The sequence below is a fragment of the Chenopodium quinoa genome, unplaced genomic scaffold (assembly GCF_001683475.1).
Source record: "Chenopodium quinoa cultivar QQ74 unplaced genomic scaffold, ASM168347v1, whole genome shotgun sequence".
Taxonomy (NCBI): Eukaryota; Viridiplantae; Streptophyta; class Magnoliopsida; order Caryophyllales; family Amaranthaceae; genus Chenopodium; species Chenopodium quinoa.
The window spans coordinates 4,287,649-4,359,737 of record NW_018745617.1 but is presented as its reverse complement, the minus strand read 5'-3'; the positions used below and the strand labels follow the sequence as shown (position 1 = coordinate 4,359,737).

At 31.4% G+C, this 72,089-nt stretch overlaps 3 protein-coding genes across 3 annotated transcripts; all 3 read right to left on the bottom strand.

Moving 5' to 3' along the window:
* Positions 1 to 30,371: 30,371 nt before the first annotated feature.
* LOC110716629 (alcohol-forming fatty acyl-CoA reductase-like) lies at positions 30,372 to 33,796 on the bottom strand. The gene is made up of 10 exons (XM_021895274.1): positions 33,633 to 33,796; positions 33,429 to 33,532; positions 33,051 to 33,250; positions 32,440 to 32,540; positions 32,153 to 32,345; positions 31,842 to 32,003; positions 31,615 to 31,696; positions 31,194 to 31,460; positions 30,921 to 31,048; positions 30,372 to 30,844 (listed from the first exon to the last, which is right to left on the bottom strand). Exons 1-10 carry the CDS (start codon positions 33,709 to 33,711, stop codon positions 30,694 to 30,696), a joined length of 1,467 nt encoding a protein of 488 aa, XP_021750966.1. The 5' UTR covers positions 33,712 to 33,796; the 3' UTR covers positions 30,372 to 30,693.
* Positions 33,797 to 57,946: 24,150 nt separating this feature from the next.
* LOC110716757 (protein FAR1-RELATED SEQUENCE 5-like) lies at positions 57,947 to 59,133 on the bottom strand. Its single transcript, XM_021895391.1, has 2 exons — positions 58,374 to 59,133; positions 57,947 to 58,290 (listed from the first exon to the last, which is right to left on the bottom strand). The coding sequence occupies exons 1-2, from the start codon at positions 59,131 to 59,133 to the stop codon at positions 57,947 to 57,949; spliced, it is 1,104 nt and encodes a 367-aa protein (XP_021751083.1).
* Positions 59,134 to 59,916: 783 nt separating this feature from the next.
* LOC110716756 (protein FAR1-RELATED SEQUENCE 5-like) lies at positions 59,917 to 61,973 on the bottom strand. Its single transcript, XM_021895390.1, has 3 exons — positions 61,371 to 61,973; positions 60,340 to 60,653; positions 59,917 to 60,181 (listed from the first exon to the last, which is right to left on the bottom strand). The coding sequence occupies exons 1-3, from the start codon at positions 61,971 to 61,973 to the stop codon at positions 59,917 to 59,919; spliced, it is 1,182 nt and encodes a 393-aa protein (XP_021751082.1).
* Positions 61,974 to 72,089: the final 10,116 nt, after the last annotated feature.

The window sequence follows — 72,089 nt, the reverse complement described above, 5'->3', positions numbered from 1 at the left end:
CAATAGGCCGAGTTTAATTCGGGTTTTCACGAGTTAAAACGGGTTAGGGTAATTCTCGGGTTCTAGTCGGGTTCGGCTCAAGTCAATAATTTGCGGGTTAGAATCAGGTCGGGTCATTTTTGGGTTTGAGTCGGGTTCGATTCAAGTCAATAATTTGCGGGTTATAATCAGGTCGGCTCATTTTCAAGTTTTGTCATTCTCGGATTCAAGTCGGGTTCGGTTCAAGTCAATAATTTGTGGGTTATAATCAGGTTGGGTCAATTCCAAATCAGGTCATTCTCGGGTTCAAGTCGGGTCATTCTCGAGTTCAAGTCGGGTTATGTTCAACTCAATAATTTGCGGGTTACAATCAGGTCGGGTCATTTCTATGTCGCATCATATTCGGGTTTAACTAACTATAAATAGATAATTATATCATTTTTATCAAGCTAATTATTTCCTTTGACTATAATATATATGGAAACATACTAGGGAACTATAGTCTATAATTTAGGAAGATAATTATCTCCTTTGACCATTCAACAAATATATACTATATTTAATTCTTAAATTTGGGGATCATGCTCCTTTCTTTTGTTGACCTAGATCGACTTGGTCTCCCTACACCAAATGCTTTGATCAACGATAATAAGGTAGTCTAAATTGAATTTAAGGTGATTTGAAATTGGGTCAGGAACAATTTGGGTTGAATTTAGGTCGGGTCAATAACAAGTCGTGTTTATTTCATGTCGGGTTAGTAACAAATCGGGTAGATTTTTTTTGGTTGAGTTAGTAATAGGTTGGGTAAAATTCGGGTCGGGTCAACAACAAGTCGGGTTGAATTTGGGTCGGGTCAATAACAAGTCGGGTTGATTTTGGGTCGGGTTTGTAACTGGTCGGGTTAAATTCGGGTCGGGTTAGGAATAAGTCGGGTTGAATTCAGGTCGGGTTAGTAAAAAGCCGGGTTAAATTCGGGTTATGACGGGTTAAAACAGGTTTGGGTCAATTTCGGTTCAAGTCGGGTTCGGTTCAGGTCAATAATTTACGGGTTACATTTTGGTCGGGTTATCTCCAGGTTGGTTCATATTCAGGTTCCGATCTCACATAATGGGGTCAACTCGGGTCTAGGCTTGGTTTCATGTCGGGTTTGGGTCACCATTTTTTGGGTCAGTTAATAATCGGGTTCGGGTCGGTATTTCGGATCGGGTCAGCTTTTTACAGCTCTATTCACAACACCTTACAAAATAATATTTAGTAAAAATAGTTTTATTATAGTAAATTAATTTAATTCAATAAAAATAAGTTTAGTTTCGTAAAAATAATTTCAGAGCAGTAAAAATAAGTTAAATTCAGTAAAATTCGATAATTTATATTAAAGAAAAAATATAATAGAGAACCAATAAAAAAATAATTACTCCCTCCGTCCCAAATTACTCGCAACGGTTTGACTTTTTGCACTATTCACACATCTCCCTTTGACCATCTTTTTTAACTAGTATATGAAAGTCAATGTAATCATGTAAGATGTTGTTGGGTCTATTTTAATGTATAGTTTCTTAATATAAACTTTTTATAACTTATAAATATATATTAAAAGATATAAACGGTCAAACATGTGTATCGGCAAGCATGTCCAGTCAAAATGTTGCAATTAAACTAGGACAGAGGAAGTAGTTTAGTAAAATTAATTTCAGTTCAGCAAAAATAATTTTAAATCAGTAAAAATAATTTAAATTCAGCAAAAAAAAATTATTTCAACAAAAATAAGGTGAAGTGAAAAAAATTTAAATATATAATTCAATTTCTTTTTACTTATCGTTTTTTATTATCAATTTATCATACTCATATATATATTCTACTTCATAATAATTGGTTGAATTGGATTTTTATACTATACGCACAATACCATGTGACAATCTAATGTGGTTTTTGCATAAGTATTCAAGCGGAATCTTACTGAATTGTAACGATTTTTTCTTTTTCTTTTTCTTTTTATTTTCTTTTTCTTTTTCTTTTTTTTTGTATAATACTGTATCAATTTTTAAAAATTTTAATTATATAAATACTTGAAATTTAAACAATTAAAATAGTATTGACGATGTATAAAAGAGTATTGAAGATGTGTAAAACTCAATACTCCATACTAATAATTAATTATTGCTCACGTGGCGCGACACTTGGCAAAATATTGAAACGCCAAATGTCGTTATCTCGTATCATGACTAAAATTTTAGCTTTATTTATCAACTAGTTTTGTGCTCGTGCGATACCCTGTTTGTTTATTGAATTTTAAGATAAATTTTATTCTATATATCAAATTTTAAAATATATCATTGATACAAAATTAGGAATTGATGTGTTTTTGTGATGATTAAAACTATGTAGTAGACATGTAATGACTAATAATAGTAATAATATTGATGAAAAATATTTCTTGACCCGTAACCTGAAATATTGACCCTGTCCGAAATGACTTGTGACCAGACCTGATTGACAGGTCTATACACAGTAATAAAATTATATTAGATTGTGAAGTATATATATTATTTAAATTGATTAGAATATATTATAAATAATGGATGTGGTACATTTTGTACTAATTCCTTCGCTCCAGAAAAATATTATGATACAAAAAATAAATTTATAAGATAATTTATGAGAGTTATAATCTAAATATTATTTTAATAAAATAATAATTCAATTTGTACATATGAAATATTGGTATTTTATCGAAAATTAAACTTTAAATTAACAATTTTAACCTGAAATTCTATCCAAGTTTGATTGAAAATAGAATTATAAACTAAATTTTTTATCCTAAAAATAGAATTCTATATAACTCTATCATACGTGGTGCGACACTCAGCGAAATGTTGAAACGCCAAGTGTCGATGTTTTGTCTTCTAGCTAAAAATTTAGCTTTATATATTAGTTATATGATTAATAGTTTGGTGGTCGGGGCGATGCCCAGAAATTGAAAAAGTATTAGGATAAACTTTTAGGATTCAATGTTAAATAAGGTCATATCACTTATCTATATAACATGTATTTTTGTAACTTTGTTTGTAAAGATATTTATGTTAATATTGGCTTGAAATTATTTTTATTGAATGTAAATTGTTTTTAATGAATTGTTTTTTTTTCCAAACTAAAATTATTTACTGATTAAAACTTTTTTCTTTATCGATTCACTATTTTAAAAAAAATATTATAAGTGGATCTTTTTTTAAAGAACTTTTTAAAACGAATTCTATGATGTAAATAGATAGGATATTATTTAAAAGTTACGATTAATTTAGGATAAATGAAATATTAGAAGTATATCAACAATAAAACTATATAATTTTTTTTATCTTAAAAAATCTATTGAATCTAATCTAACGTGGCATATAATCCAATCATAATAATTCCTTATTTGTTACCTACGTGACTCGATACTTGGTAAAAAACTGGAATTTCAAGTGTTGTTGTCTTGTAGCCTAACTGTGAATGTTAAATACAATCATATAACCCTTTTTGATAATTTAAAATATTTAGACATACGATATCATATCCCTTATATTTATATAAGTGTGATTTTGTAGTTTTATTTGGAAATAGATATCTATATTTTAAAGATATTTTCTTAAAGTTACAATCTCTTTTAATCACATGGTGGATATTTAGAAGCCCTATTAGAAATAAAACACTAAATAATTTTTTTTATCCTAAAAAATCTCTCTAAAACTTATTTATCTAGTGGTAGAGATTTTTGTATTAAATCTTATATGTTGCTTACGTGGCACGACACTTGGCAAAAAGTTAAAACGGCAAGTGTCACTGTCTCGTGACCTGAATAACCTAGTTTTGTGCCCGAACGATTGTTAGATTATCCTAAATTTTTTAGTTTGAATGTTATATACGATCATATAACCCTTTTTGATAATGTAAAATATTTAGACATACATTATCATATAGCTTATATTTATATAATAGTTTACTTTTTGTACAGTAATTTTATTTGTAAATAGATATCTATGTTATTATAAACATGATATTTTTGTATTGCATTTAAATTATTTCTAATGAATTGAAAGTATTTTTACCATATTACAATTATTGTTTCTAATTAAAGCCTATTTTTACTGATTTTCTATTTTTTATTAGAATATATTATAAACAGATCTCATTTTAAAGAAGTTTTTTTAACGAATTGTATGATGGAAATAGCACTGAGTTATAAAATATTTATTAAAAGTTATAATTAGTTTTGTATATATGAAATATTAGAAGTCGGTCTATAATAAAACAATATACAACATTTTTATCTTAAAAAAATCCATCTAAAATTTGCTTACTTAGCATCCTATGTGTCACAATAATACCTATTTATCGCCTACGTGTCTCGACACTTGGTGAAAAACTGGAAAAACAAGTGTGGATGTCTGGTGGCCTGCGTGCGATACAGGCTTTATATTAGTGATATAATATGATGGTTGTGTTTGGTAACCAGCTTATTTGAGCTAAATTAGCTTATTTGACCAATATTAGCTTATTGACTATTAAATAAGCTAACATAAAGTGTTTGGTGGAAAGCTTATTTAAAGAGCTTATTCCACTAAATAAGCTCTTTTACAAAATGCTCCTAAAATGAGCTTTTTCAAATAGCTTATTCAATTATTATGATGAAATGACACTTATATCCTTTTTTTTTTAAATCCTTTATGAACTACCTACCCCACAATTAGCGTATTGGTCATTTCACATACTCAATCAACTTTAAACAACAAGTTATTTACCAAACACTTTTATACAATCAGCTAATAAAATAAGTTAGTCAAATCATTTAATACAATCAGCTAGTCAAAATCAGCTAACACAATCAATTTCAGCTTTCAGCTTTAAGTTTTTCACCAAACAGGGCCGATAAACATGGGCACGGGCCGTGCCGGCACGCGGGTGGCACGGGCCCGGCACGACTCCGGCACGACCCGGCACGACGGCCCACCTGTAGGCCGTGGACCATGCCGTGAACAAGTTTCTGGAAAACGGCACGGGCACGGCACGTGGCACGGTGGCCGGCACGTGGGCTGGCACGCTGGCACGACCCGCCGGCATGGCACGAGGCACGGCACAGCACGAGCCCGCCAGGCACGGCCCGGCACGGCACGGCCTGTGCCAAATGACCGTTGGAAACTAGCCGTTTTTGGCCGTTTTCCAACAGCTATAAACGGCTAGTTTCCTACCCCATTTCCCACCCAAATTCCCTATAAATACCTCATATTTTCCTCCAAAATTTTCACAAATCATCTACTCATCTCCTCTCTCTTATTCTCTAATTTTCTTACTCTCAAATTCTCAATTCTCAAATTCCTACAAATCCTACAATCTTGCTCTCTTTTGTGAAAAGAAAAAAAAATTCCTACTCTCTTATAAATTTTACATTTTTACTATTATTAATTTTATTAGTCTACTACCAAAAAAAATAATATTGTTATATTTACATTCGAGAAATTATAAATTCGGAAAATTATAAGTTCGGGAAATTATAAATTTGGGAAAGCATTGAAGCGTCATTATAAGATCTAACTCAACTTTATTTTAATTTGTTATTGTTATTGTTATTGTTAGTTGTTAATCTTGTTATTATTATTATTATTATTATTATTATTATTATTATTATTATTATTATTATTATTATTATTATTATTATTGTATTCTTGGAACTACTTAATTATATAAAAACTAATTTCTATTTTAATTGTGGGTTATTTGGGTTATTATATAAAAACTACTTACTAATTCTTATTGTTATTGTTATTATTATTGTTGTTAATTGTTATTATTATTGTTATTGTTACTTTGTTATTGTTATTTGTATTATTATTATTATTGTTATTGTTACTTAATTACTTTTATTGTTATTATATTAATATTAATCATGGCATCAAACCCGAACTCTTCCTCCGCCTCTAGAAAAGCCAAGTCAAAACGTAGGGAATCACCAAACCCAAACACTTCAATGCCTATGCCCCCCCTAACATGCCCTTTCCCTCCCCTAACATGCCCTTTCCAAACACTTCCACCCCTTTCTTTCATCCCCAAAACACGGGAGTGCAAGAACAAATGGATGATATGGCTCCTTGGATCCAATTTCACCAAACCCAATTTCAACAACATGAATTTCCTTTTCCTCCTCCTTCCCAAGGTAGCCAAACACAAGCCTCCGGGTCGAGTGAACCATCCACCCAAATGCCCAACACCCAAAATCCTAACATATTAGAGTGGTGTACCGAAGAGGATTTTGCTCAAACCAAAAGAAAGAGTGAAGTTTGGTCACATTATCAATTAAGTAAAAATGGATAAAAATCCAAGTGTCGGACTTGTGGTAAAATTTTCTCGGCCGATACCAAGGGAGGGACGGGACACCTTAGTAGACATTCAAAAAAATGTGGTGGACCATCTAGTGATCCAACCCAACCCAAAATTTCTCAATTCCATCCACAAGGCTTCATTTACAATTACGAGAGAGATAGGGATGAACTTGGGAGAATGATTGTACATGCCGAACAACCTTTTCTTTTCACCGAAAATGATGCCTTCAACAACTATATTAACCGAGCACTACAACCAAAACACAAAAAAATCTCCCGAAAAACCGTTCGATCTGCCGCCATGAAGACTTATCTAGAGTACAAATTGAAATTAGTAAATGAATTAGCTAATCTTCCTAGTAGAGTTTCTTTAACCGCCGATGCATGGGATGGTGGATACGGACTTCACTATTTATGTGTTACTTGTCATTGGTTAGATAATGAGTGGTTGTTACAAAAACGCATCATTCATTTCAAAATGCTTGAATACCCTCATACCGGTCTTAACATTTCACATCATTTAATGGAAGCCATTGATTCATATAGTCTTAGGGATAAAATCATGTCTATGACTTTCGATAATGCAACTTCTATGACATATAGTGCAAATTTGGTCAAATCCCAATTGACCGATGTTATATTAGATGGAGATGCACTTCATGTTAGATGCATTTGTCATGTTCTTAACTTGTGTGTGAAGGATGGAACACAAGCAATTGGTCCATTTTATCACAAAATAAGGAATGCTATTATGTCTATTAATAGCTCTAACATGAGATATAAAGAATGGAAAGGTTTTTGCAGGCAACAACGGATAAAAACCATAAAAATAGCACCAGATTGTCCAACTAGGTGGAACCCCACCTATGAAATGTTGAGTCGGGCAATCGAGTACAAGGTTCATTTAACACTTTTTTATAATATGAAATTTCCACAATGTGCTTTACTAGAAGATGATTGGGTTAATTGTGAAAAATATATGCAGTTTTTACAATTACTATATGGTATGACACATTGTTTTTCTTCTGTATATAATCCTTGTTCTCATTCTTTTCTTAGCAATGCATGTTTACTTGCACAACTTTTTGCGGAACACCGATCACAACATGTTTATCGTGGATATCTTCCATCCATGGAGGAAAAATGGCGTAAATATTACACCGATATTCCTATGATTTATATTTTTGCTTCTATTTTAGATCCTAGGCAAAAATATGATGGCACCTTTTTATTAATTGATATTTATTATAGTAACATGAATTTTGAAGATGATGTTGAAACTTTTAAAAATAAGGTGACTAATGAGTTTTTTTTCTTTATATAGAGTTTATGAAAGTAAATATGGAACCGTGTCTCGATTTTCCCCTTCTCAAACATCCAAAAATGTAAGTAAACGGGCCAAAGGTTTATTTGCACAAGCTGCTAACATGATGTCCAAGTTTTCAGGTACGGAATCATCATCAAGTAAGAGAACACAAAGCGATGTTTCGGAGTTGCAAATGTAATTAAGTTACGACTTCATGAAAGGCATGGACGAAGCAGAGAAGTTTGGCCTCGACATCCTCGATTGGTGGAAATCACAAACCGTGAAACATCCAATTTTGTCGGCAATGGCTCGTGATATTTTTGCTATCCAAGTCTCCTCTGTTGCCTCCGAAAGAGCTTTTAGTGCATCAGGACGGGTTTTAGACGATAGAAGAACAAGGCTAAAACCCAAAACACTTGAAATGTGTGTTTGCTTCAAGGATTGGTTGGATGTCGAAACTCGTTCTCAAGATCGTATTTATGCACAAAACGACGACGAAGATGAAGGAACGTCGACTTCTTTTAGTTCTCATACTTCTTGTTGTTTTAAAGAATACTACAAGAAGGGGGGGTTGAAATGTAGTATGAGAATTTAGCCAAACTTTTTGCGGAATTAAAATTAAGTTAGCTAAAGGAACTGAAAGATTAACTAAAGGAACTAAAGAATGCAAAAGAGATTTTACGTGGAAAACTCCTTAGCCCTAACAAGGAGAAAAACAACGACCACTTGGGATTTTGAGAAATGAATCTTCACTATAATAGGGAAAATGAACCTATTACAAGCTAACGACTCAAACTCAAGTTCCTCTACGAACTTGAAACCCTGAGGAACAAGTCACCCAACTTGTTACTCTTCTCTTCTCTTTCTCTCTTCTCACTTCTCTGTTCTCTATTCTCTTTCTCACTTCTCTTTCTCATACACAAACTTTCACTCAAACTTCCCCATTCCCCAAATTACAACTCAAATGAAAAACAAACTCTAGTATAAGAACATTAAGAACACTCTAATGAACTTGTGTGGAATTGACACTTGACTCGATGTGAAGCTTGAAAACTTATGTGAGCAAGGGTGATTTTTTCCAACAGAAATCAATGGCTATTTATAGATCAACAAATGCTTTGGAAAATCCTCTTTGTGCAGCAACACCATTACGCCACTACTCATACCCACTAAGAAGATCATGTCCCTATAATTAAGGAACCATGAACTCCTAAATGTGCAAACCCATGACTGAAGAAGAACATGGGCGAGTAGGCCGTAAGTTTTGGAAAACATGGTGATTTTATTTTTTCAGAAGATAATTTCGAAAATAAGAAAATAAAATAAAATATTTTTGCACAAGATATTTTCGAAATTCAGAATAAAATAAAATCCCTTTCAAAAGATAAACGTTTTAGAAAGCAACCGTTTTCCTAAAAACTAGCATGCACAATTTTATCTTTTCAGACCAATTCCACACAGATTTTTCGAGTGCCATTTAATATGTTATACTTACATAAATCCTAAAATATAAAAATATATTTAGTCTTCATGTTCTCTGATGAAGCTTCTACTCCGAGGCTTCTGTTCCTTGGGAGGAACTTCTCTTCTCTAGTCTTCATTTATGAAGCGCCAGTTCCTGTGAGGGAACTCTTCTATATGGATAGCTCTGCTTCTGGCCTTCTTGTTCCTCATGGTATTTTTACAAGACACTTAATTCTCCTAGTCTTTATAACTGAGTACACACTTAAACAATCAAGCACTTATTAGTTTGTAAGTAAGTGAGGTTGTGTCATCATCAAAATCATTAAGTCCAACAATATTCCCCCTTTTTTATGATGACAAACAAACCAAACTTACTTACAAGGAAACAGAGATAATCCATTTTATTCCTAAAGAAAGAAAATGCAAAAACAAAATAAATGCATAATGGAAACTAATGTTAAGGAAATAAAAACAATGCATAAATAAGTAGCTTAAGGAAAAACTGAAAAACTTGTATATACATTATACCTGCTTGTAGAGATTAGGCAGCTTGTGAAGATTTCGAACAGAGACCATTGAATGATTAAGTTTCGTATAGTATACCATAACACAGCACCAACTAGTGGTTTAGTGTTAAGACAAGAAGCATGCATAGAGAGAAAATATTCACAAAGCATATAGGCAAAAGAAACATAGATTATAATCATCCAAAACCGATTTAAAACATCGGCCAATTTACCAAATTTGCAAGTTTGCCAAAAGAAATTAAAAAGTGCCCAAAATATTACAGACCAAATTAAAAATTGTTCCCAAAAGCAAATAAACAGAATGTTTCATCAACAAAGAAAGGCTGCAAGGTAGGATAGTTTAGGAAGCAGTGCTCTGGTCATCATCAACAGCAAGATCCTCCAGCTTCTTGTTGATTTGAGACACTATGTCCTTAACAGTGGACTGTCTCCCCTGTTCTGAGCTTTTGACCAGTTCCTTCACAGCAGCATCTAGATTGAGCACACTCTTCTTCAGTTCCTCCATGTTCTGCTTTGAATCCTCTTGTTCCTTCAACACCTTCAGGAGCATATCCTTCATCTCCTTGACATCCTCGCTGGGAACCTTTGATGGGGAACTAAAAGCTGTGAAACCTGTTCCTGCAGATGCATGCTTGCCCAGACTAAGAGAGCTTGTGACTTTCTGCAATTCCTCTTGCACCCCAGTCATATCAATGCAAATGGGTACAAAGGGCCCCTTTTTCTTCGGCAGCCTCAAGCTCTTCCTTTTCTTCCTTCCCCCTGTCTCAATCACTTCCTCAACCACCTTTTCCTCTTCCTCCTCCTGAATGTCCTGCACCACTCCCTGTATTATTCCAGCAGCTCTCTCTTCTTCCCCCTCAGCTATGGCACCTACTTCGTTTGGCCTTTTATCTTTTTCTTCCAGCACAACCTCAAAACATCCATCAACAACCTTCATCTTATGGTTTTCAAGAAAAATGGGCTGCATGTACTCGGTGTTTTTGAGGGGAAGGGGTTCTTTATCAACAAAGGAAATACTAAAGCTTTCAAAGACATAGGTGAGAAGGTTACCATATCCCACCTTCCAACCTTTTGGAACACAGTGAGAGAGGTGTTGAACCATGATAGAGGGAAAGTTTATTTGGATCTTTTTGGCTAGGCAATAGATGAGAATAGAATCAAGCTTGTTTGCACTGTCTCTCTTTTGAGAACGAGGGATTATGTCATTGAACACAAATTATAACAGGATTTTATCAAGAGGGGTTAGGTCATTGTGGTTTATGTAAGTTTCCTCAGGGTCACCACCTAAATACTCCACTATTTCATCAATATTGGCATCAGGAAGAGGGTTCCTTATCACATTATTTTTGAAATAAATATCGTAACCAGTATTGGGCACATCAAACAACTCACCCAAATACATAGCATCAAACTCAATATCCTTCTTAAGCACACAACAACGAATTACACCTTTAGAATACTTAAAGCTTTTACAGAAATCCTTCATAGCATCAACATACAAACTCCGATTGAAACATTCACTCAACAAATTCACCCAATTTTGAGCCTCAAACAAATCTAGCAATTCATAAAGCTTAACAGATCTACACCAAGGTAAATTAAGTGCCAAACCTGTCACAAAGTAGTCACTGATCTTCTCCAGCCTTTTCATGGAAGCAGGATTGTCTCGATAGTTGACACCCATCTCCGGAATGTTCTCGATTTCTTCTTGCATGTCTTCAGCTTTCCTTTTGCAAGAAGTGCTAGAATCTGTGGGAGATTCGTGCTTGGAGGCTTCAGGATTTTGTGTTTCCGGGATGATTTACATGGTGATTTCTTGGGTAGGGTTTGTATTTGTTTCGGCTTCAATTTGGGTTTTTGGAGAGGTAGACATTGGAGAGTAATTTTGATCGGAGAGATGAGAGAGAAGGTAATTTTTGTGTGTTGTAAATTTTGGTGAGTTTGACATCTTTTTATGGTGGAGGTAAATTGGTGAAGTGAGGTGTCGTTTGGGAGGTGAAGTGAATTTAATTGATTTGACACTCATATTTATTGCTTAGGGAAACGCAAACCGTGTTTCAAGAGAGTAGTGTAAGTGGGCTACTTTTTGAACAAAAGATAATGATGAATTTATATGCATTCATCCAATTTTTGTGTTTAGATAAAAAGAATTTGGAATTTTGTAAAATAGATAAACACAACAATTTTATCTCTTGAATTTTATCAGTAAAGAACACTTGCAAATACAACTTGATACACGGAACAAATCAACAAGGCTCATGCAACCAATTTTGGACTTTTCATATTCTATGACTTTCAAATTTACATGCCCTTAGTAAATATTACTCCTGCTCACAACCTGTCTTAACTATGTAATTAAACATATAAAACTTGTGCACAGTATACAACAGATTAAGCATGTCAGTTTGAGTTTCAGACCTGAGGGAACTTGATGCATTTTTCTCAGTATAACTTAATCATCCCAAGTTCCATTCTCATCTTCTCATGCCTTTCTCTATTCAAGGGTTTTGTTAATATATCTGCAATTTGATTGTCAGTTTGGCAGAAATCTAATTTTATCAAACCCTTTTCAACATTATCCTTAAGGAAATGATGCCTTATATGAATATGCTTAACTCTTGAATGATGGACTGAATCTTTATATATGCAAATTGCACTAGTGTTATCACAGTAGATAGTAACGCAATTGAATTTAATACCAAAGTCACGCAACTGTTGTTTAATCCAGAGGACTTGAGAGCAACAAGCAACTGCTGCTACATACTCAGCCTTTGCAGTAGAAAATGCAACAGTATTTTGTTTCTTGGAACCCCAAGAAACTAGACAAGAGCCAAGGAACTGAACCATACCTGAGGTGCTTTTCCTATTGACTAGGTCACCTGCATAGTCAGCATCTGTGAATCCTCTAAGCATAAAGTCATCACTTCTAGGATAGAACAGACACAGGTCATCTGTTCCTTTGAGGTATCTCAAAATTCTCTTAACAGTCGTTAGATGTGATTCTTTAGGATTAGACTGAAATCTAGTGCACAATCCAACACTAAAAGAAATGTCAGGCCTACTGGCTATTAGATATAGAAATGAACCAATCATACCTCTGTAAGTGGTTTGATCCACACTTGTTCCTTGTGGATCCTCATCAAGTCTTGTTGCTGTTCTCATAGGTGTATGATTTGTCTTGGCATTCTCCATGTTGTACTTCTTCAGAAGTTCCCTGACATACTTCTGTTGGTGAATCATTATTCCTTCAGCTGTTTGCTTTATTTGAAGTCTAAGGAAGAAATTTAATTCACCCATCATGCTCATCTCAAATTCACCACCCATTAGCTCAACAAAGTACTTGCACAAACCATTGTTAGTAGCACCAAATATAATATCATCTACATAGATCTGTACAACTAACAAATCAGTTCCTCGAGATTTAAGAAAAAGAGTTTTGTCTACTTTTCCTCTTTTGAAATCATTTTTCAGTAGGAACTTTGAAAGCCTTTCATACCAGGCTCTTGGAGCTTGTTTAAGCCCGTAGAGAGCTTTATCAAGCTTAAAAACATGATTTAGAAATTTAGGATTTTCGAAACCTGGAGGTTGTTCAACAAACACCTCCTCATTTAAGAAACCATTTAGAAAAGCACATTTCACATCCATTTGATAGAGTTTGAAACACATAAAAGAAGCAAAAGCTACTAGGATTCTAATAGCTTCTAATCTAGCTACAAGAGCAAAGGTTTCATCGAAATCAATACCTTCTTGTTGGTTGTAGCCTTTCACAACCAATCTAGCCTTGTTCCTTACAATGGTGCCATGTTCATCAAGCTTGTTCCTGAACACCCATTTGAGCCCAATTTCTTTCTTTCCCTTAGTCTTTGGTTCAAGGTGCCAGACTTTGTTCCTTTCGAACTCATTGAGTTCCTCTTGCATGGCCACTATCCAATCAGCATCTCCCAAGGCTTCTTGATGATTTCTTGGCTTTAGAATGGACAGGATTGCATGGAATGCGCAGTAGTTCCTCATTTGTGATCTTGTTTGAGTTCCTTTTCCTATATCACTGATAATTAGATCAGTTGGATGGGAGCCTCGATACTTGAATGGCCTGGGTTGAAATTCCTTTGCTGGAACTCCAATTTGAGGAGCTTCTGGTTCTGTTCCTCCTGCTTCTTCCGCTTGTTCCTCATTAACCTGTTCATCGGGTTGAGGAACCTCTCCATTTTCTTGATGATCCTCTTCTGGAGCAGGCTGCTTTTCCTTGGTTTGCTTCTGAGTCTCTTCTTCATCCCTGTCTCTTATCAATCCAATTTCAAAATCATTATCATCCTCTAGTTCCTGCACACTCACAAATTGGTTAACTTCATCAAAGATTATATGAATGCTTTCCTCAACACACATTGAGCTTTTATTGTAAACTCTATAAGCTTTGCTATTAGAGGCATGTCCTAGAAATATGGATTCTTCACTTCTTTCATCAAATTTCCCTAGGTTTTTCTTACCATTGTTATGTACAAAGCACTTACAACCAAAGGCTCTAAGATGAGATATGTTTGGCTTCCTTCCCTTGAATAGTTCATAGGGAGTCTTGTTGATGATACTTCTGATTGTTACCTTGTTAAGGATGTAACATGTTGTATTCACGGCTTCAGCCCAGAAGTTCCTTGGCAATCCACTTGCAATCAGCATCGTTCTAGCCATTTCCTCAAGGGTTCGATTTTTCCTTTCTACAACTCCATTCTGTTGAGGAGTCCTTGGAGCTGAGAAGTTATGGTTCATGCCATTTCCCTGCAAAACTCATCGAATCTTGAGTTCTCAAATTCAGTTCCGTGATCTGATCTGAGATGGACTATGGAGTGACCACTGATTTTCTGTATTTTCTTGGCAAAAGCAACAAACTCGTTAAAAGTTTCATCTTTACTAGCAAGAAAAATAACCCAAGTGAATCTAGAATAATCATCAACAATAACCAAAACATATTTCTTGCCACTCCTGCTTTGAATTCTCATGGGACCACACAAATCCATATGGATTAATTCCAAAGGCTTTGTGGTGCTTACCATTTTCTTCAATTTAAAAGATGAGCGAACATGCTTGCCTTTCACACATGCATCACAAACTTTGTTCTGTAGGAACTTGATAATAGGAAGTCCTACAACCAAGTTCCTTGCCCTCAGCTTGTCCAGTAATGAAAAGCTAGCATGCCCAAAACGTTTATGCCATAGCAGGGGATCATCTTCAACAACACTCAGACATGTAAGGTTGTTCCTTGGGATTAAGTTGAGGTCAACTGTATAAGTGTTCCCTCTTCTTATTCCTTCTAGAACAACCTTTCCTGACTTGTTGTTGATGATGTTGCAAGAATCCGAAGTAAAACTTACAGAGTTTCCTTTATCAGAATTGTGATATACTGAGCAAATTGTGCATTAAGCCCTCGACTAGGAACACATTATCAATGGAATGAGATTTAGATCTTCCAATTTTTCCTTTTCCAATGATCTCGCCCTTCTTATTATCCCCAAAGGTTACTGTTCCTCCAGGTTAGTCTTCTAGTGAGAGGAATTTTGATTTATCACCTGTCATATGCTTTGAACAACCGCTGTAAAGATACCACGAGTTGTTCCCCCTCACTAAGACCTGCAAGAAAACTAAGCATTAGGATCAGGAACCCAGGTTTCCTTGGGTTCCTTAGATGTGGATGCAATATCAGTTTTCTTAACTCACACTTGTTTTACATTTCTTTTATCAGCTTCTTCTCTTATCTTACACTGTCCATAGAGATGTCCAGTGTTACCACAAAAAGTGCATACCTTCATGCTAGGAAGCTCAACATATTTCTTTTGCTTACCTTTCTTCTTGGTCATATAACCAAGGCCTTCAGTTCTTTTTCCTTGAGCTTCGGCTATCCACTTAGGTATGACTTTTGGGTCAATACTTCTATCCTTTCTAGCATTCAGTTCCGATTCAAGTTGATCCTTTTGGGTTTTTAAAGTAGAAAGCTCATTTTTCAAATTTTCAAAATTAACATTGAATTTAAGCAACTAATCGCTTGAGGAACTGCTAGAACTGATATCATAATTTATGAGCTTATACTGAGTTAATTTAACATTCAGAAGAATACTTTCATTCTTAATCCTATCAGCTATCTCAGTTATGTGTTTGTATTAAAAATCAAGCTCTCTTAATTTGCTTTGAGACTTGGCATAGGCTGTTTCCAACCAAGCACCATGTTCTTTGCAAACCTTAAGAGCTTTTTCACATTTGTTCAACTTTACACATGTATCTCTAAATAATTCTTCTTCTTCTAGACATATATCTATTAAGACATCTTTAGAGAGAGTTTTAAGCTGTTTAGGATCAAGAAATACCTCTTTCTGGAGTTCCTCAAGGTACGCCTTTTCATCATCTGATTTGGCCATTAAACAGAGATTGGCCGTCTCCTCTTCTGGTTGGTCATCATCTTCTTTTTCACTCTCTGAGTCTCCCCAGGCTGCTATCATGGCCTTCCTCATGTCTGACTTTTGATAGTTTGCTTCGCTGAATTTTTCTCTTCCCTGCTCCTTAGCCTTTCCTTTCCCTTTATCATTTTCCCAAAGGGGACAGTCTCTGATAAAGTGATCTGGGGATCCACACTTGTGGCAGCTGTAGTCAGGCTTTGTATTTGAGGTCTTTTTCCCGAAGTTCCTTGAGGTTCGGCCTTTCTTGAACATCTTTTTGAATCTTTGCACAATTAGGGCAGCCTCATCCTCGTCCACTTCTCAGTCTTCCTCCTCATCAGCCTTAAGAGCCAATCCCTTGTTCCTCATGGGTTCATTGTTGACTTCAAGGTGTACTCATGAGTCATGAGAGATCCTGCTAGTTGTTCAATATTGAACTTTGTAAAGTCCTTCGTTTCCTGAAGGGCTATCACCTTAGCTCTCCATCTCTCATCTTGTGGAAGACTTCTAAGAACCTTCCTAACCTGATCATCTGTAGGAATCTGTCTACCAAGGGAAACCAACTCATTTATGATGTTAGTAAAACGGGTTAGCATCTCTTGAATGATTTCCTTAGGCTGCATTTCAAATCTTTCATACTTAGACATAAGTAGATCGATTTTTAAGCGTTTAACCTCATTAGTTCCTTCATGAGTAATCTGCAGCAAATCCCAGATTTCTTTAGCGTTCTTGCACCCCATAACACGATTGTGTTCGTGAGGTCCAAGTCCACAGTGGAGCAATTTCACAGCCATAGCATTTATTTCCATTTTATCAAAGTCCTCTTTATCATATTCAGACATAGGCTTAGGGATTACCTCGTTCTGAGCATTTGTTTTGGTGACTTCGAAATCACCAACCTCGATGACCCTCCAGACTTGGTAGTTCTCTGCCTTGATAAAGATCTCCATGTGGTTCTTCCAGTAGGTATAGAACTTGCCGTTGAACATAGGAGGCCTCTGTGTTGAGTATCCTTCCTCGAACTTTTCATGAGTATTCATTTTATCCAAGACCTTTCTTCTTCAGGGTTTCCTGATTTTCCTAGAAGTTAGGCTCTGATACCAATTGTTGTTTTAAAGAATACTACAAGAAGAAGGGGGTCGAATTGTAGTATGAGAATTTAGCCAAACTTTTTGCGGAATTAAAATTAAGTTAGCTAAAGGAACTGAAAGATTAACTAAAGGAACTAAAGAATGCAAAAGAGATTTTACGTGGAAAACTCCTTGGCCCTAACAAGGAGAAAAACCACGACCACTTGGGATTTTGAGAAATGAATCTTCACTATAATAGGGAAAATGAACCTATTACAAGCTAACGACTCAAACTCAAGTTCCTCTACGAACTTGAAACCCTGAGGAACAAGTCACCCAACTTGTTACTCTTCTCTTCTCTTTCTCTCTTCTCACTTCTCTGTTCTCTCTTCTCTTTCTCTTCTCTTTCTCACTTCTCTTTCTCATACACAAACGTTCACTCAAACTTTCCCATTCCCCAAATTACAACTCGAAAGAAAAACAAACTCTAGTATAAGAACATTAAGAACACTCTAATGAACTTGTGTTGAATTGACACTTGACTCGATTTGAAGCTTGAAAACTTATGTGAGCAAGGGTGATTTTTTCCAACAGAAATCAATGGCTATTTATAGATCAACAAATGCTTTGGAAAATCCTCTTTGTGCAGCAACACCATTACGCCACTACTCATACCCACTAAGAAGATCATGTCCCTATAATTAAAAAACCATGAACTCCTAAATGTGCAAACCCATGACTGAAGAAGAACATGGGCGAGTAGGCCGTAAGTTTTGGAAAACATGGTGATTTTATTTTTTCAGAAGATAATTTCGAAAATAAGAAAATAAAATAAAATCTTTTTGCACAAGATATTTTCGAAATTCAGAATAAAATAAAATCCCTTTCAAAAGATAAACGTTTTAGAAAGCAACCGTTTTCCTAAAAACTAGCATGCACAATTTTATCTTTTTAGACCAATTTCACACAGATTTTTCGAGTGCCATTTAATATGTTATACTTACATAAATCCTAAAATATAAAAATATATTTAGTCTTCATGTTCTCTGATGAAGCTTCTACTCCGAGGCTTCTGCTCCTTGGGAGGAACTTCTCTTCTCTAGTCTTCATTTATGAAGCGCCAGTTCCTGTGAGGGAACTCTTCTATATGGATAGCTCTGCTTCTGGCCTTCTTGTTCCTTATGGTATTTTTACAAGACACTTAATTCTCCTGGTCTTTATAACTGAGTATACACTTAAACAATCAAGCACTTATTAGTTTGTAAGTAAGTGAGGTTGTGTCATCATCAAAATCATTAAGTCCAACACTTCTCAATCAACTCAATTGGCGTATGAACTTGAACCTCTAGGAGATGAAGACGAAGACGAAGACGAAGATGAAGACGAAGGCGAAGACGAAGACGACCAATAATAATTACATGATTACATATTTACATTATACACTATTGTATACTTTTTGTATTATCGAACTTCGTATTCCGTATAATAAATGAAGTTATTTAATATTCATACACTATTGTACGATTTTTAATTATCATTACTTATTTTGTATTATTGAATTATCGTACATTAGTACCGGCTACCGTCATATAATAAAATTAGTTATTCTTCAATTTTTTGTGTTTTCGGATTATCGCACTCGTATTTTTTTTATTATATGCATTGTTGTTTTTTGCTAAATTAATAAAATTGTTTTTATTTGTTTATATAAACTTAAACATAATTATTAATTAGATAAATAATTTATATAATTTATATTAAAATAAAGTTGTTCAAAAAATGAAAACAAAATATATTAACATTAACATAAACATAAATTAATCACATATATGAAGTTGTACTAAAAAAATATATATATCGTTTAATTCGTTTTTTTCATTTATTAAAAAAAAATAAAAAAATAAAATAAAATAAAAAAATAAGGGGTGGCCGGTTTGGCCCGCGGCCCGGAACGGCACGGCCCGCAAAGCACGTGGGTCGTGCCGTGTCGTGGGCTGGGGTGTGCCAATTTCAGGCACGGCACGTTGCCCATGTTTAAGGGCCGATATGATTGTTTGCCTTCACTTTTGAAACAGTAAAAGGAGTAATCATCCTCGTCAACATCAATTAGTTGATGTAGAAAAATATGAAGTACATGTAACACTTTATTACATTTAGCTTTCAAGAAAACTTAGCTACATCCATCCATCATGATCCATGGAACAATTTAATAGTTAGGGATTAGATTTGGTGAAATAATAAACTTATTTAAGGCTATTTAAACCAAAGTAGAAAATATACCTAGCTAGATTACTGCATTTTGTGACAATTATTGACGTACTCACTATATTATTTCTATCGTCCATTCAAATTTAATCAAGTTGGCGAGACAGAAGCTATGGATAGCTGACATGGATCTATCTTCCCCTCAGACATACCTTACCACCATGATACTATACGTACAGCAACGTAGCTATCACATTTAATTGATTTATTTAAAAAAAGTTAAAAACTAATCTTCAACTATGAAATTCCATCAATTTGACAATAATGGCTAAAGGCCAGGTTGAGGGTACAACTTACAAAGTTGCCTTGTTAAAAACCTATCTATACATTTTTTTTTTTATAATCAAACCTCAATTTTCTTTTTTTATTTTTATTTTTTTTTAATGGATACACTAACACCTCTTACACGTGACTAAAGATGGCATCCGCCAGCCCAACACGAAAAAAGCTTGGCACGACACGGGCATGGTTTAGGCTTTGCATGGCGCGATACTACGTATGCCGGGTCTAGGCCGCCTTTATTTAGGTGACACCCTAAATAAAGTACCACGCTTGACACTCTTTAGAATCACATCCGAACCCTTGCATACATTTAGAACTCCACCTTTACTCCTTGTAGGCGTCGTTCGAATTGCGCCTACGTAAAAGCATGTTGTCAATATGCTTGGCACTCATAGGAAGTGGGAATTGACATATACAATTAGGGACAAGGAAAGTAGGGAGCCTCCAACAAGTTTTTAAGGAACTTGTAAACCGTTCACGGATCATAAAAGACAACCACGATTAAGGGACAACGATAGGCAACAACGATTGACCCGTGAAGGTTACACCCTATTCATAATCCATGAGATTACTAACTCCATATGGTTCGGAACCACGAAAGGAGGATCGGGGATGATGGTATGAAGTGAGTCATGGAGTCACATTCGTTCGTATTGGCCTATACTCGATTCATATTGTGAAAAGTGATTCCTGCGTTCTCAAAGGCATACAAACAAAATATTCAATTCGCTCCAAACTATTATTAAGCTAAATTGGTTGAATATTAATGCAATATATAATTCTAAAATATTTGTGATCACTTGATTAAACAACAAGATTAAAAAGGAACCTAACCGGTTGTCCAAATTATCTTATAGGCGTGATTTTCAATTACATATTCCCTTTAACATGCAATATGGTGATCATAATAATAATAGAACACACATTAATATTGGAAGCAATTCAACAATAAATTGTTAGTCAAATCAAATATAAATAATAAACCTAATCATGATACTAGCAACAAGAATAAAAATAAGAGTAATTAAGTGATTAATTACTCACTTTCCGCGTTTCCTTGAATTGCTACATCATGAATAAACTATTAGTAACTTCAATAAAAGTATAAATCAAATGAAAATTAAATTAAATAAATGTAGATTTGTTTTGGTCCAAACTCTCAGTTAATTATACCTTTCACGCCTTGGTTTAAGGACGAAACCTCGGGTTAAGTATGGACTCCTTGGAGTGCTTAGGGGAAGTATTATGAGAGAATAGGGAGGATAGTGTTTAGGCTAAAGAGGGAGAAGAGAATGATATGTGACCAAACTTGTTGATGATTGAAAAAGGTGAGATATGACCTTTATTTATAAGGAAAAAGAAGGGTTGAAGAATTAAGAAAAGATAATAATTCGAATTGGAATTATACTCTTGCGATAGACAGCAGTTTTTGTTGTTTTTGTTTTTATCATATCTTTTGATCCAGAAATCGGAATAAGATACATAATATGTCGTTGGAAAGCTCTTGAAGTCTACTTTATAATCCAGTTAAAATAAGATTAAAATATTTTGTAGAATAAAAGATATCGCCGAAAAAGTGAGACGGTGTGAGTTTTGGATATAGTTTGATTATTTATTCATATCTTTTTCGTTATAGCTCAAAATTGATAATATAATATATCATTGGAAAGATAATTTCAAGGGATATCCAACCATCTAAGATTTGGATAAAAAATATGAGGCAAGAAAATAATATATGTCTATATTTGAACGTCTTTCAATTCGAATAGAATTAGGACTTAAAAAAAAAGGAGTTTTATTCAATTTCAAATTCTTTATTCTTATCTTTTCAAAAAGGATAATTAAAATCTTTTAGAAACTTATAGAAGCTTCCAATTAATCCTAATTGGTTTAGGAATGAGATTAAATCATTTGGACCCTCCACATGATCATTGGTTCGTAGGTAAGGTGGGCTTAGGTTCGGTTTTGGCTCAGTTTAATATTTTGGCCATAACTTATTCGTTATAACTCGGATTTGGGCTTATAATATATCGTTGGAAAGATCTTTTCAAGCCCCATCCAATTATTTTATCATTGGACCCATATTATGTACAAATTATTGTGTGAACCCTGGTCCATCTAAAATAGATGGACCACCTCCTAAGACACCTCTATACAAATAAAATACAACTCTACTCAACTCATTCTTCTTCCTGCATCTTTACATCTTCTTCTTCCTTTATTTTTGTTAATTTTTTGTTTCTTATATACAAAATCTCTCTCTCTATTTTTTTTAAAAAAAAAAAAAAAAACTGATCTCTTTTTAATTCATTCCTTTTTTTACCAAATTCTTATTTTCTCTCTCCTCTATTTTTTGTTTTTTTTCCATTAATTTTCTGCATTTAACGTGATGGAAATTGTCAATATTCCTGATAAGATCAATCTAGGTTAGTTATTATGAATTCATTGTGATCAATATTAATTAATTTTTTGATTTTACAATGAATTTGTGGATGAAATTATTATTTGGTATCAATTGAATTTGTTGCGACTAATCTAATCGATGTCAATCGTAATCCATTATGATCGATTAATTAATTTTTTTTTATTTTTGTCATTAATTTGATCGATTAATTTAGTAAAAAAAATTGGACATTGCAAATTATGAACATTTAGTAAAAAAAAATCTGAAATGAACATCGAAAATTTTGAGCATTTAGTAAAAATATCTGAACAATCGCAATGTACCACGTCTATGCTTTTGAACATTTAGTAAAAAAAAAACTGAACAATTGCAAAATTTGAACATTTAGTAAAAAAAATAATATGAACACTAAACATCGAAAATTTTGAACATTTAGTAAAAATATCTGAACAATCGCAATGTACTACACCTATACTTTTGAACATTTAGTAAAAAAAATTTGAACAATTACAAATTTTGAACATTTAGTAAAAAAAAAATCCGAACTGAACATTAAATTTTTTGAACATTTAGTAAAAATATCCAAACAATTACAATGTACCACGCCTATATTTTTGAATATTTAGTAAAAAAAATCTGAATGATTGCAAATTTTGAACATTTAGTAAAAAAATCTGAACTGAACATCAAAATTTTTGAACATTTAAAAGTATCTGAACAATCGCATTGTACCACACCTATACTTTTGAACATTTAGTAAAAAAATATGAACGATTGCAAATTTTGAACATTTGGTAAAAAAAAAAATCTGAACTGAACATCGAAAGTTTTTAACATTTAGTAAAAATATCTAAAAAATTGCAATGTACTACACCTATACTTTTGTACATTTGGTAAAAAAAATCTGAACGATTACAAATTTTGAACATTTAGTAAAAAAAATCCGAACTGAACATCGAAGATTTTGAACATTTATTAAAAATATATGAACAACCGCAATATATCACGCCTTTACTTTTGAACATTTAGTAAAAAAATCTAAACAATTTCAAATTTTAATTTTAACTTTTAGATAAAAAAAAATCTGAACATCGCAAATTTTGAATATTTAGTAAAAATATCCGAACAATCGCAATGTACCACTGCATGTCTTGAAATCAATCATATTAGCTTCAACAATTCATCTTCATCACTACTTGTAGAATAATTTGTCAAAAAAATGTGAAAAATGTTTAGAAATTATACACAAATTACCAAAATTTAAATAATTTTAACAAATTACAACAAGTTCGAAGGAAATCAATTAACGAATTTAAAGAAATCTAAAGAAATTTTAAGTTGTTCAAATATTTAATTACCTTTCTGGACCTTTTTCTTGTTTTCTTCCATGGCGATTCGTCAATTGCAGAGGAGAGAGATAAGTATTGAGCAATTGAAAAATGAAGTGAAAGTAATGAATGAAAGTGATTGCAGAGGAGAGAGATATGTTTGTTCGAGCAAAATAACAAAAAGAAATAAACTGAAGAAATTTTGAGAGTGTTTGGGCCGCAAGATTTGAGGTTTGTAGTGTATATCGGCCAGTGGTCCATCTATTCTAGATGGAACAGGGTCTACAATAGACTTATTGCATATTATGGACCAAAATAAACTGGATTAAATGTTTTTTTATAAAAAGGACACGAAATGAATTATATTGGGTTTAAAGGCACAAAAAGAAGAAAATAAGTTATGGTTTGGGGAAATGGGCTAAGAGTTGGGTTGGTTTATGAAATGGAAATATGGATTTAAGCACTCCAAGATTAAATACTCAACCCGACAAATAATGGCGGTGAAAGGTTGTTCATCATCGGATTTGGTTTTGGGGAGATATTTTTAGGTGTCTACAGTACACCCTTGAAACTGAAACCCTTATTATCTAGAGCACTAAGTGAAATCAGATTCTTAGTTATTTGTGGAACATGTCTAACATCGTTCAATATGTAAAACGTACCATCATGTGTCCGGATCTTGATAAAGCCCATAGGCGGTTCTGGGCCGGAGCGAGGTGGTCGACGGAACAGGGCCCCCAAATATGATGGGCCCCAAAATATAGATATATGTAATTAAGTTTGATATAATATCATGAAATTGCAGTTGGTGTAGTGGTTAGATCAATTGTATTGTGTATACAAGGTCTTGGGTTCGAGACATTCATAATACAATTTTCTATTTTTTTTGGGAGCTGACAATTGGCTTCGAATTCATCCAAATACTAGTACATTGAATGTAGCCTCCCTCTAGAAACCTCCGCCCAATTAAACCAGCAAACCCAATTTTTTTCCCAAAAATTCAGATTTTTTTTTCCCAAAAAATTTTCAATCTACTATTCTAATTCCAAAAAAACTCTATATCTTCTAAAACTCTATATTTTCTTATTTACTTTCTATTATTATCTTCATTTTCTTCAATTATTCAATTAATTTTCAAATTTTTTCATCTCCCAAAATTATTTTTCCCCATATTGGTTCATAATTTCAACGGTTTTGTCATTGATGAAGACTTTCGATTCGACGCTTGCTGTGTACGAAGGCTTTTGCAATTTAAAACAGGTTAACAGGTTTAATTTTATTGTTTTTATTTATTTTTTTTTCTGGGGAATTTTTAGTGCAATATTGTTGAATTTGAGGTTAATACCGAACTGGGTAGAATTGAAAACGAGGAAATGCAATGTACGTTGTGTTTAAATGGGGATTTTTGTTTGTTGTTATATTAGAGAGAATTTCCCAATTAATTAAATTGCCAAGTTTTTTGTGATTCTTTTGTTTTCACTCTTTCTCTCTTAAAATAGAAAACCCAGTTGATAAATTGTTGATTGAACTTCATTTTACCCAGAAAATTAGTGACTTAAAGACTAGATATAAAAAGGTCTCTACTAACCAAAATAACATTCTAGTATTCTACAGTACATAATAACAACATAGCAAATAAAAAAAGTGAAGGGCTAGAACTAATACGACAGAACTTAATACTTCGTATCACATTTTGAATCAAGAAGCATAACATCAGCAAAATATTGTTAATGGAATGCACTACAGATAAAGAGCAGAGACAACACATTTGCACAGTGCTAAGCATGAAAATTTAATTTTGACGAATTTTCTGATGTAACGAATTTTTTTATCAAATAAAAATTGGGTATTAAATTTATCGAGTAGAAGACCCCATTTTAAAAAGTTGAACAGGGCCCCAAAAATAATTTGCAATTTTAGCCCCGGCACTGATAAAGCCAATCCCAATTGCCTTGCACACTGCACTATTAGCCATTGAAATGTTTCCTCCATCTACCTGCTCATAGGTAGTAACCCACTCCCTACTTGGACATATATGATACAATGCCCCAGAATCAAGAACCCACACATCATTGTGATATGTATGTTCACCGGCAACTAAAGCAATGTCATACTCAGAATTCGAATCCTCTTCTGCTAAAGCAGCAGATACAGATTTATCCTGCTGTTTATTCTTGGGACGTTCTCTCTTCCAATGCCCCTTCTCTTTACAGTAATCACAGACATCAGTTTGCTTAGGACCTCCTTTTGAATTTTCGGGCCTCTTTGTATACCCCGTATTTTTATGTATTTTTATAAAGTATTTAAGTATTAATAAAATGTATTGTCAAGGGCTCAAGTATTTTAATTAAATATTCTAAAGGGTTAAAGTATTTTAAATAAAAAGTTTTATAAAAGTAAAATATGTTTTGGGCCAAACATTTATTAATTATTGGGCAATGTAAATTATTCCTACATACTCTTATTGGAATAACCCATTTCAAAACCTATAACTTAAGCCCTATCCCATAACTCAAGCCCACATTTTTATAAGCCCAAATTTAACCCTACACTCTCTACTCTATAAATACCCCATGAATCCCCAAAAATTTCCGACACAAAAAGGTTAATCTTATTTTCTCTCTCCTTTGTTTTATTAATTTGTGTAATTATAATTATTGATTTATGGGTTTTGATTTTATTGTTTGAAATTAATTTAATTAGTATCAAATTGTATTTTGATGATTGAACTTTATAATTTTCAGATTTTGTAAATTTTATAACCTAGGGTTTTTAACTATTGAAAATCATGGTTTTAGGGTTTTTATGAATAATTGATTTAGGGCTTTTATAGTAATGGTGTTTTGAAATTTTGGTGATTATAACTACTTATTAGTTTAACTTAATTCCAGATTTATTTTGAACACGCAAATCCATGTTTTAATATAATTAGATTTCCGTTTGTTAATATTAATCTCGTTTTAATCCCGATCAGGTTCTAAACTCCTCCGATTTTGATAAAACAAAGTAGTGTTTTTCGAGTCGAAACAACGTTTTAAGAAAGACTCACTACTTTTAGTAGTGAGCACCACCCTCTTGTGGCCAAATTCAGCCTCTAAATACGATTTTCGAGCAGTTTTTTATTTTTAACGAAGTTTTTTTTTATGCTTTAAATTTTATCTTTGAGTTTAAAAGGGGTAAGAAATAATTTAATGTTTCTATGGATAATTTAAGTATAAAGACGTATTTTGATGAAGTTTTAAAGGATTTTTGATTAGTTTAAAATGTTGGAATTTTATTTAAAGTAGTATAATTGTGATTTTAATAAAAGGGTGTGATTATCCATTAAAAAGGAGTTTAATTAGGGGTTTCTAAATAATTTTCAGATTATTATAAGTTATTTAAAGTGAGTTTAAGTTGCTGGGAATTGTGTATACAAGGGTAATTAATATAGTATTATTGTCCCTTTATGTAGGAGACTTGGTTCGAGAATTGTTGTAGTGTAATCGGCTACTTTAAGGGCTTATTTGAGGTACGTTCACGTACTTAGCATATTTTGATAATGTAGAATCATGCTAGGCTTGATTTCAATCAATTACAAGTAGTATCATGCTAAGGTTTATGTATGGAATTGTGAATTAATGGTGTTGGTGATTGAATTGTGAAGCATGAATTATTTGTGATGGTTTATGGATTGGAAAATTATATATTGGGCATGTTGTGTTTGAACCACACTTTTATTTATGGCATGTTAGAAGGCATGATTAATTAAACTATATGTTTAATTATGTTTGGAATATTGAAAATGAATTTTATTATGGTCAAATAATTTTTATTGATGCTTTAAGCATGAGGAAGGAGCTATATAAGTGTCTATGTACACAATGAATAAATTGTATGTTGGTGCCTTTGTGCACTTAAGGTGTTTTTAACACCGAGGGATAGGATTTTTGGCGCATTATGCGTTTAAGGTGTCTTTGACACTGACGTAGAATTAAAAAGGGTTCAACATTAAATAATATGTGGTCACTAATAATTCAAGAATTAAATTGGTATGTTTGGTTGATTGAATAATTATGGTTGATTGATTTATTATGCTTTGAGAGTCATCACCAAGTCCAATAACATGTAAATAACGTAAAGTGAAAGATATTACACACCAAAACTCTTGGAACGTATATACCTTGAGTATAAACAATGGGGGGAGTTATGAGGTTTTATATTTAACCATAACTTCTAATGGAGTACAGGACGCTGTATATTCCTTTTTTTATTTATTATTATGCGCAGGAATTCCGCCACCTTTGAGTGGTTTTGTCGCTGGCACGGTTAGCTCCCGTGTCAGTTAACCTCAAATTTATTTGGGGGAGGTTAGGAGGTGGAAACCCGTTCGATGCGTAATTAATGCAAAATGAATTAATTAGTGTCTAGTCATTGTGTCTTGTTGATTGGTGTGTGTGCTTGTGAACAGCTGCATTGAGGTAAGGGTGTGTTGATAGGTGAAAGCATGTTAGTGTGTTTATTTACGCTTATGTACTCAGCTTTGCTGATTGTGTGTGTTTGTGTGTTTGGCCATGTCTTTACTTTGGCCCTACGACGACCCATTTTCTAATGGCGAGTAGTGGGGACAAGTAGAGAGGAGGTTTTCAGGTGATGAAGCATATTCATGATGGGCATGAGTGAAGAGGGAATCATGCGTAGTTTTCATAGGACTATGATGTGATTTATTGCTTTATTGATTATATTATTATTATGCTTGGGAGGCTAATGCAGAGGTTTTCACGTTTCATTTGGTTTTGTGAAGGGCTTACAATGGTTCCAAGTTGTGGGTTGTTTTTGTTTGACTTTACTTTCGTTTGGTTTGGTTTGTTTTGGATGGCTTTAAGGGTAGTCTTCCGCTGTGTATCTTTGATAATTGCCTTAGCCGTTTTCACGGTGGCGGTAATATCTTAGATATTCCTATTTAGATTTTTAAACAGGGCAAAACAGGTATTTTAAAAGAAAGGAATTTCTAGGGTGTTACACTCTTAGCCTTCTTCTTCCCGGAATTTCCATGTCCCTTTCCGCCACTGGCCATTAATCTAGAGGCTTGATTGTCTGTACCTGTACTACCTGATGCCTTACCGCGCAAATCCCTAGTATGAAGAGATGATCTTACCTCTTTTAGGGACACAATATCTTTACCAACAATAAAATATTGCACAAAATTTTCATACGCCAAAGGTAAAGAAACTAATAGAATTAAAGAAGCATCCTCATCATTAACCTTAACATCAATATTACGCAAATCTAGCAAAATCGTATTTAATTGATCTAGGTGATCTCTAAGAGGTGTACCTTCAATCATTCGCAGACTGAACAGGCGTTGCTTCAATAGAAACTTGTTGGTTAGAGACTTGTCATGTTCAAACTCTCCAATTTCAACCACAGACCCGATGCGGTTTCCTCCTCCGCAACCTCAGTAATGATATCGTCTGCAAGACACAACATGATCGTTGAATGTGCCTTCTCCTCTAGAATGGCTATCTCAGTGGTATCCGGACCCGGTGACTTTTTTGTCGATGGTGTCTCGGCGCCATCTGAACCCTATGACTTCTTTTCCAATGGTGCCCATAACCCTTTTTGTTTCAACAACGCCCGCATCTTGATCTGCCATAAACTAAAACTATTTCTCCTCGTGAATTTAAATTATCAATTTTCACATTCATACCAAACATCTCTCCCACTCAAATCGAACCTGAGCTCTTGATACTACTTGTTGTAACGGATGTGAGAAAGAACAAATTAATGAATGCAAAACAAGTAAATAGCACACACAGATTTACGTGGTTCACCAGCAATGTGTTGACTACGTCCACACGCAGGCGAGAGAAAAGCTTTATTGATCTTGAGGAAATTCCAGATTACAGATTGATAATGTCAATTATCAATAATAGACTAAACTATGACTAAACCCTAACTAGGATTATATATAGCTTCCCCAAATAAGATACATAAGTGCATAAAAAAGACCCACAAAACCGTAAGAAGTCGTGTGGGCTCCACCGTGCACAAACGGAGAGCTCTTGCTCACCATCGAGCGAGCTATTGCTCGGACCTTAGTCAAGCTAGTTCTCATGGTCGAGCATCGCTCGGCCCCTATCTCACCTTCGACCTTCATGAGCTACCACACGAGCTACCAAGAGAGCTATCACTCAGCCTAGTTGAACCAATCTATCTCCGTGAGCCATAGCTATAGCTCACTTGCATATGAGCTATAGCTGCAATTTCGTCGCAACTCCATATGCTTCCGAAACTACCGAGCTACCTCTCGAGCTATAGCTCGCTGCTCCTAAACCCAAATTCAAGGCATATTTAACAAGCACAATAAGACACGGCATAACACAACACAATAAAGCACTGCGCGCTAAAAACAATGAAATTTTGCTTAAGCACATAAGCCCGATATGATCCGACATGATAGCACATGGACCTGACCTTTTGAAAATTTTGGCCTGGCCCAACACAATACGTAACTCGTAGGCTGGGCCAAGGGACGAGCCTAACTAACCCCAAAGCACGTGAGTCCAACACGAGGCACGACCCAGAGCCACCTTACGCATGACTAATCCAATAATGAAAATCGAGTGAGAAATGAGAAGGGGGGGGGGGGGGGGGGGGAAGAAGAGGGAAGGTAAAAAGTGGGGCCCACATGACGTCATAAAGAAGTTGGGAGGCAACTAGGTGAGAATTTTTGATATTCTATAAAATAATAGGTGGTAATTTGCAAAAAAAATAAAAAAAATAATAGCAGGTGGTAATTGCTAAAATGGAAAGAATAGTAGTGGTAATTGTCAAAATTTCTCAGTTATTAAGGTAAGAAATGTTACATCAATGGTGTGTAGGTGCGCCAATTTCGATGGCTTAGAATTTTGGTTAAAGATGAAAACATAACATCAACAATATCAATTGATCTACATTATATAATATACAAGGTACGATTAAATACGTAATAGTAATACAACAATTGCAACATTGTTACGAAAAGCCCCAAACTTTTAAGGCGTTATCACTTATAAATATTCCATACAAAGTGCTTACACATTTAAATTTTACACATTTGAAGAAAAAAAAAGAGATATAATAAATTATGATGACATTATTATGTGATAAATAATATTATATGCTAAGGCTACAAAATATTCATTTGCAATATTGAAATAAAATAATAACAATTCAAAACGAGTTAGTAGATCTTGATCCGAGTTAAGTTGGAAAGTGCATCTTGCAAATTTGTTCAAATTTGAAAGAGAACAAGATGAAGATCTTGAAAACATATTAGAACAAGTATTTAACAATTGAGGGAAGATGAACATTGATGAAATAGTCTTTCCAGTTGATGCCAATTGGATCGAAGTTGAAGACATCTTCATTCAATCCATTTTCGCGGGCAGTGATGAACAATTTTTCAGTATTTGCATCGGCAAAACTGTTAATTAAAGCAAAAATTAGTCATAAATTAGATGCATAATGACTATTAAAATTAAAGCAACAGCTTTACTTACATGCCCTTGAAGAACAAGTAGGGTTTATACAAGTCCACCAATTTCATTGCGATTTTCAGCTTTTTGTCAAAGTTAAACAAGGTACGTTGCAAGTCACTACGACCCATCCTAGTAGCAATAATTAATATCTGTAAAAAAAAAAAAAAAAAGTTACATAAAATTTAGCTAGTGTTAAAATAGAAAAAAAAAATTGCTCTATTATATCGACCTATTTACTTTAATTTAATTCGTTGCTAATATGAAATATATAGTAGTAGGAGATAAAAAATCTACCATTTGTACGACGAATTGCCACATGAAGAGGATCATTTCAAATATGAGTATGTTGCTCAACACTACACCTTTGCCAATTTTTACCAAACTGCCTTCACGGTTGGTCCATGGATTTTTAGTGAAGTAATGGTAGTGAAATTCATGCAGCTCCTTAAATGATACTGGATTTCTGTAAGAACTTCCCACTTGGTATACTGTCAAAGAAGGTTGATTTACATGGGCCTTCATTGCCACAATCATCGAGTTCACAAACATATCAGCCGGTATCTGTGCAACAAGAACATAAATTACACGATAAAATTAGCTTATACTCATTCTCATTCATCTAATACATCTTCATGTACATTTAAGTTTTGTTTTTAAAAATTTTTATAGCATTCATACAATTTAGTAACGAGTGTAGAGATTAAAGAAGACGGACCAAGTCTAAGACAGAGCTTTTGTCCGCGAGAAACAAACTTAAGCTTCCTTTTCCATATGTTACAGCAACACTATCAATAGTCCTGCCATCATATAATTAAGTTGAAACGAAAACTATTAAGATTGATGTCCAAAAATAAAAGCTCTTAGCTTAATCTAGATTTTTAGATAGACCAATAACATTATAACAATGTTTGAAAATGGTATTGATTAGAAAATAATATATACCTGCAACCTTCAACCCAACCGGGAAAGGGTTCTTGCAAAGTGCTACACACAATTGTAGGCCTCATTATAATCACAGGTAAATCGCCTCTTAATTGCCCTACAAGCATCTCTCCCATCGCCTTTGTAAAAACATACGTATTTGGCCATCCATAAAATTTTGCCCTATTTAATCAATTGTCTTAAATAAATAGTTAGAAAATCGGAAATTTTCTTTAATATCACTTATACTTGTATATTACAACTTACATTACACATGATAGTATTAGATTGAAATTTAATTTGGTTTTACACGAAAAAGTAATTTGTCATACCTTTGAACTCCTAGGTTTTTCATCTTTTGTCTTATAATCTTTTCAGGAAGATCACTAGATTTAAGATTGCTTAAAGTTTGTTCAGCAAGTTTTTTCTCAGATTCGATGTCCAAGCCAGTTACACCATTCAAAGTCTCACCCATCACATATGGGCTTTCAGATATTATTCCCGCCTTTTCTCCACACACGTACGCTAAGAAAATACAAAAATTAAACATTGTCAAGAGATATCGACATATTAAGTACTCTCTCCGTCCCTGAAAGAAACAGGCGTGATTTGAGCTTACCAGTTGAAACATGGATGAGCAATTGTATTTTAGCACAACTCTTTGCAAAGTTGACGACATGTTTTGGTCCTAGAGTATTCACTCCCAATGCAACATCATACCTACACCCATTTAATGCAATAAATGCATTAGTATTACCGTACCTTCATTCAAAATTATATGCCCTTTTTAGGAACATAAATTCATGGACATAATTTAGTCTTTTTCATATGCATATTTTTGTTCATGACCATAACTATAGCTATCGGATTCTTATGGTTCAATTATTAGGGATAGTCCCCTAGACATGAGATCGGTACATTAATTATCTTTTGTGACTCTCTAAACCAAAGCTATTTCCATTCTACTGGGCCGGTGGTACCAACTCTGCTGACATCTCAATTAAATCACACACTGTATAACGTATATATTGTTGACTTATTTTATTATCGAGGAGTAATTATTTATTTAACCATAGATTAGGTTTTAAGGCCAAGGACACACTCATTAAAATAGCTTTACACATTAAGCATCTTCCAAAGCACATTATTTGGCTAATAAATCTGTACTTCGAGTAGTTTATAGTACAAAATAACTAGTATTAGTAAATGATAATAAGATTAATAACATACCTTTCTTCAAACTTTGTGGTTGCTGCTACGTTAATAACAATATCTATATCTTCATACATGTCCTTCATTTGCTCAGCAGTAAGTCCCAAATTCTCGTAAGAAGTATCACCGGCTACTACAGTTATCTTCTCCGAAACGAAAGACTCAAAATTTGATCCCAATTTCTCTTTTAGAACTTTGAACAACTCCTTGCCTAAGATCTATGTCCATGACAACAACAATAAATTATTTTGTACTATGATAACGCGAATATTACAAAAAAAAAAAAAAAAAAGTAACCCTTCTTTCCAAGAATATGAGCTACGTTACACACTTACAACTTCCAATTTAGTAAAACTGTACGTAAATTAGTTCACTAGTTTTAAAAATAATATATACCTCATCTTGCAGCCGAGCATCGGCTGCTTGAGCATCTCTAGCCCTTACAAGAAGGTATAATTTTTTCACATCCGGTTGAATACGAAGTATCTTCTCCACGAGAACTGCATTAATCATCGTTACAAACGTGTTAATATAAAATCATCGAGTGTGTGAAAATGTGTAATTTCTTATAGATCGATAAAAGAAAGAAATTGTACGTACTCTTAGCAATGAAGCCAGTAGCACCGGTAACTAAGATAGTTTTGTTGCCTAGAAACTCAATTATGTTACCAAAATCCATGGTAATATTTCGAAATTAATTAAGCTAAAATTGTTTAAATTTTTAAGTAGCTTGGATTTTTTTAGATGAATAAAATGAAAGAAACTGAAATATATGAACGTTTATATAGGAATAATAACTCAAGTCAATATCAAGGCAGTATACAACGATGACCAAATTAAGCAACTTGTGGTCCTACGTCACTATATTATTATTAGCAAGTCACCAAAACTGAATTAACTGACTTTGCTTTTACTATATTTTATGTTATTAGTAACAATTTTTTTATTATTACTTGCAATTATCAAACCACACGTAATCGAATAATTGTTTAGTTTACTTAAAAGGTTGATTTACAGAATTCATCTATAATTTCATTAAAAATGGCAGCAAAATGTGTGCCAACTATATTGTTGGCCAAAATTATGGGTAACCGTGGTAGTTCTTGACATTTCAAAAAAATATATTTTATGTGAGAAAATAGTTTTTTAATTAATAAAATAAAAGAAATAGTAATAGTAATATGTCAAATAGTTAGCTGTTTATGGTCACCTAGAAGGTGGATTGGTGCTTTGGTAGATCAAATTCTTCATAGTATTGAGCTGAGATTGCTGACTAGTGTTGGGATAATGCCAAATTGCATAATCACAAGTTGTTTGTTTGCCCTCTTATATATGTCCAATTTATCTAAGTTTAAATAATCGAAATGTTGATATATATGTTTGAACTTGGTGCAACATATGTACACACGTTTGGGTCTTTTCACATTAAGAAAAATGACCTTGTCGAAATTGTTTCATTTTAGTTTAAATTAGCCAACCAATCAGTTGCGTAGTTCATTTTTTGGGTGCTATGGTTTTCTTGCATTACTTGTCGAGTCTCCCTTGTATACATAAGCTAATCTAATTGAACTATTATCTTCTTTTAATTTGTATCCAATGCCAAGTCCAAATCCTCAGCCAGTAACATAAATTCCGTCTTTATGGAAGAAAAAACATGATTATATATATCAAGATGAATTTAAATACAATCAGATTATAAGATGTACAACAATAGCGAAAATTCTACTTTACTTTCAGGGGGTTTGAGAATATGGGGTAAGTTTAATTTCCAGATAAATATATTGCTCTTATTAAAAAGATGATCACATGTAGACAAATTTTGAACTTTAAAATTGTCATTATCTTGAAAAAGTTAGGGCCTGTTCACATTTACTTAATTTCAGTTCAGTTCAACTCCAATCAATTCAGCTCCAATCAGTTCAGTTCAGTTCAGCTTTTAATTTCCTTCTCTCATAAAATATTCATTTCAACTCAATTCAGTTCAGTTCAGCTCCAATCAGTTCAGCTCCAATCAGTTCAGTTTAGTTCAGTTCGGTTCAGTTCAACTTCAATCAGTTCAGTTCAGTTCAATTCAGCTCAGTTCATTAAATGCGAACAAACCCTTATATATAACACCAAATATTATTGAAATTTTCAAATGCACAAATACAACAAAAAAAATGAGTAATGGATTTTTAATATAAATTTTTATTCAATATTATCTATTAACTAATACTAAAACAGAACATCCTTACATCATTTTTGACACATGTCAACCTATCATTAAAACATTTCTCGCCAAAACAATATATAAAACAGAACATGCTTACATCATTTTTGACACATGTCACACTATCATTAAAACATTTTCCCCCAAAAAAAATATATGGTGTCATCGTTAATTTTTTTTTTGTTATTTTACTTAGCGTATTTTTTAAAAGTACATTGTATTGTTATTTTGGAAAAAACATGAATCATTAATGCAATATAATGTATATTACTTTTAAATATTTTCAACACAACTAATCAACAATAATTTTTTTCTCAATTAAATTTTAATAATTTGGCGTTATTATTTTAATTTTCTTATACACATTGCATTTGTATATTTCATATGAATTACCTCATTTTTTATGTATCACAAATTAGTTATGGAAAAAAATTGTTACTACCGTGCGATGCACGGGCATTAATCTAGTATCACTAATATATAAAGCTGGTCTCGCAGTCAGGTTACGAGACACCAACACTTGGTATTCCAATTTTACGACTAGTGTCGCACCAAGGAAAAGATAATCAGGGATTATTGTGACACCTATGATGCTAAGTAAGTGATTTTTTGATAGATTTTTTAAGATGAAATTTTTGTATAAGTTTTATTATCGATAGAATTATAATATTTCGTATATACAAAATTAATCATAACTTTTAATAATCTTCCTGTAATTCAATTCCATTTTCATCATCAAATATGTTTTAAAAATTTCTTTAAAATAAGATCCATTTATAATATATTATAATAAAAAATAGAAATCCTTAAAAATAATTTTAATCAGAAAAAATAATTTATTTTGGTAAAAATACTTTCAATTCATTAAAAATAATTTAAGAGCAATAAAAAATATCAAGTTAATAATAACTTATATATCTATTTACAAATAAATCTACAAAAAGTACACTATAATATAAATAAACGAGATGATATTGCATGACTAAATACTTTACATTATATATGACTAGATGAAGCCCGTTCGATGCACGGTTTGTTTGAATTTTTTAAAATATATTTTTTTTTGTATTTATGTGCTAAAATTTGTTGCATATTTAGATAAAATTCCTAATATCAAAAAATAATATTTTATATTTAATTAATTTAAACTTAAAAATATCATTTTCCAATTTGGTTGCGTGGCAATTGAATTAATTAATTCTAAAAGAAATTAATAATCTCTTATTTGATTGGCTACAACTAAATTTTATAATCTTACATGGCGCGTTAAGAAAATTAAATCCTACGTGGCTCTCTAAAACCTCAGGAAAAAACTCCCCTTTATACATATACTAGTTTTGTGCCCCGTGCGATGCCCGGGTTGTTTATGAAATCTGTTTAAATCTAACCAACGTGGCGCGACACTCAAATATATTTTATCGAAAATAAAACTTTAACTAAACAATTTTATCCTAAGATTCTATTCAAAATAGAATTCTAAACTAACTTTTTTATCTTATGAAGTCAATTTGAACCTATCCAACGTGGCGCGACACTTGGCAAAAAGTTAGAATGCCAAGTGTCGCTGCCTCGTGACCTGGCTAAAAGTTTAGCTATATATATATATATATATATATATATATATATATATATATATATATATATATTGTTTGGGTCCAATTTATCTAATTGGGCCTAGTCATGTATTTGGGTCCAATTATCTTATTGGGCATGGTCACTAAATGACTTCATATTCCAAGGTCAAGGCCCGAGCCTCCAATCAAGCCAAGTCAACCAAGAGATCTTTGGTCCGAATTGCCATGGTCAGCCCATGATAATTTAAAGGCCCAATTACTCTCCTCTCTTCATGTGTAAAGGTATAAAAGCCTTCAATTCATTCATTCATACAACACAACAAAGCCTCAAGCATTAAATCTCTTGCATAGCTTTTTCTCTCTAAATACTGTTTGACTTCGGCATCGGAGGGGTCTTCCTCGGATCCACCCCCGAGGCTAGTTTACGTGTTTTAGTTGTGCAGGAAACCTTCGGCCCAGCCTCAACTGGACCGGACCAGTCTTCAGCCACTTCAGCGGGCCTTCGGCAAGGCCCCATTGTTTTCATCTGAAACATATATATATATATATATATATATATATATATATATATATATATATATATATATATATATATATATATATATATATATATATATATATATATATATATATATATATATATATATATATATATATATATATATATATAAAAGATTGTATTTAACATTCAAGTTAAAAAGTTTAATATAATCCGGACATCACCCGGTCACAAAATTAGTTTTGCCTTTATACGCATGCAACTAACTTTATACGAGTATTATTAAATATTATTCATAACGTATATCATAACTTTGAGCAAAAATGCGATAGATCCTAGATTTATACGAAAGAGTGTTGCACTTTCTAATACATTTATGTAGACATACCATTCATAAGTGGTCTCGCAGGTATGGTGGTTTACTAGTTTTTGTCTTTTTTTTTTATTAATTTATACAGCAACTTGACCTGAAAGATGTCCTTCATTCACATAAACAGTTGACCTGTCTAGGCATACTATATAAGAAATTATTATACGATAATTCTTAATTATTTTTCGTTGAATACAATATTTGAATAAATTCATTTAATAGATTGACTAAAATTATACGTGTATCGTGTAGTTGATAAGCTGGGAGTAATAATTTCGGGAGTAATAATTCTTCAATTCATGGATTGTCGGTCATGTAGTTCCACACTACTTCCACACTTCCACTTGATACACACTTCTTCTCTACAAATTTGGTGTTCTCAATTAGAGTACGTAATCGGTTCTCGAATAAAAAGTCTCATTTATTTTTATTTTCTACATACTTTTTCAGGGCCGGCTCATAGAGGGAGCACCTTGAGCAACAGCTCAGGCCCCCCTTTTGGGTAGGCACATTTTTTTTATTAAATTTTTTTTTTTTTTTTGAAAAAAAAAAACCTAACAATATGAAATGGGTATGGGCAACCTAAATAAAGAGGAGGAGAGTTTGGTCCACAAACAAGGCTTTGGAGCTTCCATACTAAAACCAATTGGCAATAGTAGGAGGTATTCCTCTACCTTATAAAGTGAAACCATCTCTCCTCTTTCTCCAATGTGGGACACTCACAAGTGGGCTACAATGAGTTTCAACAAAGGGCTTGTTTACATTTACTAAATTAAACTTAATTGAACTGAACTAAACTAAATTAATTAGAGCTGAACTGAACTGAACTGAGCTGAAATTAATATTTTATGAGAATTAGGTGCTGAACTGAACTGAAATCAAAAAGACCCCAAAGTGATTATCTCTTCTTAAAATTGTTTAGTGTATTACTTTTTCATTAATCATCTCACTTCTTTACATTCTAATATCTTACTATGTATCTCCCAAATCTATCTATTAACCTATACTAAAAACAAATCCTTCCATGACACTTGTCATGACCTTGTGAAAAAATTTCCCGCCTTTCAACTTTTTTTTTTCTCTCTCTTTTTTTGCAAAATTTATAAGTAAACTATTTATACCTATATTTTCTTTCCACTTTGACAATTATATTTCATATATACCCAAATAAAATATTTCTAAATATCTTTTATATACTTTATGTAGTATTTTGTAATATTATTGTCAAAAATAGTTAACAACCGTGCATTGCACGGGATTTTAACCTAATTTAATACTACAGAGTAATAAATAAGTTGTCAGAAATTTTCAATTAATCCCTCTTCTCTTTATCTCGTTACAACTTGTAGTGGCCTTAATTTATTTTTTTAGCAATTCAAGTGATTATTATGTACAGTAATTCATACTTTTAATGAACTTTGTAATATTAAATTCATGAAACATGCCTAAAAATATTAAATATTTTGTCGACGTAATATTTATAAAACACTTCTCCATTGTTTAGGGCCCCTTTTTAGATTTCTCCCTAGGCCACGAAATTATAAAGTAGTAGAATCTATGATTTTTAAATAATAAATTGTATGTACTTGTACTTTAATTATTTTTTAGTCACCATTCATGATACCAAACATAACAATAACAAAATAAAATGAGTAACTTATGATTCTGAAAAACTCCTTCATTGATGAAATATTCCCATTTTTATTACATTTTTCAATGCACATATTTATTTTGTATGCAATATATTTACTATATATATAGTTTCATATGATTAAATGAATCATTTATACGAATTATTAAATAAAATAATTTTATAGTTTTATATTTTCTTTTTATTTATAATATACTAATGCAAATTACTATATCTATTTAAAAAAATGCAAATTACTATATAGATTTTAACCTTATGAATAGTAAATACGGAATACATACAAAAGTATACTATATTAAACATATACGAAGTATATGGAATACTTTTAATTTTGATCATATTTTTTTTTATCATATTAATAACTAGGATATAATTTATTTCATATTTGAGAAATGAAAATTTATCTACCAAAATAAATTTTTCAAAAATTTATAGGCTAATCATTAAACGATAATAGTAGTTTATAATTTAGAACTTTTATCTATTTTTTTTCCCCTTATTATTCTATGCTACCAAGTAAGAATTCATGGATTCGTCACTGTATGTATTTATACATAATTAGAAGTATTGCTCTTGGCTTCAAAAAGAAGTATTCATGCTTGGCTCCAATAGTCCAATGTTTACACTGACAGAATGACGAAAACTCAAAACAAAATTGTAAAAAAAAAAAACATGGAATTTTAAAGTTGTGAATTTTCAAATTGTAAGAATAGAAATAATGAAGATGTGCTTTTTTTTTTTTTTTTAATCTCTTTCCTTTTATTTTGCTTACATGTCTCTGCAAAGAACTTAGTCAAGTTACAAAATCTTTACTCTATGGAAAGGACTCGTTCAATAAAGAGTAAAGCACTAACACACATCTTAAAGAAGCACGCGCTAAAATTTGATTGAATCCAGCATTTATTGATCAACTTGGACCAAATAAATTTACTTTAACCAACTTGTTTAACCCAACTGGTACTCTCCTAAAATTACAAGCAAACGAAAATTCTACAACATTTGTTAATTAATTTTTTTTATTTTTTATTACATCTTAACTTGACTACTTTAATACTTCCTCTATTTCAATTTATTGGTTCCATATATTATTTTGGGGATTTCAAAAAGATTTACCTATAGATTTTTAACTTAGTTTTATTTTCTATTTTATACATATTAAATTCTAATTGGTTTAATTAATTGATTGTGAACTGATAACATGACTCTAAGTAAGGAACTTCCTCCTTTATACTATTATGCAACTAGGTTAATTTCAGTAATCATTACGGAGTATTAAATATCATGATAATTTTTTTTTTAAAAAAAATACTCCCTCAGTCCCTTTTTTACATTCCTATTTGTAAAATTACACGGAAATTATGGAACTAAGAATAAAACAAATAACAATAAATTACACGGAAATTAATGAACTAAGAATAAAACAAATAACAATAAAACAAAACACAATGCAAAGTACAAAACATTAAACAAAATTTTTTGTATACACCCATTTTACTGTACATCGAGCAGTATAAGGGTAACTTTTACCTAATTTTAGGGTAAATTTTTGCTTTTTTTTGGGTAACTTTTAACATAATACAATTTTTATATAAATAGACAATAAGAAAAGTTTTATAATGGTAATTTAATTACATTTAATCACAAATAATTGATTTTTAGTCATTTAAAATGTGATTCTTTACTAATAATTTTTATTTGTATTGGATTACTTTTATGCTATTAGGGTAACTTTTATTTATTTTAGGGGTAACTTTTGATCAATCTAGTCTATCTTTATAGTGGATGTACAATAATTATTATACACCTGATTTTTTTTTAAAGTTTTTGTAAACATTAAACGATGTCTTTGAGTAAATCAAAGATAAATTAATGTTTAATGATGTCATGTCATCAATCCTTTGCAAAAAAAAAAAGGACCAATAACATGCTCCTATTAGAAAATTAAAAACCAATCATATTCATTTAAATTTAGGAGTGAGAATAGGAAAGTAAGAGTGAGAAAATAAGAGTGAGCATTAATTACATGACAGAAAAAGAGGGATAATTTGGGATATTTGGAAAAAAAATACTTAATAAAAAAGAAAAGGAGGAATGTAATTTTGGAATACCCAAAATGGAAAGCAAGAATGTAAAAAATGGACGGAGAGAGTACAAATTTCTTAAATATAGTTGACTATTTTTTTTTATCAAAATAAAGGATATGATAGATATTTAGATATGAAATGATGTACAAAATGATCAAAATTATGTACATAATTTTTTTATAGCCATATAAATATTTGTGTTCAAGATATGTTAAGTTTTTTTTAGTAATTATATTATATATGGTTAGGGAATTATTTTTGTATATATATATATATATATATATATATATATATATAAGATTTGTTTCTTGAATAAAATTTTATTCTCAAAAAAAAAAAAATATTGATTATGGCTGATGCTTTCCCAAAAAAAAAATCAAAAAATTTGAATAAGGCAAAACTATCTATGGATTTTTTTTTTAACTTTAATATTAGATTCCAAATATTCTTCTTTTCTTATATAATGTGATTGATTCCATATAGAACTATTATATAGAAACAGAGGGAGTATAAAATAACTAGATTAGGTCCCGTGACATGTACGGTTATCTATATTATTTATTATCAATTAATGTTATATTGAATTGATAGAATATACTATATAAGTTGTCTAACTTTATCATTGACAAAAATGAAGTATATATTTGACATAATGAAAATTTATATTAGTCGAATATATAAAATTAATAAAGATTAAAATTAAATATAGGAATAAAAAAATAAAATAAAATCCTAAAAATCATAGAAAGAAGAATACAAAAAAAAAAAAAAAAAAAAAGGAAAGGATGTGAGTTTTGACGAAAAAATCTATATCTATATACTTATCAGTGATCACGTATTGTAATACTCCCTCCGTCCCCTTTTGATAGTCATTTTTGATAGAAAATCACGGGAATTAATAAAGATAAATAAGAAGTAGCAAAAATACATTTAAAAAGTAAATTTAAATTGTATGCAAAAAAAAGTAGAGAGAGAAAGTAATTAAAGTACATGGGAAAGTAAAATTTACATAATAAAGTTAAATTTGCACAAATATTTTTGCAAATGGGAGAGAATTTTGGTTAAAAAAATAATGGCATAAGTGACTATCAAAAAGAGACGGAGGGAGTATCTTGTTTTAAGTCATTAACTTTTGTCTATCTCAATTGTATCCTTCAAACAAATAATATGTTTGCCACACATAAACTTATAGTAAGAGATTATATTTATTAATAATATTATACAAATATTATATATTTTCCATATTAGTTAATTGAATGTCAATATATTAATAAAAAAGGTATATATCATTGCTATTTATATAATAATTAAAGTTGACAAATAATTTTTTTAAATAAATTTTCCATTATATTATTTAAAAAAAAATACTAAGGACACACCAGAAGTTGGCATGTGTCATTGCGAGTGTGTCTTTTAGTGTATAAGTTATAGTTATTGATAATAGTTCAAAAGACTTTCTTTGTTCTACTAATATTGCAACAATTACGATTTTATGATATATTTTACAATTATTACAACATTTTTTTTTATATAGCGCATGTTTACACTCTATCTCTCTTTTCATCAAATAGGTATACTTGCCTCATATGTGCGTGATATGATGTGGGTGGTAATTTTTAAAATTAACAAGATATGATGTCCACTCTAAAAAGTTAAAGGGTTACTTCCCTCATTGTCATATGACTTTGAGATGAACCCTCCTTAGTCCCATCAAGTGAACAATCGTGACAAGTGTGATCCTAGGCCCGTTTAACATGGTATAAAATCCAAGCACACGGTTTGAGACCTTTTATGGCTTGAGTAATGCGTATAGGCCAAATTAAGTGGGGTCCATGTGAGGGGATTGAAAAAAATGTGATTTAGCCCATGAAACATCATATGAGATGAAATTCTAGGAACCTTACTTGTGAGAGGGAGTGTTGAAGTAATAAACTTCTCAGACATCACAGGTAAGTATTCCACATTAAGAAAAAGAAGAGGAGGTTAAACTTTTAATAAGCCTAAAAGTCTACTCTTTCTATAGCCATATTTGAGATGAAATCTCCTTTAATCTTATAAAGTGATCTCTCACTCTCTCTCTTTTGGTGACGGGTACAGACTAGACTCGTATATAACAATAACAGTAAGGGTCATATTATGGCTACTTTTGAACTTTAATTAAGCTATGAATAACGTATTAAATTGTTAGTAAGCTCATGGATACTTAGCGTTATTCCTGGGACTCGTTACAAAAATCTAACAAATAAAAATATCTAGATCTAAAGTTCATACAAAGTAAATATCTCCAATGATATGAGCTACCTTAGTAAATATTGAGCATGTGTTTTCTGTTTTCTAACAGAAGAATGGTAGGGCTATTATATTATATGGTCTTGTTTGATGATAATCACTTAATGGTTGTTGCCGAAATGGCTAAATTGCTTGGTAATTTTTGATGAGGGTATTCTCGTTAATTCAGTTGTTAGTATTCCATATTGTTTGTATTCCTCATTAATCTCAATAGTTATTGCTCATAAAAATGTTGGATAAAAGATTGTTAGTTGTGTAAATTTTAGATAACGTTAGCGCCAAAAATCCAAAAACAATCACGGGGAAAATATTGTGGTCTTGTGAGATGATAATCAAATCTCTTAATATTAGACAACTTTATTAGGGCAAAACGGCCAAATAATAATCACGAGAAAACAATTATGGTCTTGCTCGATGGTAATCTGATCTCTTTTTTTGACAAAGATAATCTGATCGCTTAATGGCTTAATTATTTACATGGTTTGTTTGAAGGGGTGGTACTTTGTTTGTATACCTTATTGGTCTCGAGTCTCTCGACAGTTATTGCTCCCAAAAATATTGGGTAAATAATCTTTGTTTATTTGTAAATTTGAGAGCTTTAAGGAAAAAACAGCCAAAAACTAATCACGAGAAAAAGATTATGGGTTGTTCGATGATAATTAATCACTTAATGGTTGTTGCCTAAATGGTTTGGTTGGTTTGAAGAGGAGGTACTCAATAATTTAGTTGTTTGTACGTGAAGCTCAATGTGCTAAAAAAAAATAAGGTTTCCTTCATATAAATAAAAATTGTATATTGCTACCAACCTTATACTAGAGTAGGGTGAATATTAAATTCTAAAGTTAATTTTTAAGACTTTTTCTTATCGCCTAAAATAAGGTGATTTGATTTAATAAAAAATGATTTGCCTTAATCTAATTTTTTTTTTTTTTTGTATCGCCAGGTTTAAATGGTTTGGTGTTGTTTGATTTGATATATTAATTTGACTAAAAATTTTCATTAAGAAAAAACATTTTCAAACTAAATTTTAGATTCGCCTTATCATGTACTTTTCAGGTATCTAAATGTTTAAAGAAAAATGTTAATATAACAATAAATAAGTAAACATGGACTCAAAATTATGATCTAGCTTGATTTGATTTTGATTAAAATTAATTAAAAATTACTTAATATAAGTTAAAGAAAATAAGCCCTTAGTCAAATGAAATAATTAAATATCATCGGATTAGGTCAGGTTAGATCTGACCATGTATATCATGTAAGATTTAGATCAAATCAGATCATATGACATGAATATGTAATCTAGTAGTAAATATATTTCGTGACTCTTTATTTTGTAACCTACTTGTTTTTGAAGTTAATGTTTAAGAAGAAGGCCTACCTTGAAATTAAAATGTCTTATTATGAGTTACATGAATACAATATCCGTACAATGGATAGAGCCAAGCACAATAATTCAAAAGGGTAAGATGGTTGTTTGGTGGAGTTTTGTATATCTTTGTTCACCAGCTAATTTTTAACTGATAAAAGTAATATTCAAACAATATCTGCCTCTAAAAAAGTAACTATGGTGGGGGCTATAATATACAAATTTTACTAGAATGTTTCCTCTAGCTAAAGGATTATGTGTACCTATCTAGCATTTAAAGTGGTTAGATGGTGGTTAAATTTGCTGCAAAATGTCCAAAAAATAAATTGGCATGTCAGGATTAAACTTACCAAAACATATATTTGCAGTGCTAGTGAATTCAGATTCCATTCAAGGCACTATTTGCTTGTCTCGTGACAATGAGCTCGAGTTTGATCCGAGCTTAATACGAGTACTAGTTAGTTTGTTATACTATTTATTTGTACCTTAAAATTTCATAAAATCGAAATTTAAAAGTTTTTCATCCATTAAACTTAATTAATTAATATAATGAAAATAAATAATTCGTTCTACATTAAGGGTTCTTGTTATAATTTCCTTTCTATAAGGTAGAACTCCTATAGAAGAATTATATCTATATATGAAGTACTTTTATCCAAATGTTATAGTGTTATTACTTCAGATATTGATCCTTTTTTGAGATAATAGATTTTCTTTTTTTTTATTACTTCAGATAGGTTGGGTTATAGTCTTGAGAGAACACTAGTCTAGCTTCTTATATTTTTCATTATAAAGAAAAAAAGAAAAGAAAAATACAAGTTTTATAGCGCAAATTTATGCTACATATATTATACTTTGATCAACAAATTAGAAGTAACCAGGATGGAGGGGACATCTTCAGAATTTAAAGTGTAACAAACAAATTTAAACTCATATTTTATACGGTACATATTTGATTTTTATCTTATCTTAGGCTTTGTTACTTGCAACTTATGTTTACTCTTCACCTTTTACTACTCTTCTAGAACTCAACTTATCTATGTTAGAAATTATTTGGCATAATACAATCTTCTGCAGTAGAACTTTATTTAATCTAAATTGCTATATTTTACTTGAATTTTTTAGCTAGGTGATTATATATATAGTTGAACATAGGAATTTATCAACTTATTATCTTTGCCTATTGACCCGTATTAAAATAAAATTTAGAGATAAAAAAAATTTAAAATAAAAAATACTTGTTCACCTCAACTTATTTTAGAAACTTTCAGGAAAAATACAACAAACGAATTTTTGTTAATCTGATGGCATTTTTGCAAATATATTGAAAAAACAGGGTCATTTATTCAGTACTTTTGGTGAGCTGTCCAATTACTGATTGCCTTTTGCTTTTACTGTTTGGTGAGGAAATTACACATGTACCCCTCAACTAGTACATGAAAATACACATATACCCCTCCACTGCTACTTGAAAAGACTATTATATCCCCAAATAAACAAATTTTGTTTCTCTGGGGAATTGACTGGGTATCCCTCAAACTTTCATCACGCTTGTCAATTCAAAACTATAATGGTCAATAACTTTAATACTCCATGTGTAACTTATTGAGATGAATTCAAAAAGGTCACATATGAAATATGTTTTTTCTTACATATAATTCACAAAAGATCGTAAAAGAATGGATGATGTATAGTGTAAATGTCAAAGCGAGTCATGTAAAAAAGAATAGAAGAAGTATAATTTTTTGTTAAATTTAGATTATATATTGTATATACTATATCATATTTCAATATTCACATATATCAAACCAAACCAAATTAAGCAAAACTCTATTTCAATTGAAGAGAAACACATTTAAAAATATCAAAGCGGAATTATCGTAGGGCTTATGTGTCCCCAATCGCCAAACTCGTTTCATGTTTGATGATTCATGCCATGGTGTTTTTTGCAACCTCCACATTTAGTTCTTAGTTTGACTAATACAATTTGGCTTACAATTCCATGCATTGATGGCTTGATGCACCCTCGTGTCTTAGCTTCTAGTAACGCAAGGTTTCACACATGCATGGGGCCACAACTGTTTGAAATTATGAAATTTAATGTCTACTTCAGCAAATGGCCCGGCGATTATGGGTCATGGCCATCCTAAGGATTTGTAATTATTAGTCGATAAAATCATCAAACATGGAGTATTATTTAAGCATTGAAGTAGCCAAGATTTGTAATTATCTCTTTCATGTCTTTTCTTTTTTATTTCAATTGTAAATCTTTGTAAGGGCATCCACTTGTTTTTACTAGTTGCAAGCCTAAAAAACTATTTAATTGCTTTCAACAGTACAGATAGATCTCATCCTTGAGATGATTGTTATTCTATAGTGTTTAATTTCTTTGTTCGTTCGTTTCTTGAGGATTGAATATCTATGGTTTTGTAACCTTAGTTAATATCTAGAAGACCACATGAGTATTTTCATCCAAATGACTATGTATTAGTGGATTTCAAGCTAAATTAGTTCTAACTCAATATTTGTATTACTTTAGATGAAGTTTTTAATTAAGGTGATTGTAATCGAATCTGTAATGTAATTAGTTTTAAGGTAATATGTACTTGTATTGGAATTTTAGATTTCTTAGGAAGTTTATAACTGCCGTTTGACTATATTTTATTAATGAAATCATTTTTCTTCTTGTCAAAAACAAACGAATGTTGTTTTTATAATTGGTTAAAATTAATTGGTGGAAAGGGAAAAGTGTAATACCCCCGATTTACTAATTAATAATAAACAATAAATAAAGGAAAAATAGACAACCTTTAAATAAAATTTTGAAAACATACACCTAAATCGGATGTATTACCGCCACACTCAACAACCTGTCAAGTGTTAAGGCTTACAAAATCCCAACTGTACAACTCATAAACTAAGTGAGCTATTTATACAACTTTACAAACTCGTTATAGCATACTAATCAAAACACTTGAGCTCTTTTAGCTACGATCACTTGATCAACCTGCTTAGAAAATCTTGACTGCTCACCATTAAGGACAAATTCCAAAATAGATCGTCGCAGCCTCGCAGGGCCACCATAAGTAAAAGACATGTCCGCAAACACAAATAGCTGAACAAAATAACACACACGTCAGTAAAAGTTGAGTAATCACCACATATCAGAATACAAAGAATTATATAATAATTAACATTACTAGATCAATTTAACAATGTAGTTCGAACCTACATTACATATTGTACTTTGGAAAATATCTTTCTTAGACTCAACTTCAATTAACAATAATAACTCTTACTCAACTCATCTGTCTCATAAGTGTGCCACGCTCTTTGTTGTATACCTAGCCTTGGACATAGGTAATTCAAATAAATAAACCAACAAGTATAAAAACTCGAATACTCTCAATAACTAGAAAACACCTTTAACCAGACTACATACGGGTCAAATCCCACTGTAGGAGACCATAAAAAATTATATATAAAGATTGTACCTCATTTTTAACTCATGATCATTATCTCATTACTAACATGCCAAGGATTAAAGTCTATAACGCCGACCCTCAAACCATTAACAAAATAGTAATGTTCATCCTTTTGATCTTGTACTTTGATCAAATAACCATTCACAAGCTAGTAAATAATATCTCAATAATAATGGCACAAGTTTCCAAATAACATAATAATTCGATTCATAAATATCTGAACCCTTAGGGCAATCAAACTAGTACCCAAAATTAATTAACTCACAACTCAAAAATAATAATCTGCATTAATAACTCTAAACCTCACAGCAATACTCCCTAGATCAGAACAACAATAGTAAAACTCTTAACATAATCAATTATAAACTTAAAAAATAATACAATATTCAAATCCAGTTAGATCATATAATATCGTAATAATTAATAATATATATATGTACAAGATTGCTAGTAATAAATCATACATTCACATATAATTATACAAAATATAATACAAACAACTCTTCGTGTGATTACATATAATAAATAATACAATCAAATTATAAACAAACAACTTCAAAAGGTTGATAGTGTGATTACCTTTTGAATTGAAAATTTTTGAATAGAACAACCATTTAATGATTATAAGAAGTTGATCTTCACATTTTCACATTGATAATGTGTGTTTGACGATTAGGGAACAAGGGTAGATCATCAAAAATGGGTAAGCATTCAAAAAACAATGTTGATATGCGCACATATATAAGACCAAATTCGCTAATTGAGAAAAATAGATGATATATAAAACCAGTAAACGGCTGCTCTTTTTTTAAAAAAAAATAAAATAATAATGTAAGGTTAAAGTATATAAATACTTTATCATACAAAGATTTGATCAACATAAGAATTATAGTTTAGAATTTTATCAATAAGATAAGAAAATAAAATTTTAAGATATACAACTTTAATTTTATAATTTGTAAAATCATAAAATACACGGGCATTACAAAAAGAGTGAAGGAAACCTTGTTTAAAAAAAATAGCAAAAAGAAAAACCCAGGTGACCAAACCTAAAAAATCCTCCAAAAAGAAAAACCCAGGTGACCAAACCTCCCCATATTTCTAGCTTGACACACTTGTTTTCTATTAAACTTTCTCAGTTTTTTTGTAAATGTAACTCACCGCGCGTCTTTGTATATTTTTTTAGGAGTTGATGAAAAGTAAATAAACGAGCGATTTTATCAATATAATTGGAACACCAAGAATAGAGAAGGGTTAGGTGGTACTGCGTATATGAATTAATCTGATTAATTGTCAGTTTGCATGGCTTAATCTCATCCTCAAAGTGTATACCAAAAGTCCAATAAGGTGTGTTATAAAAGAAAACAGAGGAAATATCATTTAGTAATAATTTTAACATTTACTATTGGCATGAGTTATAAAATAAATAAATGGTGTAAAAAGTAGGTGAACATAAAAATAAAAATGGATGAGGTAATAGAGAATAAAACAACGGATTTGCATAAGATAAAAGTTAAGCTGAGACAGTAAAAGAGAGTAGTTAAAATATGTAAATGTTGTAGGGAAAGAAGGGTAGTATAGTAAATATATTGGTAATGTCAATATAATATTTGAATAAGGTAATAATTTTCTCAATTTTAAAAAATATATTGTATGCATTTTAACATCATTCACATACTTATTTTTATTAATTAAATATGAAAACATAAGGAATATTATTATATAATATCATATAAGCTCTATATATATATATATATAATATGAGAACCAATCTTATGCCATTAAAAATTATGAAACTAACGCCTGAGATTAGACATATGCACATGTATACCCATTGTGCATTTATTGAGACAATGATCACTTTTCCCTCGAAAATTTAAAACTGCAATTTTAATGTCTAATCAAAACTGACGGTTGGTTTGCTTCCCTTACACACCGATTATTCTTACAAATTTACATCATTTCAAAAACCAATTATCTTACTTCAATTGTGTTCGCGCCCATAACTTCCATTGGGAAAAAAACGGAAGTAACTGCTACATTGTTCTATAAAAACCCCAAAAACTACCCAAAAATACCCATTCTCGATTTTGTTAGCAAAATGAAAGAACAAACGCAGAAAAAGGACTACCGAAGCAAGGAGAGTTTCAAGAAATTTCAGTAAGTTTTTTATAATTCAGTAAATTATGATGAAAATAAGATAATGTAAACAGTTAGGGTTTTAAATTTTCAAAATGTTTGGTTTTTAACAGAGAAAGGTCGCGAAGAGAGTTGGATGGAGTGGAGGGGGAAAACCCTACGGAGGAGGCCGGCGTTCCCGCTGCAGCCGAACAAGCGACGGAAAACGTACAACCACCAACGACGGAAGCTCAATTGACAAAGTAATGTTTCCAATTTTATTGTTAATGTCGCGCGAATTATACTTAGGGTTTCTGAAATTATATAGATTGTGTTTTGGCATTTTTCAAATTACTGCAACTAGGGATTTAAAATTAGTATCAAATTAATTTTGTTCCATAATTTTGTTATAGTGTTTCTGTATTTGGAATTATTGTAACGGAAAAATGAACCATTGTTTCTGAACGTTGTTATGTTTTGAATTATAAGAGTAATTTTGATTTGTTCCATAAGTTGTTGTTATTGTTTCAAAATTAAATAAACTAATGTCACAGTCAATTGTGTTGTTAAAATGTAGATTAATTGTAATTTAATGATGTTTCATAAAATATATAAAGTGTTATAATTGTTCAAATCAATGTTTCATTTATTATATTGCTTGTTTCATATAGTTTGGTCCTTTATGAACTAGATGTAGTAATATGGTTTCGTTTTGTTTGTAAGATGGTTCATATTTTCATATCAATGATTCATATATTATATTGCTTGTTTCATATAGTTGTGTTCTTTATGAACTAGATGTAGTGATATGCGTTCGTTTTGTTTGTTAGATGTCTCAATTGTTTCAGATTAATGTTTCATATATTATATTGCTTGTTTCATATAGTTGGGTTCCATATGAACTAGGTGTAGTGATATGTTATACATTATGTTTCAAAAAATCACACCATATGTTTCATTTATTTATGTATATGTTCCAAACAATTGTGTTGTCAACGTTATGTTAAAATGTAGTTGAATTGTTTTTTAATGATGATTCATAAAATATGTAAATTGTTTCAGTTTTTCATATAAATGTTTCATATAATATATAAATTAATTCAGTTTTTCATTTTCCGGAATAATAACAATTCTGTTTCATTTTATACTAAATATGTTCCATAAAATACATGTATTGTTTCATATACTAATTACATTGTTTCATGCATTAAATCTATTTTGTTTCATATTTTATATTAGGGTCGCTGATAAGGAAAAAGTGGTACCCGTGCCAAAAAAAAGGAAGGAAACTCCAGCAAATGTACAGTCTGCGAAGGGGGAAAAACCAGACATGTGCAAGAAGACAGTGATGAGGAGGAACAAGTGGCATTTAGACAACGTATTCCACCAGCCAAATTCATGAAACATGTTATTGTAGGACTTCCGGAAGCTCACAAGCAAGCTGTAAGGGATGTAGGTTTTGGGTCCTTCCTACTATTGGACCTGGATTCTAACAAAAACAGTTTTTGTCACGAGCTTGTGGCAAGGTTCAACCCCGACAGAGCCTCCCTTCAATTGCCAAATAGAGAGGAGATAGAAGTCCTCCCGGAAGACGTCCATGCTGTATTTGGTCTTCCAATTGGAGGGAGAGAAATTAAAGACAATAAGTGGATTGAAGAGGATGAAGAATCGCAGGTTTTCCTGCAAAAATGGAGAGATCAATTTGATGATGGAAGTCCAACCAATACCTCATTAATACAGCTGATTGAGACCCAAAAAGATGAAGATGTAACCATTGAATTCATCTGGAATTTCATTGTGGCTGCCATAAATTGTTGTGTACGATCTACATCTCGTTCAACATTAAATTTTAAATTTTTGTATAGCTGTGAGAATGTCTCACAAATTAAGACTTACGACTGGTGTACATACACATTTGAGAATCCGATAAACTCCGTAGCAGAATGGAAGGAAGGAGCTGCATACTTCACAGGACCTCTGCCATTCTTGATGGTAAATATATTGTTTCAGAATCTTAATAAATTGTTTCACTGAATAATTACAATGTTACGAAAATAATCCTTACTGTTACACTGTTAATTTGAGTACTTGCTTTAGTATTAGCTGTTTCATATTTTATGTAAGTTGTTTCATGTTAAATACATAATGTTTCAGTATTAGCAACACAATGTAAGTTGCTTATGTAACTTGTTCAGATACTGGAATTCAGATATTGTTTCAAAATCCTAATAAACTGTTTCACTGAATAACTACAATGTTACTAAAATAATCCTTACTGTTACACTGTTAATTTGAGTACTTGCTTTACTATTAGCTATTTCATATTTTATGTAAGTTGTTTCATGTTAAATATATAATGTTTCAGTATTAGCAACACAATGTAAGTTGCTGATGTAAGTTGTGCAGATGCTGGAATTCAGATTTGGAATTCAGATATTGTTTCAGAATCTAAATAAACTGTTTCACTGAAGAATTACAATGTTACTAAAATAATCCTTACTGTTACACTGTTAATTTGAGTACTTGCTTTACTATTAGCTGTTTCAAATTTGAGTACTTGCTTTACTATTAGCTGTTTCATATTTTATGTAAGTTGTTTCATGTTAAATATATTATGTTTCTTATAATAAATATGCAGTTTCATAATAAACGTCTGTTGTTACATATTCATATTTAAAATTAACTGTTTCATATTGTTTATTTGTTGTTACATATGATAAACGAACTGGTAGTATTTGTACTTTGATATCTTCTGTCAAAGTACATAACCTGTTTAAAATATGGAAAAATGTTGGTTTAAAATATGAAACAGTTGGCATATAAAATGGAACAACATATATATACCTGATGTTTCATTGTTACTTATGCTGTTTCACATTATATGCCATTTGTTTCATTACATATTACTGTTGTTTCATATACCTGATGTTTCATTGTTACTTATGTTGTTTCACATTATATGTCATTTGTTTCATTACATATTACTGTTGTTTCATATAACTTTTGTTACATATTTAACAGATGGTGTTTCATTTTATTGTGAAATAGAACATACATTTGAAATCACATTTATTATAAAATGAAACACCATCTGTTAAATATGTAACAACATATATTCAAAATATGTGATATCAAATGTATGTTCTGTTTCACAATATATTTAAGATGTATGTTGTTTCATTTTATATGCCTGTTGTTTCAAAATTTCAACAAACAGTTTTTCATACTTGCTCAAACAGGTTATGTACTTTGATAGACTGAAGCGTGGTACAGCTCAACCACGAAGGACAATACCCCTAATAACCGTTTGGAACAAGCAGATGATACAAGAACGAATGAAGGTGGAGAAGAAGAGAGGATTTGGACAAGGTAAAGTCCTCGACAGGTTAACTGCTATAAACACAAATTCTGGTGAAGAAAATCAAGGGCCTTCGTCGTCCTCTGCTCCTGAAGATGTTAAGGTAAAAAAAAAAGAAAAACAAAAAAACATGACAATTAATATACATGATGTTTCAATGTTTCATATTAAATATAATTTGTTTCATTACATATTATTGTTGGTTCAAAATAATGTATATGATTTAGATGTATGTTGATTCATTTTATATGCCTATCGTTTCATTTTATATACCTATTGCTTCATACATTTCGGGTGTTTAATGTTTTGTCTACGCTGTTTCATATAATAAATCTGATGTTTCATATTGGCCACATGCTATTGTTGGTTTGTTATAGGGATTTATACTTGATGAATTCAACAACATTTCCAAGGAACTTGCTGGCCATGTCCAGTCAATGTATGCACTGATTGACAAGGCATACAAATTGATTGAGGAGGTGGAGATCCCAGGTGAGATGAAGGAGCTCATAAGAAATGTATGGGGCAAGTACACATCAGTACAGCCCACTATGAGTTCCCAAGGAATCAAGACCCCGGGTTTTCTATCTCAAGATGAGAACTTATTTCATGAGCCAGCGTTTTTATCTGAGCTCAGTGATGTGATGAACAAAGCATGGGCAAATTTTCAGGCCCCACAAGATGAACAACAAGATGAACCCCCCCTGAGAATGTTGTACCCCCACAAGCTACACCCCACAATGATTTCGTTCATGACATTGTTTCATTATCTGAATTCCAGCCAAACTATAATCTATTTGTAGGTTCACAGGCGTTGCCTCCAACACCCCCAGCAAAAGGAAAGTCACCAGAGCAGGAAGAATCTCCAACGGAGCAGCACTTGGAGTCACTCACTGAATCCATCGTTCATAAGATAACAATGCAACATTCTGAGGAGCCAGTGACTGGTATGCAAAGAGAAAAAAGAATCACACAAAATCTTCCTGTGCACCTTCGATCCCCATTCATGGTGCAGAATGAAAAAATTTCAGCAAAAATTGATGCCCTACAAAGAACAGCCGCCGAATATGCCTTTTGTGCAGGCCCAAAATCGTGAGAATTTCCTGGAATGCTTTGTCTCATATTATATACATATTGTTTCATAGTATATACAATATTATATTGTTTCATATTATATACATATTGTTTCATTAAATTGTTTTCCTGTCCCATCAATTTCAGTGAGCAGCTGTACAATGACGGGCTTAACTTCATCAGTAGGGAAGACATTTTAGGACTACAAGGTGACAACTATGTGGTCAACAATATAATAGACTCTTGGGGCCACATCCTTAACATGGCAAACAAAAGAAGGCAACCAGGCGCTATCAACCGTTTTTTCTGATCCTCTGAATGTTGGGTAATTATGTCTAAAATTATTTTACAGTTTCACTTTTAAGTTTAATGTTTCATTTATCATATAATTTGTTTCATTAACATATTGTTCCATTTTTCATTACTTTGTTTCATATTAAATAAAATATATTTCATTGTACATACAATATGTTTCATTGTATACATTGCCAATGTTTCACTATATAGTGCCAATGTTTCATACATCTGATGTTTCATTTTTTATTTACGATGTTTCATATTATATATCAATTATTTCATTGTATACAGTGCCAATGTTTGACTATATAATGCCAATGTTTCATACATTTGATGTTTCATTTTTCATTTATGTTGTTTCATATTGTATATCAATTGTTTCTTTGTATATAGTACCAATGTTTCACTATATAGTGCCAATGTTCCACTATATAGTGCCGATGTTTCATTTTTAATATATTATGCTCCGTATAAAATACTTCAGTTTTATAGTATTGATACATTACAATATTCCTGATACACTAACAACTACAACAATGATTAATTACCTGGAAAAAAACAGAATATGTTGTGCGGTAACAAGTACTTTACGCCAAATACCAAGTTTGCAGAGAGATACAACGCTTTCAAGAGCAGGATGGTGGACGAGATGAATCATTCTAAAATAACTTCTTTTGACAAAGTAGATTTGGTTAGATACTAAACTAGTACTGATTCTTAGCATATATATTTGCTTAAAAAGACATACTTAATGTTACATATAACTTACTTATTGTTTCATTATAGGTTTTCTTTCTCGTCCCAGCATTTGAACACTATTATCTGTTCTGTTTCAATTTTTCACGCAAGCAACTGCAAATTATAGACAACAGATTTCTAGAAGAAGGTGTTGAAATGGATGCAAAGTACAGCAATTTCCCAACTACCATGGTAAAAATATGACACTGTTTCACTAAACATCACTGGTATTCCATTTTTTATTTTTTGATGTTTCAATTAGTATATCTGGTGTTTCATTGTTGATTTCTGGTGTTTCTGATTATATAGAATTTGTTCAATATATATATATGGTTTCAAATAATACATTTGATGTTCCATTTTTTCATTACTGCTGATTCATATTAAATTAAATAGGTTTCATTGTACATATAATATGTTATTTCATATTCATACATCTGATGTTTCATTTTTCATTTACGCTGTTTCATATTATATATCAATTGTTTCATTGTATATATTTGTTGTGCCATTGTTCCTTGGTACATATAATTGTTTCATATTACACAGATCAAAGCATTTGCTAAATTTTTAAATGAAAAGAAAGTTGGGAATGGACGGGGAGTGTCTAGATTCAATACCACTATGAAGGAAATGAGATGGAAGAATAATGAGAATTATAATGATTGCGGTGTATACGCTCTCAAACACATGGAAACTTACATGGGGCAGCTAGATGAATGTTGGGATATTGGATTCGACCCAAAAGATGTGAGTTTTTGTGTAATTCTTATATTAATTTATACATAATTTATGGTTCATTGTTCCGGTATTTATTTTGAATTGTTAATATATTTCAGCCTGATATAATGAAGAAGCCGAGGATTGAGTATTGTGGGAAAATATTGACAAGCCCTGCAAACGTACTACAAGATGAAGTTATAGCCAAATCAAAGACCTGGGCATTAGAGCAGCTTCGTCATGTTAATCAGTAAACAATGTTTATAATGTTTCCACATTAGTTGTAAGATACATAATTTTTATGCATGTCCTGGATAATTTAGCTAAACATCTTTTTATGTTTCGTATGTAAAGATGTGCGTATATTATTGTCAATTGTGAACTATTAATATGACACATTAGAAGTATTAAATGAAACTTTAAATATATAAAATGAAACAACAGCTAGGTAATATGAAACAATGTGATTATAGGTTTAGCTAAACATGTTCTGGATTATTTTCCCATAATTAGAATTATTAAATGAAACTATAAATAGATAAAATGAAACAACGGTAACGTAATATGAAACAATATGAAACAATATGAAACAACATGCATTGTCAACGGTAAGAAATAAATTTAAACTATGCACTGTCACAACTGAACACGTTTCCACATGAAACTGACAAGTGTAAGGTTGCTTTTAAACTTTACAATAAATATGTTCCCAAAGCAACAATACCACACCAGTACTTTTAAAAAAAGATGACTAGTCAAATCAATACACGCTGCCACATAAAATCAATTTGCACACTTTGTGAAAAATATTATATACTCCGTAAATTTTTTATATAAAACATGCTTACAAAACATGCTAAAACGAATCTTAATGTTTCAGGGAATGTTCCTACTGTTCCCATAAATGAAACAATTGTTACATATATTAGAACTAGTGTTTCTTAAAACTGATGCTTCTCAAAACTGATGTAACATATATTAAAACTTATGTTTCTCAAATGTAACTAATTGTTCCATTACAACAAACATAAAAATGAGTAAAACATTCCCATAAGAAGGAACAACAGCTACACAAATCATCATGCTTTGTGAGGACAATTCCGAATATCATGATATGCTAGCTCGCCACAGCCACTGCATTTCCTCTTCGTTTTCTTTTTAGATTGTCCAACCGCTATTTCTTTGGCACCCTTTAATCTTTTAGACCCACTAGTTCCAGAGCCATCGTGAACACCTGTACCTTTATTCTTCGACACTTTAGGAGGCTGAACAAGTATTTCATCAGGAATGCTACATCCTATTAACATCTCAATATCATGTTCACTAGATCTTACATTCTGAGTATCTTCCAAAGTAACATTTTTTGTCGCTTCAATTTTATTCTTGAACTCTCGAATATTCTTAATAAAGTCCTCCTCATGACCTTTACCCAACTCACACAAGAAAATATCTCCGACCACATTTCATTTATAACCACCCGCCTATCATCTTCGGTGTCTAAACAACTTATATCTAACACTGGTTTCTGAGTAGCATTTATTGTCCAACGATCTAAGATATATTGCTTTGGAATGATTTTTAAATTCTTTGCCTTCCACATCCATATCATATGTCTGCATGGGATTCCTATCCTATAAAACTTCTTACAAGAGCAGGTAGTGTCATGACTAAAGCACTCAAACAAAACTTTAAATTTCCTTCTCCTATTTGCCTCAGTAACAATTGCTACATCAATACCATCTTCCTTCCTCAATTCATCTACACCACAACAATAAAAAGCACTATGAACTTCATCTTGAAATTCATAAAATACAGAAACGGTGTACACCTCAGAACCATGCCTCTCAATCAACAATTCTGTCTTACATTGAGGGAATTTCTCCTGTGATTCATTGTCATTCTCTGCCTGACAATGTCTCTGTGCATCCAACGCAGTTTCATACCTCATGAAAAACTCCACAAGAGACACGTGAGGATTTACAACGGATGTAAAAAAATTATTCTCACTCTCTGACCTTGAGGTAGTTCTCATAATACCACCCATAAAGACATCTCTAAAATACGCTGGAATCCACATAGCTCTCATCTCAAACATCAAATTCAACCAATCATGATCTTGTAATTTAAACTCAACAAGAACATTGTTCCACTTCTCTTCAAATTCAGGTGCCTCAATTTCTAAATTCCAAACACACTTACTGAGTTCCTTCAAAAATTCAGTATCCTGAATGATATTCCTTCCAACTTTATCAGGCAGCTTTTTCATTATGTGCCACATACAAAATCTGAAGGACATTAATTATGGGACATTAGACCACTATTTTGAAACATTATCTTTTAAAACTGTAACATTATAGTAAAATTCCGGAACATCATCTTGAAGATTTGAAATAATAAAATAAATAATTGGAATAACTAGGCTTACTCGTAAAAATTGATTAACCTAATGGAACATCAGAACATAAATTTGAAACAATAAAACACTATATAGGAACAATGTTTTTTTTAAAAAAAAATTCAGAATAATAATATTTAACATCATCACAACAACTGGAAACATCAATCAACTAATATGAAACATCAGACACGTATTTTGAAACAATAGTATTCACAAATGAATCAATGACATTAATTATGGGACATTAGACCACTATTTAGGAACATTAGCTTTTAATACTGTAACATTGTAGTAAAATTCCGGAACATTATCTTGAAGATTTGAAATAATAAAAAAAATAATTGGAATAATTAGGCAAATTCTCGTAACAATTGATTAACCTAATGGAACATCAGAACATAAATTTGAAACAATAAAACACTATTTAGGAACAAGAATTTTTTTTTAACAATAATATTTAACATCATTAATTTGAAACAATAATATGAAACAATAGTATTCACAAATGAATCATTCTAGTTGCAGTACAATAAAATAAATACTAATCTGAACCAATAAATTTGAAACAATAATATTTAACATCATAACAACAGCTGGAAACATGAATAAACTAATATGAAACATCAGACACATATTTTGAAACAATAGTATTCACAAATGAATCATTCTAGTTGCAGTACAATAAAATAAATATCTGTGCTCACATTGTTGGAAAACAGAATCTACAGCAATTTTCATAGCTGGATCTTGATCCGTAATTAAACAATTGGGCTCCCTACCACCCATTGCCTTAACAAATGTTCTAAATAGCCATTCGAATGAAGCAACATCTTCCTTTGCAATAAAACCAGCAGCAAAAGTGACACATTTCTTGTGGTGATCGACTCCCGTGAATGGACCAAATACCATATTATATCTGGAAAACATGAAACATACGCTGAAATTACGATTCCATATTTATGTCTACTGTTTCGTAATATTATTCCAATGTTCCGAAAATTAAAACAAATGTTACATCAAATTGTAAAACCCAAAAAAAAAATTAAAAAAACTTTAAAAATAACACTATGATACCTGTTGCTTTGGTAGGTTGTATCAAACGAGAGCATATCACCAAATACGGCATAATTTCTCCGGCAAATAGGATCTGCCCATAAAGCTCTACATAGACAGTCGTCTTCATCCATTTCGTAATCAAAAAAATAAGCCGACCACATCAACTTTTTCCTCTTAAAATTATCAACAAACATCTGGGCGTCCGATCCTTCAATATACACCTTCAAATCTCTATGAAATTTTTTGAAGTCATTCCTACTAGCGCCTATATTCTCATACCCACCAACATATTCCTTCACCATTCTGTATGTCTTGACAGGACCAATATTCACCTGTGGAGACAGAATGTAAAAAGACTAGACTGTTTGAGGACCATGATATATATGGAAACAGATCTAACAGTGCATATTTAATTTTATGAAAAAAAGGCAAAAAAGATTTCAAAGATTCTAAATATAGATGTGAACAAAAAACAAAAAGGCACACATTTAATAACAAATAACGGTACACGTTATTCTTGATGGATAGTGCGAAATTCGATGATGACATATTATATGAAACAAAAATGCACTTTATTGTTCCATATATCTGACCACCTGTTCCAAAAATGCACTTTATTGTTCCATATATCTGACCTACTTTTCCTACGCATTACCCTATTGTTACATTTGTTATAATAACGAAATAATTTTAAACCTTTAAATCCAATCGCTCCAACTATGTTTCAATTATACGTAATATTGTTCCATTTATCAAAACCATTGTTCCATACAGTTGTACTTGCACCTACTTGAGTATATACATTACAAACAATTGTTCCATCAAAAACAATATATATTTCATATTACAGTACTAATGTTTCATATATGTACACAATTGTTACTTCACATTTAAAATTTAATCATTTTAAACAAAACCATATTCAAATACGATTGTTCCATCCAAAACAATATATATTTCATATTACAGTACCAATGTTTCATATATGTACACAATTGTTACTTCACATTTAAAATTTAATCATTTTAAACAAAACCATATTCAAATACCTTTGAATTATCAATTATCATCTTCTTATGAAACATTGTCAGCTTTCTTTTGGAATTCTGAAAATGAGAGTTCTCGGATGAATACAAATGATGAGTATGCCCTTCTTCAAAATTAGAAACAATGTAACCTCCATCTTCGCAATACTTTAAAATCATCTTTGCCTTACAAACAACTCGAGTAGACAATCTTCTTTTAACCATAGGAGTATTCGCTTCTTGACAATCATAGTCTTTTTTATCTTGACCAACAACCACTTCTTCAACATTCATATCATCTACAAAATTATCATCTTCTTTCCCGATACTATCAACTTTCTCTGTCACCACATTATTTCGTTTTTCTTTAAACCCAACTTTATTACATACAATAATTTGAAAAGAAATAATACCATTTTTTCTTTTTTTGACCGTCGACTTTCTAGTAATAAATCCTACAACAGCTGCGTAGGACTCATAAAAACGCAAACCTTCATCAAGTTTTGAAAATTTCATACCTATAGTTGGTCTAATTTCACTATCACAACATGGAATCCATATCTTCGTTCCACCAGGGGTAAAAGCATGAAGAACATTAGACGTACCAAATTCAAAAGACAAATCCATGCTTAATATAACTACAGAAAAAAAAAATTGAGCTCTAACCTTTGATAATGTATTCCAATGGCTGAATCTATTCCAATGGCTGAGATAACGTCTTCCAATGACTGACCCATAATGTATTCCAATGGAATACAACGTCTTCCAATGCACAAAAAAAAAATAAAATTACAAACAATCATTACCTTTTCAAGCTGGCCCACGTGAATTCCCACTATAGTTACTAATAAATCTGAACCATTCATCTAATAAAAATGAATGGTCTTATATTGGTTCTCATTTTATATTGGTTCTCACCTAAGCCATGGGTTCTCACATGATCCCATTTCTATATATATATATATATATATATATATATATATATATATATATATAGGGGAAGACTCTCGTGAGAATTTTTCTTATATGAGAATTTTTCTTATGTGAGAACACTCTTTATGTTCTAAATTTTTACTCGTATGTTCTAAATTTTAAATATGATGTTCTAAACTTTTTTTTAGGTGTTCTAAATTAAATCAAATGTTCTAATTTATTACTCACATGTTCTAAACCATAAATTAGTTAAGCTTGATGTCATAAATTTTAAATAACTTGTTCCAAACTTTTAACTTTTATGTTCTAAATTTTAAAACGTGTGTTCTAAGATTTTTAATTATATGTTCCAGATTTTCTAAGATTTTTTAATTATATGTTCCAGATTTTAAAGCATATGTTCTATTTTTTTTACTCGTATGTTCTAAATTCTTTACTCACACTTTCTATATTCAATATCAGTTTGTTCTAAATTTTTATTCACATGTTCATAATCTTAAATCAAGTGTTCTAAATGTTACTCATATGTTTAAAATTTCATAAAGAAAATTTTATAAATTTTTAATCACTTGTTCTAATTCTTAAATCAGATGTTCTAACATATTACTCACACAAATGTTCTAAATTATTACTCATATGTTCAAAATTTTAATTTGAGTCACATGTTCTAAATTTTAACTCGTATGTTCTAAATTTTTACCCACATGTTCTAAATTTTAAATCAGTTCTCATATAAGTATGAATTCTCAAATATGGACCTATTCTCACCGGATCCCTCCCATATATATATATATATATATGACCAGGTTATAATAAGAACCTATGCTAGAATAGGAACTAGGAACAAATCTGGACCGTAAGATGTAGAAGAAGAGGCGCACGATCTGGCGGCCCAAATTTGTTCAGACAAATTAATTGCAAAATTCAATTCTAACGCCTTTTCTCTCTCCTCTCTCTCTCTTTCTTTCCGCAATTTTCTCACTCTTTCCACTATTTTCTCTCTCTTAATCGCCATTTTCAACTGCAAAAACCTTCGAAAACCGCCATAACCGTCAAATAAACTGCTCAATCTTGCTATAAAATTACAATTTCATGTTCTACTGTATACGTTTTTCAATTTCGGAACAAAATTTTTTGAAAATTGGCAAAAATTGACAAATATAAGGTATTTTATCACAACTTCGAAGTTCATACTATTTTGTTTATTTTTGTTGCTATTTTGTACTTATATTTGTTTTTTTTGCTTGATTATGTTAGATTTGAAGTAGCAGAACTTGAATCCGAGAAATTCGAAGTTCAAATTTAGTGTTTTCAGTTCGATATCTTTATAATAAGGTATTATCACAAATTAGTTCATTTTTGTTCAAATTATGATTAATTTACTTATAGTTTATGTGCAAATTTGTTGTAATTTAGGTTAATATCGACATGCATGTGAAAATTATTCAAAGTTTTAATTATGTTTGTGTTTTTTTTTTTTTTTTTTTTTTGCTTGATTATGTAAGAATTGAAGTAGCAGAACTTGAATTGGATAAATAATTTTAAGCTAAAATCGACATGGATGAGATAATTATTCAAAGTTTTACATAAATTAATATTAGGTTTTTCATAAATTAGGTATAAAATTATAGTAAAGTGTTTTTGAAATAATATTTGAAAAACTTTAGATCTGTTTATATTTATGAACTTAAGTAATTTTACTTAAACTCACTTAAACTCATACTAATTTAGAATAATTTTGGTTAATTTATGAGTAATATTTTGAGTGCATTATTTGTTGGTATAGTACTTCTATTCTACTATTTGAGTGTCAGAAATTTTCTAAAAGTAAATAAAAGAATATTAAAATTAGATAGACACTGACTAAAAGTAAATTAAAAGTAGTTGTTTGAGTTTCTATAGTTTTGAGTGCATAATTTTTTAAAAGTAAATAGAAATTTGTTAAAAGTAGATAGAAATTTGTTAAAAATAGACAGAAATTGCCTAAAAGTAAATTTATTAATTGTTACTGAATTACTATGAAATCTATAGATATTGTAGCTTGTGTATAAATCAATAAAATGTGACTTTTTTATAATGGCTTGTGTATAACATAACAAAAATGATGATAATCATTGCTCATTTCATTACCCTATACATTGTTCTTGGTCATCTCATATTTGTTTTGAATTGTTCACTGATTAAAATGGCTAAAACTACAAAGAAAAACCTGCAACAAAACCAGATCCAGCAAAGGATATTGCTGCAACAAAGAAGTTTGTTGCAAGTAAAAAAAGTTACTGCAATCAAGAAATCTCCTGCAACCAAGAAATCTCCTGCGGCCAAGGTGACTCCTAAAGCAAAGAAAGTTCCTGCAAATACAAAGCAATCTCCAATTAAAGGTATATAGTATAAACTAAATGGAGACTGTTATAAAGTAAATAGAAACACTTATAAAGTAAATCATTTATCTGTATAAATCTGTGTTACAAATTTAAAGATTTATACTATTACATAATTGAATATAAAAAGTAAATCCTTAGTGTAGTAACGTAAATAAAAAACCTTATAGAGTAAATATATATGTTTTAAAAGATTTTTAATATGTCTATACTTATAAACTGATTGTGTTAACTAAATGTAATAGGTGCTAAGCTTCAAAGGATTTCAAAAAAGCAAATATTGATAAAGAGAAGAATTAAGGAACTAGAAGCATCAAAAGGTTCATAAAAGTTTATATAATTAAATTCATTTGTTATGTATTATATTGCACCAAGGTATTACATAAAAGTAAATGAAGATTGATATAAAGTAAGTACAAATTGTTATAAAGTAAATAGAAACTCTTCTAAAGTAAATGAAGATTGATACAAAGTAAGTACAAATTGTTATAAAGTAAATAGAAACTCTTCTAAAGTAAATGAAAATTGTTTTAAAGTAAACTGTTTAGAGTAAATCATTAAATGTCTACGATGTTTATTGATAAATTTAATAAAGTTAACAAAAATGTTTATAAAGTAAATATAAATGTTTTCAAAGTTGGTTAACATGTTTAAACAAATTATAGGAACAAAGAAAAGGTTAAATTCTGAAGTGAAAGATAGCAATTATGAACCAGAAGAAGATCAGAATGAGGGTTCTGATGGTTCATCAGAAGAAGACACAAAAAAGGGAAAAGCTCATTTAAAGAAAAAAATGAAGCTTGACAATTCTGAGCTTAATGTACATGAAGTTATTGATGTTAATGATGATGATGATGGTAATCTGGAAATCAAGAAAACACACTGCAGACCCAATGCAATTGTTGATTAAATTAACAATTTTAGTGAGCAGCAAAAAAAAAGATGTCATAATTATTGGTTTTGGAGGACTGCTTGAACTAAAGTTAAGAAGAATTTCAACAAAGATGCTTCCATGGCTTTGTCACCATTTCAATGAAAGCAGCTGCATGTTCAAGATTGACATGTTGAAAGAATTTTCAGTGAGTTCCTACGATGTTGAAGATATATTCTTGCTTCCACATGTAACTGAGAACAAGGTGAGTTTTCAGTTAAGGAAGCAACCTCTATCAAACTTGCTGATTCAAAAAGAATGGAAGAAAAATCTAGGAATTCCAGAAGATGATGAGATAATTGTGAATAATTTGGAGAACAAATTAAAGAGTCTAAAGGAAGGAGGGGAGGATTTTAAAATATTCTTTGTGATGTATGTTTGCAGCACATTCTTGGCCCCTGTTGCAAACAGAGTGATTGATTACAAGATAATCAATTACGCAGACAATGTAAAAGAAATACATAACCTAGATTGGTGTGGTTATGTGATGAATAACCTGTGCAAATCAGTGGGGAGCTTCAAGAACAAAAAAAAAGGAATCAAGATCGGCAATAAGTGGATGTATCTTTATTCTTCGACTTGTATACTTTCATCATCTAGCATTCAGAGGGAAGCCTGAACCTAAAACACTGTCATTGATCCAACATTGGTCAGATGAGAAATTAAAAGAAAGAATTGCAAAAGAGGCAAAGACATCTTTTTTGCCTCTTTTGGTGAAGGAGAACTTCAAAAAGACGACTATCCAATTTGTAGAAAAAAAGGAAAGCAAGCATTCTTGGGAGATGTAATTGAGAATGCTTATAGAAATTTTACTGATAGGGAGAGAAGATTGGTGTCATTCAACCTACCAGAAGGTGTGATGACAGATAGTAAAATACATAAAGCTGCAAAAGATGTGAGTAATTTTTTTTTTGTTACAATGATTTCTTTTATTTACTTTAAAATAAAATGTAGTTACTTTTATCTCATATTTGTTTACTTTTATTATATTGAATTGCTCTGCTCCTAGTAGTAATAACATATAGTAAATGATAAACATAAAGTAAATAATGTTGATTTAAAAGTAAACAAATTAACTTTAAAAGTTAATATTATTTGTTTTAAAAAATAATGTACTAATAAATTGTTGTTATTTATTTTGAAGGAAATTGAAGAAGAACTGCATTTGTTGACTAGAGATTCACAACTCTTTGCAATGATACATGCTGAGCGTATAGCTACCTTAGGAGAAAAGAAGAAAAGGCAACAAATGAATGTGTTTACATCTAATTCTCAACAGGTTTCTGAAACACAAAGGCTGATGGAAGATCCTAGAGTACAAAGGGCTATGGATGAAATAGTCAGGCTTTATGATGATCTAAGAAATGTATCTTGTGTGATTCTGTCAACATGGGAGGAGCAACATAAAACTGACACAGATCTTAAAACTTTTGAAAAAAATGCAGTTGATCCTAAAACTGTCCATTTTGATGTTGATGATGAAGATTTTGAAATAGAGGATCTGGATGATGGAAAAAAGAGAACGATGACAAAAAAGAAGAGAATGAAAACAATAGGCAGGAGGAGGAAGAGCAGGATGAGGAAGAACAGGATGAGGAGGAAGAAGATGAGGAGGAGGAGGAAGAAGACGAGGAGGAGGAGGAAGAAAAGGAGAAAAAGAAGGAGGAGGAGGAAGAAAAGGATAAAAAGCAAGAGCAGGAGGAACAAGAAAAGGAGGAGGAACAAAAAGAAGATGATGACAAAAATGAAAAAGAGGTGGAAGAAAACCAGGGAGAGAAAGGAGAGAAAGATGCTGAAAACAAGGGTGTTGATAATCAGGAGGTTGATGCTGATAATCAGGAGGTTGATGCTGATAATCAGGGAGAGAAAGATGCTGAAAACAAGGGTGTTGATGTTGATATTAGAAAGGTAGTACACTCAGTTACTGAGAGTATCCTAAATCAGCCAACACTTACAAAGGAAGGTAAGTTGTTAAATTTAGTAAATATTAATCAATCCACAGTCAATAGTGTATCATTATATTGAAATTATATCTGCTATTTTATTACAGTTGTTGCTGAAAAACAACTTCAGGCAGAAACATCCACAATTGAGTTTAAGGACATTCACAATGAGATAGTTTCAAAAGTTAAAATCAATTTAGATTGTGGAGAGAAAGATGTTGACATTGATTTTGTTTCTAAGACAATGAAAGGAAACAAATCAAGAATGAATGAAATGCCAAAGCTTTTTCAAGTAGTGGCTGATTACTGCTTTGTGAAATACAACCCATTCAAACAGTAAGTAATATATTATTTAATTTCAAACATATTATATCTACTTTAAGTTATATTTAGTTTACTTTAAATAATATTTTATTTACTATAAATATTTAATGTTGCACAGTGAAGAGATTGGGAAATTTGAAAGTCTTCTCATGATAACAAGAGATGACACAACATCCCTAGCTCCAACAGCCCCTGCTCAAATGATAAAATCTAATATAGTTCAATGTTGGTCATTTCTAATGAATGATTCTCGACTGAAAGAAGATCTTTCATGCTTTTTCTTTGGCATTGATCACATTGTAAGAATTAAAAAAACTGTTAAGCTCAATCATAATTAAATATGTATGATCTCATAAAGTAATATTTTGTATGTTTTCATTGATACACAGAGATCTCTAGAGCTGTCTCTCAGGTCACAAGATGCATCCCAGCCAACAGATAAAAAAACAGAGGTGAAGTCTCCTTCAGTATACTCACAAAAATTGAATCAGGCATGGTACGATTGGATATTCCTATGTGATGTAAAGGAAAAAATTAAGACATCTCAGTTGGTATGTCTTATTATTCATGTTTATTAAACTACATTGTATGGAATTATGATTTTGAATTTGTAAACTAATAACTGTAATTTTAATGACAAATTTTTGTTCCAATCTGTATGAGTAACCACTATAGTTTGATAATGGTTAACTTTATGAATCAGACAATGCAGTACTTGGATAACAGGGAGTATGATGACAGGCATAAGCCTTTCTACATAATTCTTGGATCTATTGTGGTAAGATTTTTTTTTTGGTTTATAAAAGTAAATTGTTAAAGTAAATAAAAGTACTATAAAAATAAATAAAAATGTATTAAAAGTATAGATTATAATGACAGTTAAAAAATAAGATAAAATATAAAGTAAAAGATGATCTGATTAAAGTAAATAATATATTTATTAAAGTAAAAGAATATCTATTAAAGGTACACATTTTATTTCCTATAAAAATATAATATAAAGTAAAAGATGTTCTAAATAAAGTAAATCATATGTTTATTAAAGTAAATCATATAAATTAAAGATGTTCTAATTTATTCCATAAATTTGTTTTACTTATATATTGCTTTACAAATGTTAAAGGTGGAGGAAATGTCAAACTTTCTAAAGAGAATTAATCATGAAAAAGCTGATGAAATTCTTGAATATGAGTTTGATGAAGTTAACTTCAAGTGGAAGACACCAAGATATACTCTTGATTGTGGTGTTTTTGCAATGATCCATATGTTGTGTTTTTCTGGAACGACTTTTGTTCTGACCTTGATTTAGAAAATAGGAGAAAGGTGTATCGTGCAGAAATATGTGTTGCTCTTGCTTTAGCAGACATAAAAACCAAAAGAAAACAACTTCTAAGAAAAATTTCAAGGTTCAGGGTAGTTAGAAAACTAGAGAAGGAGAAAGGGGTAGAAGATATGATTTGTGTTTCTGATTTCTTGAAGAAACACAAGGAAGTAATGGATAACATGAGTTTGCAATGTTACCAAGTGATCGACTATTTAGCAATCAATGATGGTGAAAACTTTCCAAACAAGAGGTATGTTTTAGACTTCCTAAAAAACAAATAATCATATTGCATTATATATAACATTGTTTGATATAAGTTTAACTTTAACTCTACATTACAGCGAAGTAGTTGGCTGGTTTATAGAATCAATTGAAATAGTAAGGCAAGATTGTAACGCTTTGCTCAATGAATGGAAAGTTTCAAGTAATGTGATCACTGCTTGGTCAAACCACCTGAATAACATTGAAATGGAAAAAGATAGGTCTGAAAATGACTTGGTCAGATACTTTTTTGGATTTGACTTCATGGTAAGTTTTTCAAATTAACTTTTATAGTTTAGAATTCTGCATCAAATAAATATTAGTAATAATAATTTCATTTTTTCTTTGGAAGGATGCTTTAACAATGTGTTTGAAAGCTCATGGGAAAAAGGGAGTAACAAGTCTGCAAAAACTATGGATTGATTGGAACACTTCACAATCATTGGACTTGGATGCAGCTCAATGTGTAAGATAGAATTAATATTAAAGTAGAACAATATATGTTTAAAGTAATTAAAAACAGGTTTAAAGTAAATATGTTTAAAACAAATCTATATGTAGGTGTATATACCTCTAAATTTAGAATATCATTATTTTCTTGTTGTGATAAACTTCAAAGATGAAACAATTGATCATCTGGACAACACTTTGTACGAGACAAATGAAGAATATGAGCCTGTAGAGAGTTTTATCTTAGAAACGGTAAAGAATCAATGGATTAAAAAATTATCTTTAAATTCATTTTTCAATATCTTTTATTATACTAATATTCATTGCATTCAGGTGATACAAGTACAGAAGTTGTTTAAAAAAAGGAAGCATCCACAAGCAAATGATATGCTGACCTACAAGCTGAGAATAATTGAACTTCCATTCCAAAAAGAAAGAGAAGATAATTTCTCAGCAAGCTATCGATTGTTGCATATGAAGGTTTATGATGGTGCAAATGGCATAGGATTAGGAACAATAACAGAGGTAAGTTACCATACTTATTTTTGAAGTCGTTACACTCTAGAACTAATCTATACTTAGAGTATAATTTATTTATAATTTATTTTTTTTACAGGAATTTGCAAGACTGATTCACCATCATATAAGATTAGTGCTTGACCTACTTCTCTATGAAAGAAATCAAATGAAACAGAAGCTGCTAACAAATGTTGAGGATTAGGAAGAAAAAAAAGAATCAGAACAAATGTAAATGTTATCAGTAAACTTGAATATATCATAGATATTTAGAGTACTTGAACTTGTGTAGTATTAATGCAAAACTTTTAATAGGTAGTGGTTGAAGATAAGTTACTGGTGCAGCTTCAAGTTCTGCAACTTGTATAGCAATTTGGTAGTTCTAGTATAATATTAGGCCTTATTTTGGTTAGCATCAATTATAAATGTGAAAATTATGTGATGCTATTTGTAATTAAAACTATGGCTTTAGTCACTTAATATAATATTTCCAGTTTGTGTTAAAAAAAAATACAAATTATATATCTAAGTTAAATTACTAGGATTGTTCTTTCTCAAAAATGATGGAAGATATAAAAGTAAATGTAAATAGTGTTAAAGTAAATAACAATGTGTTTAAAGTAAATGAAAAAAGTTTTTTAAAAAAATCTTTCTGAAATGTGGTGTTCGATTTTAAAGTAGAGAAAAATACTTTTAAAGTAATAAAAAATGAATTAAAAGTAGAGGTGGAGATGGGAAAAAGTATTAAAGTCAAAAAAAATTTATTCGATTATAAGTAAATGAAAAAAATGTTAAAGTAAATAATACTATGTTTAAAGTAAAAGGAAAACAGTTTATAAAAAAACTTTATGAAATAAGGTGTTCAATTTTAAGTACAAAAAAATACTGTTAAATTAATAGAAAATGGATATAAATTAAAGGGAGAAATGGGATATAAAAGTATTCAAGTAATAATAGTTGACCCAACTCGAATGACCCCACGCATGACCCAAAATTCACCCAAAATCATTAACCCAAAAAATGACAAAAAAAACCCAAAATTAACCCAACCCAACCTATAACCGACTCGAAAATGCAGTTGACCTAATGTTGACCAAACACCCGAACTCACCTGACCCGAAGTTGACCAACTTGAATTTGACTCGAAGAGTTAGACCCAAAGTGTTTAACCAACCCGAACAAGATCCGAAGTGTTAAACGTTTGACCTGAAGTGTTTAACCAATTTGAAAGTGATCATGCAACAAACTGGGGATGGGTCAAGTCTCCTACTTCATTTTCCTCGCTAACATCCGGCCTATGTTGATCGAATTACAACTGGCCTTACATCTTATTAGATTTGGTACAAGTTTAGGTGAGTTTAATAACCGGTAAAATTACATTCAAGTAAAGTCAATAATTAATGGTTAGAAAATTATTAACCCAAAAAATGACACAAAACCCAAAATTAACCCAACCCAACCCATACCCGACTCGAAAATGGAGTTGATCTTATGTTGACCAAACACCCGAACTCACCTGACCCGAAGTTGACCAACTCGAATTTGACCCGAAGATTTTGACCAAAGTGTTTAACCAACCCGAACATGATCCAAAGTGTTTGACCTGAAGTGTTTAACCAACTCGAATGTGATCTTACAACAAACTAGGGATGGGTCAAGTCTTCTACTTCATTTGCCTCG

Coding starts and splice junctions, on each gene's coding strand:
- LOC110716629 (XM_021895274.1), bottom strand. CDS start 33,711: ATGGATTTTGGTAACATAATTGAGTTTCTAGGCAACAAAACTATCTTA. Junction 32,004..32,152: donor AAAAACCTAGGAGTTCAAAG/GTATGACAAATT, acceptor TTGATTAAATAG/GGCAAAATTTTATGGATGGC. Junction 30,845..30,920: donor TACTTGTTCTTCAAGGGCAT/GTAAGTAAAGCT, acceptor TTTAATTAACAG/TTTTGCCGATGCAAATACTG.
- LOC110716757 (XM_021895391.1), bottom strand. CDS start 59,133: ATGAAAAAGCTGCCTGATAAAGTTGGAAGGAATATCATTCAGGATACT. Junction 58,291..58,373: donor GAAACCAGTGTTAGATATAA/GTTGTTTAGACA, acceptor AGTTGGGTAAAG/GTCATGAGGAGGACTTTATT.
- LOC110716756 (XM_021895390.1), bottom strand. CDS start 61,973: ATGGATTTGTCTTTTGAATTTGGTACGTCTAATGTTCTTCATGCTTTT. Junction 60,654..61,370: donor TGATAATTGATAATTCAAAG/GTATTTGAATAT, acceptor CTGTCTCCACAG/GTGAATATTGGTCCTGTCAA. Junction 60,182..60,339: donor ACAACCTACCAAAGCAACAG/GTATCATAGTGT, acceptor CATGTTTTCCAG/ATATAATATGGTATTTGGTC.